We start from the raw sequence: 60,948 nt of genomic DNA, 5'->3' as shown, positions 1-60,948 counted from the left end.
TTTAGATCCCCTCCGTTCACACATTGACGAGCGGTTTACGTCGGTGAGGAAAACCAAACCAACCCCATTTTATCATGATTATTGTTGTTGTTGTTCTTTTAAAGATGGAGTCCCCCCACGCAGACCCTGGCTGTTAGCGGTTAACAGATTGATGAGGGAGCTGTTTTGGAGGAGCAGCGGCAGAAGTTGAGAAAGGGAAGAGAGGAAGGAAGAGGAGGAAGAGGAGGAAGAGGAGCAGATCTGGTTGCTGCTGGATAACGCGGCTCTTTGCGCAGCTGGCCGTGCGTAACCGTGCGACGAATTACGCGCAGGGAAGAGGCAGAATGTGGTGTCGCCGTCACCCTGACTGACTGGGGGCAGCGTCGGTTAGTCGAGGACAACCGGTGGTCGTGAAACCCCCCCGGTGTGTGCGTGTGCACGAGGGTGGCGGTGGTGGTGAAAACCGGTTTTTGATGCGCGAGAAAGTGACGTGCCGCCCCCCCACCTTCCCGCCCTTTGCCACGAGCCTCCTGTCAACTCCACGGACGAGGCAGCCAAGTATTTCATCTTCCTCCCTGTGCTTATAAACCCCCCAGTTTACCATTTTTCTATTTTATATATATATTTATATTTATAGATCCATCTCCGAGTGCCTGTCTGTTGAACACCTCACCCCCCGACTCCCCAAGTCTCGCGGGATATAAAGGAAATAAAAGGCTGAATCTAGCAGCGAAGGAGGAAACGACAAAAGAAAAGACACATAGAGACAAACAGGAGCCGCCTATATGAAGATGCTGATGTGTGACCGCGGCGTCCAGATGCTCGTGACGACGGTGGGCGCGTTCGCCGCCTTCAGCCTCATGACCATCGCCGTCGGTACCGACTACTGGCTGTACTCGCGCGGGGTCTGTCGCGTGAAGAGCAGCGGCGACAACGACACGAGCCGCAAGAACGAGGAGGTGATGACGCACTCCGGCCTGTGGCGAACCTGCTGTCTGGAAGGTACGTGATCTGTCTGACCGCCCGGCTGTCTGTCTGTCTGTCTGTCTGTCTCACACACACACACACACTCACACACACACACAGACAGATGTCTCTCTGCATCTGTCTGTGTGTGTGCGTGTTTGTGGCTGTCTGATTTTCTCTGTCTGTCTTTTTCCCAGCAGTGTCTATCCATGTGTGTGTGTGTGTGTGTGTGTGTTAGTAGTTCTCTGCCCCTGCCACACGTACAAGTACACACACACACACACACATTTGTACTTCTATCTTAGTGAGGACCTTGGCATTTTGCCTTCCCAATGGCCCCTAACCCTTAACCATCACAACTAACCGCCTGCCTGACCCTAATTCTAACACTAACCCTTAAAAGTCTTAACCATCAAACAAAATGTCCTCACTTTCCAAAAATGTCCTCACTCCATAAGTTCTATATGCTCAGAATGGTGAATATATAGTAGTATATAGTTCAAGCACACACACACAAATACACACGCAAATATGTGGAGCGCGTTCTCTCTGATACTCTGTCACCACCAGCTCTTACCCTATAAATACATAACTCTTATCCTGACCATAACCTACAAGTGATTCTAACCAAGTCTGAACCTCCAAGCAGCCACAGAAAGTGAGGACCAGCCCAAATGTCCTCACTTGTCCCACACACACATTCATACAGTGCATCTCTCTGCAGCACATCCCACATCACGCAATTTAGGGTTCTTGCCCGCGGACGCTTCGGCATGCGGAATGGGGGCTGACCTTCTCTTTAGTGGACGACCCGCTCTACCACCTGAGCCGCCCTAACCCTATAAATACCAAACCCTAATTACTTCCCCTAACCCGAACTTTCCCCAAACAGCCCAAATGTCTCAAAATGTCCCCATTCTGTAAATTCTAGACTCAAAATGGTCCTCACAAAGATATCTGTACACACACACACACTGTCTGCTTCTGTCTATCTAACACCAGAGGAGCTTTGGTGTGCCTAGTTGGGGAGCGTGCATGTGTGTGTGTGTGTGTGTTTCCCTCTGTGTGAGTGTGTGTTTGACAGCATCCCATAATCCCTGTAACTCAGTTCTTAAGAAGCTGTCCTTTTCCCTGAATTCACTCTTGCATCCCTCTCCTCTGCCACAGAATAGAATAAGATAGTTTCCTGCTCTTGTTTGGTTGTCATCACGCTGCATTTATAGCTGAAGGTACAAATAAAGCACTAACAGGCACAAACACAGACAGCTGGCGGTGTTATTAGCCAGGCAGCTGCAGTGCTAACAAGTACCTGGGTCTCGCACCGAGCATTGTCAGGAATTTGTTCTTTTTGATGCCACGTTATCGTCTCGTTGTTGGGAGCCAGAAAAAGACAAAGATTTGGGCAGTGGGGGGGGGGAGTCACCTGGGCGGTGCTGGGATCAGGTGTCGGTTTGGCAGCCGCCACAGTTGAGGGACCTGTTGATTTATGCAAACACTCCCACATCACACCCCGATTTACCTCATTACTTCTATAACAGACTGAATTTAGGAAGCTCACTGGCCATTGGGAAAATGGAGAATGTTATGTTGTGGGAACACGTGATGACTTTGTATTTCTGGAGGGAAAGTCAGCTCCACTTTCCAGAAATGCTGTTACAACCTGTGAGAACTGAAGTCAGTATTGTAGTCAGATATATTTAAGTGAGCTGATAAAAGCCAAAATAAGCTTAAATGTTACTCCAGTGGCACTTAGGGACGTTACAGCCGTTTTCAGACATGACCTGCGGGTAGAATCTGGAGAATCGGCTCCGGAGTTTACCCAGAGTTTTCCTTTCACACATGCACAACACAGTGGGAGCTTCACAGACACGTTCCCAACAGCAACAAATCCTCTGCATCATTCCGGCGAGAGGTGGAGCAGCCGGGTGCAGCAGGCAGAGACAGGAAGTGACGTTTTAACTCCGCTGCAGAGATCACGTGATCATGTTTACAGCACCCGACACCGACACCAGCTCTTATCATTACAAACACGTCGGTGTCTTCTACGTGTGTGTCACCGCTTTTTCACCTGGAGATATTTGTTAGAAGCGCCATAAACACCCCAACTCGCTTGCGGTGAATCCAGTGGGATCCCCTTCTGTGTTGTCACATCGACTTCTCCTGGATTTCTACGGATTTTATACCAGGAGGTCAGGCAGAGAAAGTTCACAGAAACTGCGGAGCCTCTGACTCGGACATTTGCGTTCACACATGCACCTCCTCCAGAGAAAATATGGGGTTATATCTGCGGAGTTCAGTGCATGTCTGGAAGCAGCTCTACATTATCTTCAGTTTTTAGCTCTACATGCCTTGACTGGAAGATCTAACATTTCCAATCCTGGAAGGGGTGCATGGTCCCCTCCCAGCAAGAGGGTTCCCGGTTCGAATCCCAGCCCTCTGTTTGTGTGTTCTCCGTGTGTTTGTGTGGGTTTTCTCCAGCTTCCTCCCACAGTCCAAAAACTCACAGATTGGGGTTAGATTAATCTGAGACTTTAAATTTACCATAGATATGAATGTGAGTGTGAATGGTTGTTTGTCTCTGTATGTCGGCCCTCTTCATGTACAGTCTATGGGTTTAGACCCCGCCTCTGGCCCAATGTCAGCTGGGATTGGCTCCAGCTCTCAGAGGACTAGTGGTACGGATGATGGACGGATGGTTGCATGAGTTTGAACATGTAGGATGAAGGGGCCAGTGACTAAATATAGATATAGACAAAATAAATCAGATGGATGATATGAAGGTGAACAGGCCGTCACTTTAATTGGATCGGAACATACAAAGCACGTCAAAGACAACAAGTGAATATATGAAGATGGAAAACACAGAGACTGGTGGGTGTGTTTCTCTTGAGCTTGTAGACGTGTGATCCTGTTTTCCTTCCACGTGGGAGCTCCGACGAGGCAGAGATGCTGCAACACAACGATAAAATGTGGCTTATTATGTCGGCAGGAGCTTGAATCACTTGTCTCCAAACCTTGAGTCAAACCCGAGGGAAACCTATAAAACTTGATAATTGGTTGTTTTCATACTGTACGTGTTGCAAATTGCTTGGTGGAGTGTTTCCCATATTAGCGGGTGCTGACACTGTGAACAACCAAATCTGTTCGCTGCAACATGTCTGCCATCTGTCTACCATCTCAGGCAAGCAAAACCTGGAAACACACAGTTGGATTAGAAAAGTGCCAAATCTGTGGTTTGAAAGGAAATGTGTGACTTTATGTTTGTGTGTGTGTGTGTGTGTGTGATTCTTAGAACAGTTTTGGTTTAACGTAGCTCAGCACAAAGACAGTCGCACCTTCTCTATTTAACACAAGAGTAGAAACGAGATCAAGAGAATCACAGGTGGTGCTCACCAAAGAAACAAGGATATATCGCCTGGGAACCATGAATCCATCCCTTACGTATGCCAGTTATCCTCTTAAGGGTCGGTGGGGGGGCTGGAGCTGGAGCCAATCCCAGCTGACATTGGGCGAAAGGTGGGGTTCACCCTGGACAGGCCATCAGCGTATCACAGGGCCGACATATGGAGACAAGCAAGAGTCAATTTACAGTCTCCAATTCACCGAACCTGAGTCTGCATGTCTCTGGACTGTGGAAGGAAGCTGGAGTACCTGGAGAAAGCCGACACAAACACAGGGAGAACAGGGAAATGCAAGATAGAAAGACCCCGGCAGAACGGGTATCCAAACTTTGGACCTTTTTGCCATGAACTTATGTCTGTACCACCAGACACTGCATTCCTAAAGCCAGCTGTAGCTCAACACACTAAAAGCACCTGAAATAATTTACTGACCCCAACAGCTGGACCCAGTGACCATGCAGCACCTGTTGCTCTGCAGAGTCTTGTAGCTCTGAACGAAACCCAGGTGTTATTTTTAGGCCTGTTCCTGGTTTGCATGTTAACAAGACAAAGGCCAAACATGCTGCTGCTGCTGCTGCTGCTGCTGCTGCTGCACACACCAAGATAAAACTGAAACCACTCCCCCCTGATTCTCTAGCTCCCTCTACGCCAGCAAACAGGCACAGTTCCAAATATGTCATATTCTTTCTTGAGGGCTGAGGGTGCACAGGGGTCAAACTTCACAGGAAGTGTAGTTTGCATGATATATCATTTACATAATTTAATTTTGGGGCAAGAAAACTTTTCAATTACCATTAAAAACGTTGCCTGAAGTTGGAGTGTGTCGTCTCTGCATGTGTGTGTGTGTTTGTGTCTGTTGCAGCCAGACACAATCATCTGATTCTGGAGGGCATAGAAGGCTATTACAGGGCCAGATGGCGCAGGTATAAGGCTGTATTGAAAACACACTCTCATTTACATACACACTGAAACACATACATGCACGCACACACCCACACAAACACACATGCACACTTGTAATTGAATGAATAAATTGATAAATTCTTGGATATTCCCGAGCCACCACATAAGAACAGCCGTGGGAGCAGTACACCCAGATAAACACAATGTCAGCACAAAGTCAGTGCATGCACACACATGGACACGCACAGTTACACACACACACAAAGGCACACATGCAACAGACACAAAAAAACATGCAGATGCACAAATCCTCCCTCATGCACACGCACACACACACACACAATAGTGCAACCAAAGGGAATACGTTACCATTTATGCCTCCTCTCATTCTGCCCATCTTATCCCCACTTCACTCGTTCCTGCGTCCCCGGTTGTCACAGTTTTATAATTCATAAATGCCTCATAAACTGACAGCAAATGGATGTTTCTGACTGGCGTACATGTGGCTTGTCCTCTGCCCGACATCAGAGAGCGAGCGGAGGGGGAGATAGAACGAGAGAGGTGGGGGTGGAGGAACATCGTGTATGCGGTGTTCTTGCAGTAAATGTATGGAGCAGTCATGCATACGTACTGCGCTGCACATATATAGCGTGCACAACGTTTTCCTGTGGCACAGTTTGCTTAAAATACGGGGAGCGAGGGAGGAAGCCTCCAGAATCATCCGGTGGAGATGATTTTTGCATCTATTTAACTTTAACTTTAGTAAAATTATACATATATGCTCTTATTTTACACGTGGTCTCAACATGGAACTGGTGGGATCTCTCCTGTTTTGTATGGCAGCTCGTATTTCAGTCAGGAAAGACGTTTCGAGAAAGAGAACAGAATGAACCTTATTGTGGACAGAGGCATAGACGTGGGCACTTGGAATCCAGCAGGAAGAAGAAGGAAGCAGTTTTAAGAACATGGTGTTTTTGAACTCTGGTGGTGATTGTGTAGGAATGGAGCACGACGTTAGCATGAAGGCTTCTGATTGGACGGTTTGAAGAGAGATGAACAGGTATCCAGAGTTGAGGAGGTTCAGATTTGGAAGCTGGATCAAAATTCAAAGAGATTCCTCGTAATTATGAATAAATAATGAACACAAGCACATTGTTATTCTAGGCAAATGTTAACCGCGGCTAAAGCCACATACCTGAAACTGCAGAGAATTAACATGAGGAAGACCAGCATGGTGTCAACAGGACGCACTCGTGTCTTATCTCTTATCGAGCAGAATTATGAATGAAAATAACCCTCAAAGCTTCAAAACTTACAGAAATTACATCTTTTTTTTTTACAATAATTCAAAGCAACTTCATACATATCATTGAAAGCGTGAGTGAAGAAATGCATCTCTCCAAAAAGACAAGACTGGAACAAAGAGACAAGATATTAATGTGCAGAAAAAGAAACGTTCTGTGCTCCCTTCAAAAACAGTCTTTGCTAAATCAAGGTAGAGGAAATTAAGTCCTGTTCATGTCTCGGAGAGCCGGTGGGATCCAAATGACATGTTAATAACATGTGTAAATAAGCTCTTTGTCAAGTGAAGGGAGCTTTAATGTATTATAGTATTCGTGCAGGACAGCGACAGTGTGTGTGTGTGTGTGTGTGTGTGTGTGTGTGTGTGTGTGTGTGTGTGTGTGCATGTGGTCAGGTTGGAATTTGTCCTGCAGTGAGTGTTTGCGTCTCCGCAGGTGTACTGGGAGGTTAAGTTCCCCCCCTGTGATAAATGGGCACGAGAAATCCAGGAAATGAGAAGAGAAGTGCGGAGGGGCCTAGAGGATGGAGGCAGAGCATGAATGAGACCAGAACGTGCATGAATGAAACAGTGGCGAGCAGGGGGTGGGTGGAAAGTGATGGATGAGTCGTGCATGTCCTCGGTTTTCAGCTGAATCTCTGGGGAGCGAGTGGCCACGGCGGGGATCTAAATGATCACCTGGTAATAGAGAGGAGAGGGTGTTAGGCACGGACGGGGACAAAGTGATCCCCAGGTGGCTGCGGGAGGAAGGAGAGAGCAAAGAAAGCAGGAGGTTGGTGGTAAGAAAAGGAAGGACGGAGTGAAAAATGAGGTCACTGCACAGGGAGATGGGTATTAATTAAAGATGTTGGGTGTTTGACCGTGTCTGGGACAGAAACAATCAGCTGACAGGGCGGCACTGAGGTAAAGGTAGAGGGGGGGAGAGAGAGAGATGAAGAAAAGAGAGATAAAAGGGGGGAGAGGATTGTAACTTAAATATTATTAGAAGTTTTGTATCTTTGTATCTTTTATAGCCTTTCATTAATTTGTTTTATTTGTAGCTATGCCATTTTTCTATGGTTGGTGTGGAAGGATTTTTGCTTTTGGTCTCAGACGGAGATCGAGGCGTGAACATCAGCGTTTGACCTCACAGACGCAGAATTAGAGCCGAGTGCAGCCAGATTCCGCAACAGTGTGTGACATCGTTCCAGAAGAGTGGATGCTGCTATGGCAACGTATTAATGTCCCATGTTTTTTGGGGGATGAGACGTTCAACTCACGGGTGTCATGTGTCCACATACTTTTGGCCGTGCAATGTAGTCGGATGCTAGAAGCAAGCGTGCATGAAAGAGAGAAGAGACAAGAGAGGATGAGGCAAAGTGAAAAGGGATGAATGGATGTTTCAGAATGAGAGGAGAGCAAAGGAGGTAGGGTAAAGGAGGCTTGATGAGGAGACTTGAAACAGGAACAGACAGATGTTTTGGGGAAAGAGAGAGAGAGAGAGAGAGAGGAGAAACATGGGTGGATTTAAGGAAGAACAGACAGAGAAAAAAGGAGAAAGAAGAGAGAGAAAGAGGACAGGTGTGCAACCAAGCAGAACCTGTCTCGTTCTCTTTCATCAGCCATCACCGTGGAAACTAGCCTCTCTCTCTCCCTCTCTTTCTCTCTCTCTCTCTCTCTCTCTTTCCCTTCGCCTGGAACGAGGTAATCAGAGAGAGCGAGCGAGGTAGCGAGTGAGCGAGCGAGAGGAAGAGGCACAGTCACCCACACTGAGCTGTCAGAGGCGCTCTGAGGAAACAAGCAGTCCAATTTGCTCTGCTTTTCAACTTCCTCCCCGTTTTCCCTCGCTCACTCCTTCCTCTTCTGTTTTCTAGTTGACAAAACCCTTTATGTCCGGAGCGCATGTGGCCGTGTGGAGACAGGCCGCTCGCATGCAGCGTTTGGACCTCACGCCATCTGATTAGCAGCTTGTCTGAGAACAAGGTCGACTGATATTGAGATGGTCCCAAAAATTACGTTTTCTTGGTTTCATATTAGCAAATGAAGAAAACCACTGGATGTGTAGTTAAACATACAAAGTCTTTGCGTTCATTTTCCACCAGCAGACAACATTTGTGTGTGTGTGTGTCTGTGTGTGTGTGTGTTTCAAGGACAAGCAGCGTCACAATCATGGGGGCATGTAGACAAACTGTTTTTTGTGTTTGTCTACTTTTTAACCTTGATTCAGGCTCTATGTTTTCTCGTTGAATATTTTTCACTGTTTTGTATTCGTACTACATCACTTGTGCTTTTACCAGCGGAACTAGACTGACACAGTTGACTTACATTTGTGATTTGGTTGAATTCAAACGAGTTGTCAGAGTTGATATGACGACGTACATGCGGATGAACAAACAAATAGACGGGGTGAAAACATAACCTCCATGACGGCGGTAATAAATGGTAAAAGGTAATATAACAGTTAATGAGGCCTATATGTTCACATTATTTTTTTTAATATTATTATTATCATTTTGTTTATTCCTCCATTAATGCTCTGAGCTCACAGCTTCGTGCTTTCTAATCGTACACGAGGGGGCGCAGCCATGTTCGTATGTGTGCATGCGTTTGAATGTAAGTGACAGGAGCAGCACACTCGGCCCAGTAGGAGAAACTAAGCCCTGTGCCACATGAGATAAAACATACAGACACACACATGCACACACTGGACTCCCATCCCCACTGGCCACGACCCATAATGCCTTTCTGCGGCTGTGGTTGCAGCTCCCCTCGGGCCACCCTGACCTTTGTTAGGCAAATGTCTCTTGATAGATGTTCCCACTGCGCGTGCTGTGTGTGTGTGTGTGTGCGCGTGTGTTCATGTGTTTTGTAGTTAATTAGACCAAAAAAAAGGAAGGTATGTCCTTAACACACATTCATACACCTACACAGGCACGTACATACACACAAATGGCCCGAAAACCAGTGATACATGACCTCAGAGGAACAAAACAACAGTGTGACACAGTCGGTCGTGATTAGAAATGCGCAGCATGTCAGTGTGTGTTCGAGTGAATGTGTAATGGAAGGAATGGGCAGTTTCTTCTAGTTCCTCACTGTGGGTGGAACAATGTATGAAAAATATTGCACATTACTTTCAGTGGATGTTCGATTCCAGACCGTTCAAGCCCACTGAACAAGAAGTCCAATTATTTTCTGGTCAGATGAGATCATATCGAGACTGTGAGGATTTATCTCTAACTGAGGGAAGAGTGACTATGTTTACATGGACACCAGGAGTCCGACTGTTGACCTTATTAGGAAGAACACATTATTTTAATCACTAGCAATATTCATTAATCCATAAAAACACTATATGTGAGCTCTCTTGCTGTAAAACCACGTTTTATTCCTGCAGTTACAGTTTAAAACCATCCACAGCTTCCATTAAGTATTTACAGATTTATATTCACACAGTTATATTTTACATGTTAACAGGTTTGATTATTTACTCCAGCATCTTTACAACAGTTCAAGTGATTAACTGAATCTGCCTCACTCACCTGTACCTGAGTCCAAGCCCTTCCAGCCTCTGATTGGTCAGTTCAGACACATGTGACGTGTGCTGACATTGTAAAGAGGAAGTAGGTTGTGAAGGTGCTGAAGGTGGAAAACAGTGAAGAGCGGCTGCTTGTTGTCACTTAATTAATATATAGCCATATCATAGCTGTTGTCTTTTTCATGCGTGTGTGTGTTTGTGTGTGTGTGTGTGTTTGTTAAGCTAATCTTTATTGAAGTGTGTCATCACCAGAGACACTCAGTGTGTGTTATTAGTGTGTCTGTGTGTTCTTGTGTGTGTCCACTTTACGCTGTGTTTATTCGGCCGTGATTTAGGCCACCGAGAGTGAAATAAAAGCAGCCGTATATCTCTCTGTTCCTATTCTCCGTGTCATTGTGTGAGGCCGTTTCTTGCTCCATAAATCAGAACGGTTCAATACAAATCCGTCCGTTTAAAAGGCAGGAGCTATAATGAATTCCCTGGCTGACAAACACGAGGCAGAGCTCTGACTGATGATGCTTTACACCTTGATGTGTCTGGCAGGGGCAGCTAAGGTCTCAGTTACCTTCTGTGACTCCGCACTGCTTCTATCATCCAATTACACAAGGCCACATGATCAGATAAAGCAAAGCAGCGTTCTGCCCTTTTCTCATTGTCAACAACTCCCAGAAAGAGACTGAGACCAACAACAACTTGACCTCAATGAAAAGTTGTGTCAGTGTAGATAAAGTCGACTTTTCTGATCACTCGTTCTGGCAAGAATTACACACTTATACACAACTAATGTGTTTAAGTCCTCATCTGAAAATATCATCTTCATCGGGCATATTTAGGGAACCAATATCTCTGAGTGTGTGAAATTTGGGGCAGCCTGATTGCACTTAAGGGAACTATTGGGCCTAGTTGATTTAGGCCCTTAAATGGGGCTTATTGTCAATAACCAAATACAGAATAACACCAGGCGTGTTATTGAATTTGCCTTTAATCTGTGATACTATCAGTGTTATTTAAGGCTTTCAATTGACGCAACCAATCAGAAAGTATTAACATTAAACAGAACCAGAGAATTTCAGCCTTTTGTAATTGGAAAAAGACAAAGTTTATGTATATAGTCATATTTATATTTAATTTGCCTGTGGATGTGGATTTTCAGCCGTAAACAGTTGTGCAAAGATTATCTCTGCGCTGTACTTTTGTGTATTTGTCGAATTACAGCTTTGTCCTTGAGACTTTAATTAACACAAAACTTTTTACCCAATTTTTACAGAATATAACTTTGTTAAATTCCAGATATCAAAGACTGTACTTTTCAGTGTCAAAGTTACGACCACAACTGCAACGAGCTGCATGAGTCGACGTGCGAGCGATTTCACTGAATGTGGCTCCTGGAAAGAACTTGTTCATATGCAAATAAGCAATTAGGTTGAGTCGTTCATTTGTTCATCAGCAGCCTCGATCCTCCCGTTTCTCTCCAATTCCCCCCGCGCCATTTTACCACCGCACCTCTTTCAACCAGCACTTCCTCTTTCTCCATCCGCCTTCATCTTCCTTTCACCCCCCACACCCTCCTCTCTCTCATATCCCCTGTGGTGTTGACCATGTGCGAATGGGTCTGAATGATGGGTGGGAATGAAGCTACACGCAGCGCACACACACTTACACACACATACAGTATGGTCGTGTGTGTTTGAGGAGAATGAGTCACTCTGCCTGACACACGCTCGTAGGAGACTGCATCCTAGTCAATACTACACACACACACACACACACACACACACACACACACACACATAAACACACACACACACACACACACACACACACCTCCACCTCTACTGACACACATATATAAACAATATAGATAAAGGTGGCTGAAGGCTTTTACTAACATCCATGATTGATCGTGTTCATGTATCAATTTAATGAGCTTGATTCGCGTGTGTGTTAGTGTACACTTGATGTCGCATTTTAGAAGCTGTGTGTGTTTTTGTATTCAAAGTTGTGTGTGTGTGTGTGTGTGTGTGTGTGTGTGTGTGTGTGTGTGTGTGTGTGTGTGTGTGTGTGTGTGTGTGCTGGGTGTGATAAGGCTTTTCATTAGTGTTTCCCACACAAAGCCTGAAGGCTACAGCCCTGCATCATCTGTCATCTGTCTATCTCTCCCTCTATCTTTATCTCTCTTTCTCTCAGTCTCTCTATCCCTCTATCTCTATCCATCTCTATCCCCCTATCTCTATCTCTCTCTATCTCTCTATCTTTATCCATCTATCTATCTATCTATCTATCTATCTATCTATCTCTCTCTCTCTGTGTATCTACCCCCCTCTCTATCTCTCTCTCTCTAGTTTTATATCTGCTTTCGATGTAATTTCATGTCTGTGTACAGGATGTAAATGTCCTTAAATCAAACACACAATTCATCTGATTAGTCGTTTAATTAAAAACACATCTGACTCATTATTTCAATTGAAGACAGTAGTGGTGACTGTAGTCGTTCCTCTTACCTGATACAGCCAGTGGCTGCTGATTTCATGTCGAGACAATGTTCACAATTTCAATTTAATCTATTTATTAATTGCTCCTTTTGATTCACCGACAATGAGAAAACAACACCTTCAAGAAAATGAGCTCAAGAAAGAAATGTGCAGACATCTGACCTGCAGCTGGACTGTTAGAGGATAAAATACTGAAAACCAGGATGATGGATTGAACGAGTTAATGCAGATCGATGTTGACTTCCACTGAGGATTTGTCTGTGTGGTTAATAATATTCCAAATTGTAATGACTGCTGTAAATCCATTGTTTTTAATTAGCAGAAATAGAATTTCACTCACTCAGATTTTCCTCTTGTGTGACATTAAAGATCTGAACTGAACGGATTTGTGTTTCTCCGCTGCAGGAACATTCAGAGGAGTGTGTAAGAAGATTGATCACTTCCCAGAAGATGCTGACTATGAAGCAGATGCTGCTGAATACCTCCTCCGTAAGTCTGATATGAACACACACACACACACACACACACACACACACACACAATGCATTGACACACGTGTAGATATCCATTGTGTACGTGGACTATTGGTGGTTTGAGTCATGTACACACAGCAGAGTAAATCATTGCAGACGAGATAAAATGCAGAGTGAATAGATGGATGTCAGAGACCCTGTGTGTATTGTTCAGCTTTCACCTGCAGAAACAAGCAAGACGGATGGACAGAGGGTGAAATGGGGAGAACAGGAGATATAAACAGATGCTGGAGTTTTATCTACAAATACATAAGAAGAACAAGAAAAAAAAGACATTGCCTTGATAAGAAAATGACAAAGAATAAAAGAGGAAGCGCCTTGTTATTTCAAGATACATCAAAAGAGTAATAGGACAGAAGTAAAAAATGATGCGGCCACAAAGACGGAGCGAGCGGAGGAGGCTCTTTCGGTTTCTCCTCCCTCGGTAAACATGGAGAAAAGATGGACAGAATGAGAAAACGGCAACAAGAAAGAAAGAGAAAACAGATTTAGCCTGTGCCTATTTCTCATTGCTCCACTGAACACAGAACAACATCCCCAGAGGCGGCCAATTAGATCGCAGGCCTCAGAGCCGGCCAGCCAATGGGGAGCGGGAACCTAGTGACCGGCATTTCATACAGCCCAGGGGTGTGGGCCACTGGGGTGGGGTCTGTACACTCAACCGCACAACGCCATTGGTCACAGCAGCTGTCAGTCACACAGGATACGTTAGAGAATGTAATAAGACAAAGGCTTAAAGAAATTACATTTACAATTAGTGACTCGTTAAATACTGGAAAACGCTGATATATCTGCAAGTTCTAAAAATGTATAAACATATGCAAATAGAAAGAAACGCACATCTCTGTTCTGCATGACAAGCTGTTTGCAAATATCCGTCAATATGCTGTCACATCGTGCACACACATGGGGTCCTGGCAAAGATCTCACTCCAACTGCAGCCTCGCTTTCATACTTCGTATTTTGCCTTGCATATGTGTCAGTGCGACTCTCCATCTGTCTTGGTTTTTGTCCATCTTCTTGCTCTACATCCATCTCTCCTCCCCTCATCCACTCATCCTCTCTCTCTCTCTCTCTCTCTCTCTCTCTCTCTCTCAAGTCCTCTGAATGCTTTAACATGTTCTGGATTCAGACTCAGTGAAGCATGTGGCAGCACGCTGGCTCGTGTGTTTGTGCATGTCTCAAGTGTGCATGTGTGCGTGTGTGTGTACAGTAAGTGACACATTTTTCATTGTTTCTGCAGCACAGTGGATTTAAAATGGAACATTTACTTTGACAATAAAGTAGAGACTTTCATCTTCAAGAGAGTTTAAGAAAAATGGGGATTGTAGGAATTGTGGTCCTTTTATACATAATCTCTCAACCACATTTACATTGTGACCCTGAATAGTCTGTGAACAAACATGGACGACACGTCTCCACTTCCTCCCACTATCAGGAAATGAAACCAAATTATCCTAGACACAAACGCTGCCATTTTGCAAACTGTGATGTAGCGATCGGGGGAAGGAGCCACTGTACCGAGGTCCCGCTGATACGTGCCCTCGACCAATCGAGTCTCAGCTGTGGATCATGATGTTTCATCCCTTTCATTAGATTACAAATTAAAACCAAACATACTGGACAATTTATGATGATAATTACCTAAAATAACAAAAATCCTATTAGAGGTGCACTTTTTAGTTTGGTCCATGTCCCGTCCACTAACATGGAGGGGAGCAAGGTTTATGACTTATACTGCAGCCAGCCACCAGGTGGCGATCAAGACGCTTTGGGGAGCAGTCATGTTTATATACAGTCGATGGCTGCCACAAAACAAACCAGCAGATTTACCATAAAGCTGGAATTGAGTTAATTTAGAAAAGCAGCATCAACGATTTAGAGATTTTATTTTTTACTAAAATTATAATATAGCAAGGCTTTAATGATGCTATTCATCACAGGCAGCACCTTAATTGTAGATAAAAGATTGGTACATGGCAGCAAGTAGATCTTTAATTCATTTTAGGGTCATTTAATAAAGATATTATTGCAAAACGTGGTGTAAAAATAAATTAATACAAATAAGGAGCGCATGCAAAACTGAGAGATAATTGTTTCTTTCCTGTGATTCTCTGTTTAGATTCTAAGTTCTCATCTTCCACCTTGAAATCACTAGGGTGCTTTCTTTTTCTCACACACTTCTGGAGACTACATTCATACACACAATAACAACAGACGTATACTTTGATATATATGTGCTTGTTGCATCAAACCCTCCACACTGGATTCTCACAATGTCATAAAGTTCCCTCTTCTATTCTGCAGCTCCAACACGAATCATCAGTTTCTTTCTGTGGAGTCTGAACTGCACCATGTTTTAATGTTGTGGTTTGGTTTGTGTGTGTGTGTGTGTGCAGGTGCTGTGCGTGCCTCCAGTATCTTCCCCATCATGAGTGTGGGTCTGCTGTTCCTGGGGGGGCTCTGTGTGGCCGCCAGTGAGTTTTACCGGAGCCGACACAACGTCATCCTCAGTGCAGGAATCTTCTTCGTCTCCGCAGGTTAGTGTCTCCACACGCACGTGTGTGTGTTTGTGTGAATGTGTGTCTCTGTACTTGTTGTATAGCTGGGAAGTGCAGTTGATCATCAGTGCACCATTATATTAACAAGAAGTAGGTCCAAGCACAAAGGCATGTTTCTTTACTAAAGCCTTTTTAAAACCATAAACACTGAAACCACACATTTTATTTTGTAAACTTTTGCCAGATATATTTACGCTGATATCCCCACAACAAAAAGGGCTGATAATTATACTGTAATAGTTATAAAAACAAATATTTCTCTTAATAACGTAAATTAAAGAGCAAAAGTCACTAACATACAAAAGGCGAAATCAAGGACATCCTTCGTTTTTCTGGGAGAGGAAAACAAACACACAGAAGGAGAGAGATAAGGAGGAGGCTGGGACTCCTGGAGGATCCATAACATCTGGAATGAGGCACCAACAGTCGAGAGAGGGAGAGAGGGAGAGAGGGAGAGAGGGAGAGAGGGAGAGAGGGAGAGAGGGAGAGAGAGAGAGAGGTCCCGGGACAGACGATGGCCCTGAAGACAACGTGAGAGAGAGAGAGCGAGACAGATACACACAACCTGGACGCTCAGAAAGGAATAAACACAGAGTTAGATGCAGAAAGTTTACAGGGACTCTACTCTATGACCATGACAGAACCTAGAGCCAGCATTAAGATACAGGGATGGTCACGGTATCCGAGACAACGACGAGGGGGCTTCGTTGTGTGTCTCTGAGAGTGTGTGTCTCTGTGAGTGTGTGTACCTGTGAGACCGTGCAGCCACTTGAAGCAGAGGACATGCAACACTCAAATATTTGTAGAAGGAGCCCGTCAGGCATCTAAAACACACAGAGCGTTGAAACTGTGCACTGCAGCTGATTAATCAATCCCCAAGAATACCACGATGCCGCTGTGATGCACTGTGACGTGTGAGAGAGCAAACACACACATAACACCTAGTCGCACACATAATCCGTCACATGGATGCTGACACTTACAGTCTGTCGTAAACACACACACACACACACACACACTTATGCTCTAGCCCCTGACACACAAAAGGCTATAATTGCTGTTCAGTGGGATGTGTAGGGTCCCATTAGGATTTGTCGTAAATTTATGAAGCCAAATTGGTAATTATTTACCACAATAGTGTGGGGCTGATTCTGGTTAATTACAGCTGGCTAATTGTCCCCATTCTGTGCGTTCCACCACACTGCATGAACACTGTACTGTGGACTAATGATATGGAATAAGAGAGCCCAGCTGTGTGCAATGACTCTCTGCAGTGTTTCCATCGAGCTGCACTCCCCCCCTCTCTCTCTCTCTCTCCGATGCCACGCTCTCTTTACTTTTCTTTTTTCTATTTGTCCGTCTCTCCATCACTTCTCTTCTCGAAACCTGTTCTCTCCGTTTCACTCTTTACTGCGTCGTCCTTTGTATCGTCTAACCTGTGATGGACGACGGCATCGGTCACACGTTCCACCTCCCTGGTCATGACTTAAGTGTTAATTAGCAAATGTAACAGGGGCCATAATATGATGGTGAACATGATGAACATTTTACCAGTAGCGTGCTGGTAAAAGCTCCAGCTTGATGGGTGGATTTAATTGTGAAGCACTTTCTCAACAAAGTGCTTCACAAAAGAATAAAAAACAATAAAACAATTTAATAAGAAAGAGGGATATGGACATTTGATCTTTCTTTTCGTCTCTTTCAGGCCTCAGTAACATCATTGGAATTATAGTCTACATCTCCGCCAACTCGGGCGACCCGGGTCAGAGCGACAGCAAGAAGTCCTACTCCTACGGCTGGTCTTTCTACTTTGGCGCCCTCTCCTTCATCATGGCAGAAATGGTGGGCGTGCTGGCCGTGCACATGTTCATCGAGAAGCACCGCAAGCAACGAGCCAAGTCCCGCACCGAGCTCATCAAGAAGTCCGCCTTCAGCCGCATCCCCTCCTACCGCTACCGCTTCCGGCGCCGCTCCAGCGTGCGTTCGTCCGAGGCCCCCAGCCGCGACGCCTCACCCCTGGGGAAAGGTGGCTACACGGGGCCCGCCGCCTCCGAGATGCCCATGTACACGCTGAACCCGCGCGAGCCGGGCAACACCGGCACCAAACCGGGCGGCGGCATGGGCGGGCTGCTCAACTCGGAGAGGGAGTTCCTCCAGAGCAGCACGCTCACTAAAGACTACAACAAGGACCCCAACCGCAGGACCACGCCCGTCTGAGAGGTGCTGGCTGCAGATATCACCCAATCAGAGTATCAAAGTGGAGGATGAGGAGAAATACACGGGGGGCGCGAGCAAAAGCAGGGGCCACGCAGGGTTTACGGGGTGGGAAGGGGGTTTGATAAACTTCGACTGTGAACTGTGAACTTTTAGCCTTTGAACTGTGAATCCTGAGCCCTGTGAGAGATTCAGTGTGTGTAGCAGGGGGAGTTTCGAAAAGGAGAAGTTGTTCCCAGCTCCACTTTACCACATATCACTGTAGTTGTACCTGTGACTCCTTACACGTGAAGGCACATTCAATTTATGCTCATGACCTTTTGTGTTCATAAATTGGCTTTTAAAGGGGGAAACAGGATTGAACTCGACAAAAAAACGTTTTTTGAAAGCATATCGTAAGTGGTTTACAGTCCCGGGGCAACTTCTCCTACAAATGAGAATAATGTGAAGTAAAGGAGAAGAGGGAGGAGGTGAGAGACCCTGTGTGATCTTTGACCCTCTGACCTCTGACCTCCGGACCCTTTGGATAGCAGCAGAGCCGGATCAGTGCAGGGAACAGGCCTTAAGGCACTGAGCTGTCTCTCTCATTAAGATGCTATTTAAAAAGTGAGGACGTTAACACCTCAGGAAAGGGGATTTGGTTCATTTTCAGTTCAGCCGGATTCGAAACATAAAAGTGAAGATGCAGTTTGTCCATTTTACGGCAGCACATTTGTGGCACTAGTTATTATTTCTACTCATATTGTATATATACTCCTTTCATATTGATTTTTATTTAATCATGGAGACGCTCACTTCGAAAAAACGGAACTGAAACTGAATTAAGCTCCTTCCTGGTAACATTTGCCCCCATCGCTCTGATCCCAGGTCAGTAGTTAAACCTGCATACTGATTTTCTTCTTTTTGAGTACATACTGACTGCAGATTAGCCGTCACCGGGGGAAACGGTGTAACTCAACAGAATTAATGAATCTCTTTTAGATGGTAATGTTAGATCATTGGTGCTTCCTTTTACTCCTGTTTTTCGGGCACACAAGTCTTCTCTTGATTTACTTATTTATTTTTCACCTGAAGCTTAAAGAGATGATCAAATACGTGTCTGTCTGTCTGTCTGCCTTCACTTATCACCTTTCACCCCTCCACATTTTTCTGTGTAGCCCCATCAGTCACCTCACTGCCACCCTCCGCACACCTCCGCACCTCCTCTCACCCTTCTCCGTCCTCTGAGGGACACACGCCACTAGATTTAGCCCCCGTCTTCCGTCTGTGTCGCTCGTAGACTAGTTTTTCCTGAGGTTGTTGGTTCAGGGTGCTGTGGAGGGGAGACCACTGAGCTGTGAATATGCTTTAAAGGCAGAGCCAAAAAAAAATCCCCAACACATTTAACAGACAAAGAGATTTTTCTTCTTTTTTTTTTTTTTTTATTGCTTGCCCACTACCTCTTAGTGAATATCGATCAGATTCATTAAATATAAACTTGTCTTTTCTTGCTGGAAAAACAATTGTTAAAGAAATTTCAGCTGCAGAAATAAACACTGAGAAATTCTAAAAAAGTGCACATCTCTCTTCTCCGGTGGAGGATTGGTGCAAAGTGAGATTGCTTGTGGCAAAACAACATAAAGAAAGATGGAGCTGCATTACGAGGATGATGTGTAGCTCATTCATTCAGCTGTCACTCACAGCCTCTCCTCCTCTTTATCTCCCTCATACGTTCACACACACACACACACACACCTAAACATGTCTTTCACGGGTATCTTAGCGATGACATGCACAGGCTGTCATTGCTCTGTCATATTTCAAAAAAACCTACTATACCAGATTGTGGAGAGACATCAATGCATTTTCCATTTATAACATACACACATAAACATACTCCATGGATGGGATAGGAAAAAACAGACATACTACTACAGACTAAAAGCATTTCAGGATTTGATTTTCTGTTTTAAAACTAGATCAGAAACATGAGATGATTTACGGTGAGGAAGGTGTTTGTGTGCGGACTCTACTGCCCGTGTGATCACGGCCCTGCAGAGCAGAGGATGAAGCAAGGAGCTGGTTTACGATTTGGCGGCGTATGAATCCATACGCTTATCTAATGAATTCGACAGTGAGAGATAAGAGGAGAGACGAGAGGCGCACACAAACCTCCAGTTTACGCAGTGGTGTATTAAAGAACTTAAATGTGTTTGTTGGTGGAGAAATTAGGCGACTCTAAAAATACACAAATCTGAATGACCAGGTTTGTTAAATACTGAATCTGTACTGTTTTGACTGGCAACTGATCACTTAACTCGTATATGTATGATTATACTTCATACTGTATAAGTAGCTTATGTGCACAGCCACTTCCTCACTGGTAATCTACCACTACCTCTAATAGTCCAATATAACTGTTGACAAATTGTTGATACAGAAATCTCTAACCCAGCTTGTTGCAACACATAGAAAACTCCCTAAAAACCACAGGTTACTTTGCAACACTGCAACAGATAGTGTCTGGTTTCAGGTGAATTAATCACACACACACACGTGTTTTTGTGGACAAGAGAGAAGGAGCCAAAATAGCCATAAAACAAAAAGCAAGAAAACATGTTGCAGGAAGACGGCACGAATATCAAGTAAAAGCATTTTTTCTCAAACTTGTTTTCTGGGTGTAGAGGAGAAAATGCATTTTTTTTTTGTTTCCACCATTGCACTATTTTGTACAAACTAAACACGGAACAACGCCGAGCTGGTACGGCCACACAGTCGGGCTATCACCCTGATACCGAAAGATGTTTCCAACCTCAGTCACACTGTTTAATTTATGACGCTGCTGTTTTATCTCCTGTCTTTTGCGCCATAAAGGGAGCTTAAAGGGACAAACGTGCATCGAGATGGACTTGCACTCGCTGTCCTTCGCGTGTAAATATTAATTTTGCAAGCTAACTACAACATCAGCAGTTGTCATGGGCTGTGAAAGGGGGGAAAAAAAATGCTTTTCTCCGAGCAAGGGCTTTTAATTTTTAAAGGACAGGAGCACACAAGGGCTTTTTATGCTCAGCACTGCAGAGATGACGTGTTAAGGGTGTTATATCGGATCGCGGGAAGGGATGGCAAAGTACATTTGCACAGGAACAACTGTTTTTAAAACAGCTGAATAGCTAACCGGCGACGAAACATGCTTCACGCAAAAGGGGAAGTGGGGTAGATAGAAAGCGACAACTGTACTCGTCTGCTCATTAGGCCGTGTTAGCAACAGGTTGGCCTTTAGTTCTTTTGGGCTGCCTTTAGGTTACACGGGCAACTTTGTGAATAATTAGAAATGAAGACTATTGCCTTAAGCAGAGGTAGGATAACATTTTTAATATGAATTATTTGAGTTAGCTCAAGGATTAAACGTATATTAGCAACATACCGCTTACCGCACTTGATGCCAAATATTACTCAAAGTGTTTCCTGTGTATCATGGCCTCCAGGTTAGCTTATAGATCTATAGGTTTCGCTGCTCTACAGACTTTTTTGCGGGCATTGGATTTCCAGCCGCGCACTGACTCAGCAGTAGTAGTTATGTAGCTCCGCACATCAAGGTCCCCTCGGATCCTGAGGGTCTGCCGGGGGTCAAAGTTCAGAACTGCCATCCATGAGCCATGTCAGCATTGACCTTTCAAACCATGCATGCCATATCCATCCGCCTCCAGTGCTTACATTTGCTGTATCTCTAATCGAGTCTCAAATGGCACCCTAATCTCTATTCTCTGTAGGGACACTCGACTGCTACATTTAAGACGCCTTACAAGGGAGCGTGGGCCCGAGAGCCTGTGCTGTTTTTAACGATGTTTACTCCAATAGAGCACAGGGTGCTTTTTGAGACGAGACCTCTGTCTATCTCTTATTACTACCATACGTACAGCTTTGATACTCTGATATCAACAACAAATAATTGTATTATTAGTAAAAAAAAAAAAGATTATTCTATTCTAAAGGTGCCACTGTGCAGAGGATGAAAAGACTCTGTCACATATTATAGTAATTAATGTATTAAAGGGTGAGGGGTGATCGATGGGAGCAGAGTCGGGGAGCAGGGGTCATAGTCTTTGTAATATTATATTATTCTAGATTCATTTTCTACTTTGATGTGGTTTTTGAGATTGTGTTGTTCTGATCACATCTGAAGCCTCTGACAGGACGGACAGAGGAGACGGTGGAGCGCTTGGACGATCTCTCATAGACGTGAACCTCACCAACTCAATGCACACACACACACACACACACACATTCAGAGTAAGGTTGCTATACTACTGAGGACGTATTGGCCATATAAATTGAGCCATGACCTTGACTCAAGGCATTACAGGCAAAAGTGCACCTGTTTTCAGAAGTGAAGTTGGATGCACGTAGTAAATTAGATTTTTAACTTTCAACTCTGGCTCTGCAGCAACTGTGTGAGAGATTAACGACAAAATTCTTTACATGTCAGAAATTCATCCACCAGCCAGGAGCAGCTGATGGCTCTAAGCTAGATCTGTGCACGGCACGACAAGCGAAGCACGACAAAGCAAATTCAATCTGAAATAAGAGTAAAAAAACTGGCTGAAATTGTCCAACACTTTCTACAAAAAATAACACTTTACGCTTTGAGGAAGTCGTGTTTTTTGCAGAACTTGGACCAGGATGTCCTGATATGTTTTTAAATTATAGTAATGTAGCCCTAGCAGGTACATACCAACTGTGTTTCTATATATTTTATATTCATTCTTATATTTTTAGCTTTTATTGACAGGACAGTGAGCGTGAAACACGGAGAGAATGAGGGAAAACAGGCGTCAAAGGGCCGAGTTGGTACTGAACCTGAGGCAGCTGCACTTTAAGAAACCCGACGCAAAGGCCATTAAATACACATTGTGATACAACACAGTTGTTGCTTAATATAAAACCAAAAATGTACAGAATCAATTTGATGCCAAACCCGAAACAGTCCCTGAAAGAAGCCAAAAAAATATTATTTACGATGAATTTCTCCAGCAGATCATGTGGCATTTTGTTCCTCATTAGTATAGAGACACAAGAACACAACACACAGCAGCACACACTCGTGAACGGTCACAGAAACACACACTCATACAAGGCACACGCAGCTTAATGGAGAGAAGTTCGTCGAAAAGGAGAAAAAAAACACTGTGTCTTGCTTTGGAAAAATGGAAAAATCATTACGACAAAAAGACGACAAACTGTTGCTGATGTTTCGCTCCTCAAGGGAACCTCGAGCACACTGAGCCTGCTGATCCAACGCCGAGGACCAGGAGAACTGGTTGAGAAATGTGAATTTTCACGGAAGAGTTGTGAGACAAACACACGCTATAAGTACTCTACACTTTGCACTTGCTACCAACACGCAAACACACGTACACACACGACACACACAAGGTTACTGTGTGAGGAGGGCTTCTGGGTGGAGTCATGTGCCTGCATGTTTGTGTGTGTTTATATTCTCATGTGTGTGTTTGTGTGTGTGTGCATGCGTGCAGTTTTAGCCTCTCCTCACCCGTGCACCCAGTGCCTGCCTGTCCTGCCTTCAGACAGCACACAGATCAGCCATGGGGCTTCCGGTATAACCTCCTCTGCATTCCCACGACCTCTAACGGTTGCACTGGGATCAGTTTTAGAGCTAACGGCCCCGATCGTTCCTCAGCAGACGCAGCCATACAAGCTACACGGACTGTTGTGGAGTGTTGTGGTAGAGTCTCTCTATTTTGCTTTGGGACTGTTTGCCCTTTGTTTTATCCCACTGGCTGTTTTTTCCTGACCTTGTTGTCTCTGTCTGTGTTTCTAGTTTAGGATCGGCAGAGGGGGCCTCGCAGAATAGATTTTAAAAAATCTATGGCGTCCCTAATGACAGCTGATCTTGAATCAGTGCAAACCTGCTGTGGCCCAGTGTTCCTCATATCCTCAAACTTTAAAAAAAAAAGCCAAAAAAAGGGAAAATCGAGTTCTATCCGAACGCCTTGCTTTTAAAACGATGAGCTATTGGAGGATGTGTCTGGAGAAGGTTTTCACGTGGCAGCATTTCCTCGTTCAGGTGACGCGAGAGGTCGTCCCCACTACTGCCAGTTAAATGAAAACTTCTATTGTAAATGTGGGACAGAATAAAGTGAGACTCTGGGCAGGTAATAATCTTAATGAATTCAAGATGTATTCTGGCCGTGATGCCTATTAAGCCTGTTTTCCACACCTCGTTCCTCTTCCTTAACAATTTTTGTGTGATGACCTTTAGCCCTTTAGCTGGAGTGGTTTCATACCTGTCTTTAAATTTACACATATTATTTTGACAGGGAGTACGAAGTGATTAAAATCTGCTTTTTATGGTTTCGCCTCCGGCCCCCTCGTCCACACGGCGCTGTTTACATGCAGAACATTTCCGAGGCTGACACGCTCGACCGACCGAGGATGAAAGGCCCAAAATTTGCAGGATGTTTTAACCAGGTTCGCTCTGCATCAGGTGTATTGAGGCGTCCTCCTGCATAAATTACCCATGAGCAGTAGCACCAGGACACGTTGAAAGGATTTTTCCCCCTGAATAAGTGAAATCATCAGAATAATATGTTGATTCTCTCAAGAGGGGTTCACGTGTTAAAGCCTTAATTAGGCCTGTGCTGAGCCACGAGTGCACAGACTGTAGGGGCGATGCCAACATGGCCAATGAATGACTGAGTGTCAGCTGGTCAATCGTTGGATGAATTGTTTTGATATTTGTTTCAAACATTCACTGCGTCTCAATTCGTTTTCTTACACACGCGCTGTTTGCAGAGCGGCACGCTTTGACACTTCCAACGCTCAACGGCCAGAAGACGCCAAAAACATTTTCAAAATAAATCCCAAAAAACTGCTGAATGCACGACCCCCACGCCGAAACAATTGCACCTTTGCGGTAGTAGATTGTTTCATCTGGAGCGACAGTCTGATTGTTTTTTGGGGTTTGGAGGAGGTAAAAATCACAGACACGAAGCCGCTCCAGTTGATTCTAGCTCCAACCGTGAACTTTGACATCCAATCAGTTTCAATTTGGCCCAGACTGTGTTCAGACACACGTGGGTGCTTGGTATTTTGTATTTTAGCTGATGACAATCGCCGTCAAATGTTGCGTTCGTCATTTACAGTGAGTGCACAGTGACCGTGTTCGATTTGAGATGACACTACACTGTCGGAATCCACACGTTACGCCACATGTACGTATTCTAACAGAGGAATTGAGACCCAGTCATTGTTAGACATGCTGATGTTAGTAGTTAGCTCAACTTACTGTGGAGCGGCTGCAGCCTCACAGAGCCGCTAGTCGAATACATGCAACAAATTTAAGTGATAAATGACAGGAACCAGACTTTCCCCAGTTCAAATTAAACCTGAGAACTTTTAGAAATCAGATGCCAGAGCACAAACTCAGGAGAAGATACATGATCATGGATCAGTCAGTTGGATTCTTGATTCAGATTTGGATTTATTTTAGTGAAGGATCCAGAAATATTCTATTCTTGTTTGTTTTTAACATGTGTGGCAAACAGCCTCGCAAACCATGTTTCTTTTTTCAGGGCGGGTATCGTGCAGGCGTCGTAGCAGTTTGCTCTGAGGCTTTTCAGGCGGAGACGAGGAGAATAAACAGCGACCAGACGTTACTCTGTGTCCTGAAGGGTCATCGTCAGTGTTAAATTCCTGCAGTGAAAAAAGCGGAAAAAAGACAGAAGTGCAGCTAGAACCTGAAGTCGCATGAACGAACGAAATCCCCCCGAAAAATGAGAGTTTTAATTTGACACAGCACATGAAGGCGTTTCGTCAGGTGTTTGTGTTTAAAGGTTGTAGATGATGCAGCTTTTTATTCTGCTCCACACCTCTGAGCCCCCATCATGAGACACCATGAGACCCCTACAAACACGCACACACATGCATGCAGAAACATGCTGGCACTCACATTGGACTTTCTATACACAGGCACACTGACTGTGTAACACACACATACACACACACACACGCATACACAAACACACACACACACAGACACACACACACATAGCTGCCAGCCAGTTTCACTGTATACTTTATAATGTAAACCTCCAACTTGCAGCGGTCTGACACAGACACAGGCTGTGAATAAAAGCACACTTTTACTTACATGATATAAATATGATTACCTATATCTAGAGAGAAAGAATATTATATACAGTATAACTATTAGAAAATAAAGAGTCACCTTTTCAAACTGCCTGTGGTCGGTTCATTTTGTATTTGAATGTGAGTGTGTGAAGAATGTGTGATTTGCTCTAATGTCTATATCTCTGTCACACACACACACACACAGATAACAGACTTTGGTGGTCCAGCAAATTAACACTATCTTATCTTAATCAGAACAGCAACATAAACCTGGACAATACTGATGAGAAAACGTACACAAACACACGCTCCTGAACCTGCACACACACACACACACACACACACACACAAGATGTGTAACGCCTATGCTGTGTCAACCATTCGGAATTAGCCGTCCGGTAGATAACATCTCTGCTTATCTCCACGGCCACCACACAGATGTCTGAATGACGGAGAGAAAGAGGAGGCACATTTAGCGCATGTATTGCATAAGGTGCAAAAAGAGCATTTTAATTTAATTAGATAAAAAATATGAAATAGTTTTACTACTTTTCATACCTACAATTAATTGACATTGACGTTTGTTTCTGTACTCTGGGAGTAAAGGCTCACTTATCCCTCGTTTCCCAGCAAACAGGACGTAAAAACTTCTACAGTTGTATTTAACATACTGTTAATTCATAATTATTCATCATTAACATCAGTCTGACTAATTCATCCATATGAGGCCACTGAGTTCCAGACCAAATCCAGGTTGGATGATGAAATCCCTGAGGGCCGTCACACTCTCAGAGCTTCATCAACAATCAGGGAAATGGGTCATAAATTAAAAACATGTGCTTTGATATTTGAAGCATTTCTCAATTGTGTTTAAATGCACTCATTCTAGATCCTATAGGATATATTGTCAGATTATAATTAAACGGTCGGGCAGTGAGAGAGTCTGATATGAGTCATTGCTCAGATTTACCTGATGAATATTCATAACTCTGACATCACTGATGGAGCTCCATGCCGTCGTCGTCATAGAGATTAGAGTGGATGACGGGATTATGGGAGAGTCTCCGCTCCACACTGGGATTGGCTGCCACTCTGATTTTATTCCTGCGTCTAAATGTGCCATTTTGTCACTCAACCTCTCCGGCTGCTCATCTCCTCCGCTGCACACAGATATAATGACTATCGCCCATCTTTTTATTCCCTTTTTCACCCCGGCTCTTTTCCTCTTCTTCTGTTTTTTTTCTCCTCCATGATCCTCACAGCCATTTTCCCCTCTGCCACGTTTTCCTGTTTGGAGACCCCACCCTCCTGTCGAGCAGTGTGCTACTGTAGTAATTGCTTTCTTCAGCTCCATTGGCCCAATAAGAGAAAATTGTCCCTTATGCTAATAGCCCATAAAAGACGCAGAGCATTTCCCAGCAGGAATCCCACATCAGATTATTTTGTAGCAGACAGAAATGCCTCACCTCCATGGGCTCTAAAAATAAAGCAGGAAGAAGACATTTTTTTACTCCTGAATACTGATGATCATTGCACTTTGTTCATAATTTATTCAGGATTAAATTTCAACATCTTTTTAATTCTGTGCTCTGACACACTAATAAAATAAACCTGATATAATACGCTTCACAGAGTCAGTTCTTCCTGGGCTCGTTTCCGATTCTACAGGTCAATGGCTTTAAATTAAAAAACACTCCTCGCACGTCTTCAATCACATGTCTGTCCCATGTTGAGGATTCAAAGACACGGAAACACACAGAGCATCAGATCAGTGGCGGACTTCTGAGGACAAGAGACACTTGAGCTCTCTGAGAGGAGCAAAATGAGTGAAGAGCCCTCTGAACCATTGTCGATGTGTGTGTGTGTGTCCCTCGAGTGGAGTAACACTGTGGCCATCTGCAGTGTGAAAAAAAAGCCTTGGAGCTGTGAATGCTGCTCAAGCAGAGAGACAAGAGGGAGAGAGTGAAAGGTGGAGGACGGACGAGGAGAAGAGAGAGGAAAAGAAGAGGGGTTGAGGAATGAAGATTAAGGGGGATGATCAAGAGGGAGAGAGAGAGAGAGAGAGAGAGATATCAGAATAAAGAAAGAAAAGTCAAAGGTGAAGGAGAATGAGAGAAGGAGGGATGAAGAATGAAAGAGTCAGTCATCCATTGATCAATTTGGTCTGAACAGTTCTCTCAGTTTTCTTCTTCCACCCACACTGACATGAACATCACAAGCTTGTGCTGTCGAGAAGATAATGAAAACAGAGATGAGCAACCGTGGCGCTGAAACAATTACAAAATTAATCGACTGAAATCTGAATAACCAATTAATAGTTGAGAAAAAACAAATATCCACAGTTTGAATCCAAGTCGTACGTGAGGATTTGTTTCTGCCCTTGTAAAAGTCGCTAAACAAATGGTTTATAGAGTATATTCATTATATTACAGAGCCTGTATATTAATGTTAAAGGACCATTTGTTTCTGGAAAAGACAAAAGCTGAAAAATAAGGAAAGCTAGGGATAAAAAACTCATTAATTCAATCAATCTTATCCTTTGAGGTATCATGGCAGGGCCGAATCCAATCCCAGCTGACATTGGGAGAGAAGGGGGGGGGGGCCTACACCGGCTACAGGTCGACGGTCTATCGCAACTATTCACACTCACATCCGCACCAGCAATTCAGAGCCACCAATTAACCTAAGCTGCATGTCTTTGGACTGTGGGAGGAAGCTGGAGTAGCCGGAGGAAACTCATCTATGATTTCCTTTTACTGGCAGAGACGAGCTTCCACAGTCAAACACACAAACACTACAACGTCCTCCCGCTTGAACGCATCGTACGCCAGGATGGGAGAATATAATTGTTTCCCGCCAGCTCTTTGATGGATGAGTCACCAAACATGTCCTGTATCATATCACGATAAGAAGAACATCAGTTTAAAGGCAGCAGCTGTTTCCCTTTCATCCTCTCTCCCTCTCCCTCCTTCTGCATCCCTCCATCCTCCCACTGCTTTCACAATGGTGAGCTAAGCCAGGGAAGATAGGGCAAATCCCTCCTCTGAGCGGAGCAGGCAGGAGAGGAAGAAACAGAGCGAGAGGCTGATGAGGAGAGAAGAGCGAGCGGAAAACACATCCTCAAACGCTCCTCTCTCTCATCTCTCTGTTCTGTCCCTCCATTTATCTGACTCCAACCAATCAGCTTGCGTTCCTCTGTAAACCACAAGCTTCCTGTGATATCCGTGTGTGTGTGTGTGTGTGTGATGACATCATCACCACACCAACCTGTGGCGATGATGTCAGAGAAGATCTCTGCTTCCTAAGCTCCTTGCTCGCTCTCGTCTTGATTCCTCACTTTCTTGTCTCCTTCTCTACGTGATTTACATTTTTACATGGCTGTTGTTGCTGTTAGTGTAGAGACACACGGGCATTCAACTCAACATGTAAGATTATGAACAGAAATCAGCTTTTTCACTTTCTTGCTGAGAAGAATATCGATACCACCCTCACTCCTACATATGAAATAGTTCCTTAGATTTTTCCTTTGATATTTGCCATTTATTAAAATATGCTCATAAATTCCATCACAGCTGGTTAAAGGTCATTTTTGACAAGGTAATGTGGATCCTGGAAATCGAAAATGATAGTTTTCCGTTGTGAAATATGTAACTTCCATAATTTTCTTTTTCATGTCAATAATTCAAAAGCAGGCTCATTCTAAATGTCAGTGTAGTCTAGTTGCTAATATGAATAGATTATGTTTCATGTAGTTCCAAACGAAATAAACACAACTGTTAATTTACACCAGGGATCTCCAATGGCAGGTCCGAGACCCCAAGGGGGGGTCTTCAGAGGTACTGCAGGGGGTCAAAAATGATTGACTAGCCATGAATCCTTGTGCAATCATGTACAGGCATGCACTATCCTGCAGGTATCCATAAAGGTGAGCTAATGAACTATGTATTATTGTAATATATAAGATTTCATTATATTTTTATAATGCATGTAGTATCGGGGGTCCGTGCTCAGTCTTTCCATCAGCAAAGGGGCTCTTGGCCTTAAAACCGTTGAAGTGATGAAGACCCCTCGTCTTTAGGCTACAGTCCAGTCAAATATTACTGGACTGAAAATCAGTCAAGCAGAAAACTAAACTTTAGCAATGACCCCAAGTGTGTCACAATCTCTGAGACTGACTTCACCCTGCACAACAACTCACCAACACAAAATAACATCATGTGTGGTGCTTTACCACCCTCTAGTGGGTGATTTAGGCGGTGCACTAACAGACCTGAAGTCTGCATTACATTTAGCTCCTGACCAGCTGTAAATTTAATGGATTTTGTAGCTTCATGAATATTATGATTAAAAACCATGTGAATCTTCCACAGTCGATGGTCGAAAGCCGCTTAGAAGCAACTCCGGGGGGAAACAAGGAAGAACATCAACATTAATAAGTGAATATAGCACATCTCCAACAGAGCTGGTAAAGTGAAAGTGATTATTTAATGTGTAGCAGGTGTAAAATGTCGTTTTCTCAGAGCCCCCCCCCCCGTTTGTGGGACCCTGTGCACCAACAGGTGCACGGCCCTGAGCGCTGACACCACATGTTGCCTTCACGTGTCGGGCGAAACTGCGTACTTTTGACACCTTGAATTCTACTAGTTTCAGTATGATTTGTTTAAACATGTTAGTTCCCACGTTGCGTACATTAACAACCTTTATATTTTTCTTTATTCATCATTGCTTTTTTGTAACTTTTCCTTAATCACAGTTACACTAATTTGTTGGAGAGAGAAAACTGTCAATCGACAGCGAGGCTAGGCAATTTTATATATTCAGACACATTTCAGACACAGAGGTAGATTCAAGGTGCTGTACAGGGACATTAGATATAATAAATATATTATAAAATATTGTAATATTAATACTAATCTTTATTTATACAGCACTTATCAAAACATAGTTACAACGTGCTTCAAAACACAAAGACAACATTAAAAGAAATAAACTCAAAATCGAAAAGTGCAATTCAGAACATGTGTATAAGTATTTTGTATGTTAGTATGTATGTCTGTCTGTCTGTATGTGTGTATGTATGTATGTTAGTATGTATGTATGTAAGTATGTATGTATGTAAGTATGTATGTATGTATGTATGTATATTTTGTATGTATGTTTGTTTGTTTGTAAGTATTTTGTATGTAAATATGTATGTAGCCTGTGTATACTGAAATTTTAAGTTATTAGTAAGCTAGTTCAATTCTTATTTCTGTTTCTATTGGAGGACGAGCAACGTCAGTTTTTTATTGTTTTTTACTCTGCATATGACAATAAATAATCTTGAAGAGATTAAAGAAGTAAAAGAAATAAAATGGATAACATCTGTATTGACAAAAACAGCTTGAAGCAGCTTTGGAAAAAGCGATGATAATCTAATAAACAGTTTAATGTTTTTATTCACATAGGTTTTGAGTTGTTTCATTATTATTATCATCATTATTATCTTTATACGGAGTCAGTTGAAGTTGGGTGCTGCAGTGTGCGGGCGGACCTGAACGCAGCACGCGCCGGTGCGCACTGTGCTGACGAGCCGTCCCCGGTGGAAACAGCTGGTGGTTTCTGTCACTTCTCTCCGGGCTGCGAGCTGCGTTAGCCGGGGGAAAACCAAAACTCAAGTTCCGCACGGGAAACCGAAACCCGAGCGACGGACGAAAGCCTCGCCTCGAGTCCGCGCCGCCGCTCCGCCCCACACCGGCAGCTGTCATCCCGGGAACACTTGTTAATCACTAGCTTGATCGCAGCGGTGACGCCCGGACGCGGCTAACGGCGGCTAACAGCAGCTAGCTAACTTTTACCTGAACTCAAACAAGCTGTCCGCCGCGGGGCTTCCCTCGCGGCTTAATCAGGAGATAAAAGTGGTTTATTTATTTAATTTATTTCTCTCTCCGTGTCACCATGACTCATGTTCATTACAAGTTCTCCTCCAAACTCAGCTACGACACGGCGGTGTTCGACGGGCCGCACATCACGCTCCGGGACCTGAAGAAGCAGATCATGGCCCGGGAGCGGCTGAGGTCCGGGGACTGCGACCTGCAGATCACCAACGCTCAGAGCAAGGAAGGTAACACAACATCTGTGTGTGTCTGTCTGTGTGTTTGTGTGTGAGGCAGGTTGAACTTTGGAAAGACACAGAAACACGTGGTCCAGATTTGACAGCTGGCTGTGGGGGTTACTGCGTCACCTCATTCAGTTTGATGGGGGTCCACACAAGTCCAGACAAGTCAAACTAGGACAAAAGCCTCAAATGAATGGGGCCACATTCCTGCTGCGTTCACTCTTTGTTGTGTGTGTGTGTGTGTCAGGCATGTAAAGAGCCCAGGAGAGATGTAGGGAGGGAGGGGGGGGGTAAAAATAGCAAATGTAAAGTGGGAGCACAGCCATGAGCACAAGTTTAAAGTACACACACACACACAATAATCTATAGATGAAAACATCCGTCACTGTCAATGAAGGTAAAATAGAAGAGCAGAACCCAACTCTTCCTAAATTCAATCGTCATAATAATAGTTATGCATGTAGCACCTTTCAAAACACAATTCCAAAATTAATCATTTAAGGCAAACAATAGGAAACAGTTAAAAAAAATAAGCAATTTGAAGATCACGCAGCATAAGAGCACAAATAGGAATATAATAAAATGTTACAGATGAGAAAAGAGTAGAAAGAAGTTGGCGTAAAACATCATAGAAGGATTAAAATAGTCGGTGGGAATCGGAAATAGAGAGAGCACAGCTATAAAAATGTTTCTTTAAGAGAGATTCCAAAGAGGATAAAGAGTGGGTGTCCTGACGGAAAATGCCCAGTCACCCTTTGTCCTCAGCTGTGGGACTGTGGAATGGCGAGTTGGGCTGAAAGCAGAGGAACCTCAGACCGCGACCGGGCAAATAAGTCCAGAAAGGGCCATAAAAGTCAGCAATAAAATCTTTAATATAACCACACACGCAAACATAACCTGCTTGGTGGCGGTAATCGCCCAATAATGATAACTATCATCTCAGAGTGTGTGTCAATATCCTGCAGATAAGCTCTGCAACCTCATAGTTCTGAGTAATGTGCACAATAACACACCCACAGTGTGTGAACAAATACAGATGCACACACAACCCCTGGAGAATAAGGGTCTGCAGACACACACAATCTGTGTCGAAGGGCGAAACACCAACCAAGACAAGTAGGGTCATATGGCCAAAAATGTGTCTATGGATAATTATCACGATAAATCTTGATTATGAACGTTATATACGATATATTTGCACTATATTTTTCCTATATTGCTATTGATTATAATTGTATTGTGATAATTGTTGATATAGTTTTATTGCCCAGCCCTACAGCAGAGGATCACATATTGTAGGAAGGGTTAAGGAGTCAAAGCCTCCAGGTTGGTTTCATCAAGTGTGAGTCAGTGCTGCATCATGCACCACTGGAGGGTGTCGGTATGGTTGGTTCCCAGTTGCTGATTCATAGTGAATCTGCGTTGACATATTTAACCAGACTGTAAAGTATTAAGTCTTAATACTATAGATTTAAGACGGGAATCTACACGTTCAGAGATCTATTCGTGAGCAGTGAAATTAATGTGTTTGACTTGGCAGGTTTGCACGGTAGAATTTGCAGGATTATATTAGATTCTGCCAGAACTAAAACAATTATTTGATGAGTCAATAATCCCTTTTCAGCCAAACACCTGGGAGGCCTGAACATTCGCTGGTTTTCTAAGCTGCATAAAATAGTTAACAGAATCTTTTTGGGGGTTTTGTTCAGTCGAAATAAGACAACTGAAGATTATGATCAATAAGATATGAATTATGAGATCGTTATTTTTCTTTTATGTGAGCTAATCCTTAGACTTTCAACCCTCGCTCTCACAATCTCTCCCGCTCAGAGTACACCGACGATGAGGGTCTCATCCCCAAAGGCTGCTCCGTCATTGTGAGGAGGATCCCCATCATCGGAGGAAAGTCCGGCTCAAGCAACAAGACCCACCACAAGTAAGTGTTCTCTGGGGTTTGACTCGTACTGTAGCGGACTTCCTGCACTGGTATTAGTGTTGCTATCTATCTACATTATAGATACTGTAGATAGATAGCATGTGTTTAAGTTGAAGGCCTGATTCACTGATGCTGCTTTCCGTCATGTGCTAAACTCGAGACGTTATTCTGAAATCTTCCTGAGGGGCCGCGTTTGAGAACGCAAATGTCCGAGTCAGGTGCTCCAAACTTTTCTTGCCAGCCGCTTAGTAAAATGTCTGGAAAATGTCTGCGTGAGCTCATGAGAAGGAGGAAAATGTCTGCATCGAGTGAGTGGGCGGGTTGATGGCGTTTTTCGAAACACGCAAGACTGAAAAAGATTTTTAAAAAATACCTCAGTGTGAACAAGAGATGTCATGCACATCGAGGATGTTGACGAAGAGGTCAACTTGGAGAGATGATGAGAATTATGAGAGATTATGATAAGAGTGGGTGTCAATTTGCTGGCAACAAAACCATTTCCACCGTGGAAATTATACATCATGTCCTGCCACCTACTCTTCCAAGGTTCCACCACTCGAAACAGTCTCCTGCTGCGTTTTTCAAACGTGAAAGACAAATGTCTAGATCCGATTTTCTGCACACGTTCCAGAGTTCATGTCAAAGCAGTGTTGAGGTTCATGGATATAATATAGGAAGGGTCCACCTTGTTTACTGGGAGTGTTTTGAGCAGCATCGTGTATTTGCAGGTGGAGGATGTGTTTTTTTCCCCCCAGTCTTTCCACATCAGGCTGAATCCACACAGAGGCCTGTTTCAGTTAATAGACAACAGTTGATTAAACAGGGTTTTTCTGTAACATTTCCATTATGAATAAAACATGAATTATGCTCAGGGGGGGAACATTTTTACTCCACAGTGATGTACACAAGGATTAGCCAGAGTCTGGATTAGCCTGGAGAGCCAGCAGGGATGTGGGTTTTATTCATTGGAAGAAGGAAAAGACCTCGCTGAAACAGGCTGGTGGTCACGTGATTAGCCCCGTCAGCTCCATGCACACAAGAGGAATGAGGAGTGTTAACACTGCCTGAAAGATTTAATGCTGCAAACCAACTCTCCACCTGCACAGGCAGCCTGACAGTCAATGTACGTCCAAGAAACCCTTTACTATGAGCTGTTTAAAAGGCTTTTACATTCAACCTTAAATTAACTAGTTTAAAGTTTAAAGAACATGGCGGCAGTGGGTCCGTTTAAAAGTCTTTTCCAAATCACGATTCTCTATAGATGGACTTCACGTTTGTGTTTTATACTTTGTGTGTTTTTACTTTTACTTTATACCAAACTGCCGGACTGTGGTTAAAACTGATTTCTTCTTGTGTTTCAGAGACCGTTCAGTCACCCAGCTTCAACACGCCTATGAAGTCGTCAAAGCAGTACGTAACCAAACTAAATCCCACTCAACACATTCACAGCACGGCTCAGCACATATATGGTTAATACAGCAGAGTAACTGCGCTTGAATATCTGTCCAAACTGCATCTTGCTGTTGCCAAACATACAAATAAAGACCTTTTTTAAATCTCTATATTCTCGATTATAGTTTAAGTTTCTTCTGCAAAGGGGAATTTGGTGCTTCTCAGCACTTGATTTATAGTAAACTGCTGCTCTGATAAGTCACATTTAATAGGGACACTTAATGAAAAATTTAAAAGTAGTATCTGCATTTATCTGCAGTGTGGCAAAGGAACAACCTCATATATTCTCTGTAACAATGGCTCTCAGCTGTTAATTTAACAAGCTGCTGAGTCCCCAGTTAAGATCATTCCGTATCTGTGCGTGGGTGGTGGGAGCTGCTCGGGAGGGTCGAGCTTTATCGTGCAGGGCCAGCTATTCACAGCTGATAAACCCAACTGTTGTTTTACGACGGCGACGGTCTCCACTCGCTGTCATCAACCATGAGCTGCTGTGACCTGCTCACTTATCTTTTGTTAAACTACGGAGACACAATTCTAATCCCAAGATGCATTTAAGTACCAGGTATGAACAAGGCCTCTGAGCCTGTAAACAAACTCAAACACATCTCAAATCTGTTCTTTGCTGCAGTTTGAATTAGTGATATTACTGACCTGACCTTATTCTCTCTCTAGTTTCTCAGTAGGAGAAGTCTCTGCCCTTCTTCTTAGCACTTTGAGTTGGACAACTCAAACTTTTTGTGTGTGTGTGATTTTTATTTCTTTTTTCCCCACAATAAAGTCGTTTGTATGAATCTGTCTTTTGTATTGATTATGTGTTTGACTTGACTGGACAGAAATGTCGCCTGTACACATCCACAGTTTATATTTCACCTCAGATAACAAACACACTGTTGAGACATCGGCCTGTCTCATCATTTCATATTTTCTCATCAATGGTTAAAATCTTGGGTCCACATTTATCCTTTGCAGGGGATACAATCCAAACAGAGATATAATAATGAATACAAAATTCAATATATAGACAAAACAGGCACACGTGTCCTGATCTGCCCTAATTCCTTCTGACTGAACTTTCATATCCTCGTACAAGAAGTTTGTGAAGATCAGCAAACGACCTGAATAAGTCTTTTACAATGTGATTGGGGATTAACCATTGATTTGATGGGCATAGTTAAGAATGTATTTACTGAATGAATGTGCTGATCCACAATATAGCACAATCCTATGCCACCACTGGCTGATGTTAAATATCTTATAGCTGATACATTGGCAGGACTTAATCAGAAAGTTACTTTTTAAAAAAAAATTAGATATGATTTTTATATTTAATGACATATTGTCCTTATGTACTTTGAATATATGTAAACTAGGATAACTCATGAGAGTAGCGCAGCCTTCGTATGCACTGAAACAAGACCAGAGCTTTGAGCAAAATGTCGGCTATGCAAACATGCTCCCAGTGACGCTGCAATGTCCAGTAGGATGTTTTATATTTAGCTGCTATAAGCTTTGTATTTGTGTTTCTTTGTATTTACTATATTTTACACTCAGAGCCATGAAAGAAGTGAAGTGAGAGGAGGCAGTGTGTCCTAATACTTACTTATACACCTTTTAGTAGCTTTAATGTTGTGTATGACTGAGCAAAATTATGTCTCACAGATTGTTACAGCAGGAAAGCCCCAGATTAGATGTTTTATGTGAGGAGTCACCATCTGGTCTCTGGTGTTGTGATAAGGTGAAGCTTGAGGCCATCATCAGACTGAATTAGACATTACTGTAGGTGATGAGGGCAAAGGCCAAAATACACACCTGACCGGTAAAAAAAACTCCCAGGATGCGTTACCTCGTGGGCTTCGTTATTCATTTGAGAAAAGAGTTGGCTGGACATGCTGAGGCATCATGGGATAAAAACTGTGGTGACATTAATAATCACTGCTGGGTGCTCTTGAACATGTTATCTCAGAAAGGATATGAATGTGAAGATTTGAAACTGAGAACTTGCTTTCATGCAAATCACCAAAGGTTCTGGGTGAAAGTTTAACAGGACAAATGGTCTTGATGTGGAACGTTTCTTTGACAATGCACATGAACAAAGAGTTCAGCCTTTGCCCAAGTCGTGTAACCTCAAGGCTTCATTAGTGAAATTGATTTTGTTTAATTCTAACAGATGGACGCCCAGGCTTCCTCCAGTACCTTGCACTTTTTCTCCAAGGTATTCCTTTTCTCTCTCTCGTTTAATAAACATTACACCTCCTGTTTGACCTGTCGTCCTTGTGTCTGCTGCCCTCATTCATTCATTCACGTGTTTGCATGCAGATGACAAACCTGGCTGACGCCGATGTGTCAGAGGAGGATAAGATCAAAGTTTTGCAAAATCAGTCCGCCTACGATACCGTGAAGTGAGTCTCCCTGTTTTCAAATCTACTCCCTCACTCATTTCTCTCTCCTCCGTGTCTCGATCCACCTGTTTTTCTTAAATTCAATACCTCCATGTTCTGACGTGTCACTGTCTCTCATCACTTTGTTCCATCTTCATCCCACTCTCCATTCACCCCCCTGCATTTTTCTCTCTTCATCTGTCCTCTCATTCTCTCCCGTTCCCTCTCTAGCTACAGCAAGAAGTTTGGTACAGTTCTTCCTGCAAACTACACTTGTTATCGCTGTGGAAACACTGGTCACCACATCAGGAACTGTCCCACCAGCGGGGTAAGAGCAGAGCCCGCGGTATCTCCAGGTTCTTTTGCAATCTCGAAAAAAGCTTAAACGGTTTGATTAGTGTGAGCAGGGTTATATTTTTCTTATCCGAAAACTGGAGTCGTGTGTTTGTTAATATATGTTGACTGTCAGCTTCTGTATTGCCTGGCATTAAATGTAGTTGTGTGCATACTTGACAGCAAGATAAAAATTTTGAGGCCCCACTGAGAATAAAGAAGAGCTCCGGCATCCCCCGATCCTTCATGGTCGAGGTGGACGACCCCAGCGTCAAAGGAGCCATGCTGACCAACTGTGGACGTTACGCCGTTGCTGCCATAGACGCGTGAGTCTGCACAAAAGTGTGTGTGTGTGTGGGGGGGGGGGATATTTCTAGACAATCCAATGGCCTGAATGACAAAATCTTCACTGGCACAATTGTCAAGGCTGACCTTCATAGGAAATGTCACAGGTTCAATTCCAGCAGCCAGTGTTTGTGCTTATCAGAAACACAGTCTTATCCTGCTCAAGTTTGTCTGATTTTAAAGCTTCTTCTAAGCAGATAAAAAGAAAATGTGAGGTCACGGTGTGTGAACTGTCCGTCTGTCTGTCTGTCTGTAGGGAGGCGTACGCCATTGGCAAGAAGGAGAAGCCTCCATTTTTTCAAACGGACAAACCAAAGTCAGAAGTCGAGGAGGATCCGATACCTGATGAACTCCTCTGTCTGATCTGTCATGACCTGCTGAGCGACGCCGTGGTTATACCCTGCTGTGGAAACAGCTACTGTGACGACTGTGAGCAACCGCTATGCACACATACACACACACACATACACACACACATACACACACAAGAAAAACTGGTGTAGGTGTGTTACTGCATTTTAACACTCTGAATGTTTAAATATATGAATCATATCGGAGTAAATGAAAGAACATTTGTCTTATTTTTCAGCACAAAGAAAACGTTTTTGGAACAATGACTCCAAACAAACATGTCTAACAAATAGATGTTATTATATATGATTTATATTTTATGATGACCGGCTCAAGGCCATGACAATAAGACGGGCGGTGACGGAGCGGGTGTGTCACAATTCCAACCGTTTCTCTCTCTCTCAGGTATTCGCACCACGCTGCTGGATTCAGAGGAACACGTCTGCCCCACTTGTAGCCAATCAGACGTCTCCCCTGATACCCTGATCGCCAATAAATTTCTCCGACAGGTGAATTAACAGATGAATATGAAATAGGAATTGACGTTAGAGGAAAACTAATTAAATGAGCTATTTTGTTAAGAGGGATTTGTATAAATGATTAACTGTTGATATGATCATTTTGATATGAGAAAATATTGCGACAGGATTAAGTTGACTGTCTCTTTCTCCCCCAAACAGGCTGTTAACACTTTCAAGAAAGAGCGAGGCCAGAGTAAAACTCTTTCAGTAAAATGTGACACCTCCCAGTCCCAAAATCCATCCCCAACACCGAGCCCTGTCCGCACACCACCCCGTCCCCCTGTGCAGAGCCTGCCTCAGCTGCCTCAGGAGCCGACGTGCAGCCAGCAGGTAAATCTCTTAATGATGTGTTTCATCTGGGAGGCAGAGATGAAAATAGTCCTGTGTCTGCGTGACTCAGGAGCAAGAGGAGCAATTAGTGTTTTCATTGTCACATGTTTCCCAGTTCCCAGGTTTATTTAACCTGAGAGAAAATACTGTATGCATGTACTCTATGTTGTCATTTATATTGTCACATGTGGAGATTCTGTAGAATTGTTTTATTATTATGTTATACTCTCTTTGCTTTAATCTCTTGTCCTCCTCCCTCTTCAGGACTCTCCCCTGCACTGCCCAGAGGTTGAAGACACACCGCCACTTTCTGGAAATCCTCCTGCTGCAACAGGCCCCACGTCTCCTTGCAACAAGCTTAGCACTTCCCTCCAGACTGAGCAAAGCTGCTTGGAGACACCTGACAGGTATTTTGACACAGAAACACACACATGATGACAAATTACCCTCATATCCAGAGACGATTAATAATTCCTCTCAAGCAGAATTAGGTAAATAACCACATAGTCTAATAATGTCACCCTCCATCCCCAGCTAAACACTGCTCTGTGGACACAGATCAGAGCAAACCAATCATAATTTAAGTAAATATCATAAGTAAAGAACCCTGTTTGACATCACTGGAAAAAAGAAACTGAAAGCCACAGTTTGTTATCTTCTTAAAGTGAGAATGACTTCAGCAGAATGTCTGTCAGAGATAGATCCTCCTGACAAAGCACCAGCTCATTGACCACAAACAGGCAAACACCCACAGAAGTAAAACATGTGCTGCCGTCTCCCATATAGATCCAATATGGCTAATAATATATGTGCTGTTCATTCAGGGAGGCTGAAGGAGAGACACAGGATGACTCAGCTGCTGCTGCCGCCACTACCACTCCTCCTTCTGTGCTGCTGTCAGACAAAGATCCCGCTGCTGCTCCTTCACAGCTGACGCCATTGGTGAGGACAAACAAACAGTAATCAAATGTCTCCTGGTTTGATCCAGAGAGCTCGTCGATCTTGAGTCATGCATCGTAAAAAGCTCTTTGAGAAGTCGATTGATATTCGCTGTGAAGAAAAGAATCTCTGTATGAAACCTGTGGTGTTTGTGTCTGTTCAGGTTGAACACACAACTGTGGCAGAGCCGCCTCCCACGGTCACTGTGGAACTACAGCAGTCCCCCTTAGGTGAGTGACTCAAGCTGCTGAACCTTGAATCCCCCTCCTGAAACTATCTGGAGGGGCTGCATGTGTGTGTGTGTCTGGAGGTTCTCCTGACACACTCCCTCCTACACACTCTAGATACTGTCAGAGTCAGCCCATGTGAGAATACAGCAGAATGTCCATAGGATTCACTGCGAGAGAGTTGATGACGTTTCTAATATGCAACAGACAAACAAAAATAATACAAATATCTCAGGAAAAAGATGTAAACTTGGAAAGACAACGAGGTGTTAGAGCTTTTAGTGATAAGGGACAATGCCAGTGATGATTTCCAGTATATACAAGTTATGTCCGGCCTCCTGCTGCTCTACTGAGACGCCACCCGTCACCTGAACACTCCAGAGGTTTCCCTGTTGCTATGAACCAGACAATCTCCTGCTGCGTTCTTCATATGTGAAAGACTAATGTTCTGACCCGATTGTCGTCAGCATTTCTTCTTATTTTGTCTTTTCAATTCAAAATCAAAGTGTGTATGACTTATTGCAGTAATATCTCAACACAAAACCATTTTTCTCTGACTCCAAAGGTCCAGTGCCAAGACACCCACCGCCCTCATCCTGCTGGAGCGGGTTAGTAAACTGTTTGTATGTCGAGGTGTGTATGTGACTCTACTCATTGTCTCAGGGTTGATCATTTCTCCTTCTACCTTCCCCACAGAGCCTTTCCCCCGTCAGGTTGTCCCCCTGGAGGCTGGTCTGAATCCCAGCAGCTTATGCCCTCCCCCTGCTCTGCATACACAGCGCCTCCCCCACCTCTCTTTCCCTCCCCCCTTTTTCACACGTACCTCTCAGCTCACCAGTCTCACACCAGTTACCCTCCTGGGTACCCTCCACCTGCCACGCCCATCTGGACACTCCCGTGCCCCCAGGGTGCCCCGCTCCCTTCCCTCTGCTCCTCTACCTCCACCATCCCTGCCCTCGTCCCCAAGGAGTGGTACAGGCATCAGAGAGAGACGAAGGAAAGGTATACAGAACAATCAACCAACAACACACTCGTATCCACTAAAGGGTATGTGTCTAAAAGTCTGAAATCATATGACTTGTTTAATTGCCAGTTGTCTCTTTTTAAATAGTTTCAATTCCAGGTGATAAAATACATTTTAGAGTGACCAAATTTAAACATGCAGGTTGTTTTTAAGGGAATAACATTTCTAAATTTCCAAAGAAATCTGCATTAAATTAGAAACATTGGTAACTTTAAATATTATGTCCATCGAATGTATTGTATCGACTCAGTTTATACTTTGGCTGCAATTGATTAAAAAATAACAGGATCCTTTTTAATATGTTTTTTTAATATTTATAATGTTTATTTGTATCAAAAAATATAGTGTTAGTTTTAAAAAGCACAGTAGCCATAATATTATACCAATTTGGTTTTAATATTGTGGCAGATTGTTGTATTTTTTATTTAGTCAAATCATGAAACGGTGGAAAATAACTGAAACTACAAAATAAGTCACAGATATTACACTCATCAGAAGTTACCTATTTAAAATCAGTTACCAGTTTGAGTGTTATAAATATTATTCACAATGATTGTGTTTTTTTTATAATTATTTCAGTGTAGGTCTCAATAATCCAGTACTGTTCCGGATTTACTTTGAATTTAGCAGGGATGTGATAGGAAGTTTAGTAACTGATATAAAACTGATTTTAAAACTATTGGACCTCGACTCCCTTTCTTTTGTCCCTCAGGTCTCCTCACAGAGGACCTACCCACAGACACTCCTCCTCTCGCTCTCAGTCAAAGTCGTCTAAGTCCAAATCTTCTCGCTCCTACTCTTCAAGCAAGTCCAGATCCCGCTCACGATCCAGATCCCAAGGCAGATCAAGGTAATTTGTTCCCTTTAAAAGATTCAAATAGGATTTTACTTATTTGTGTTACCTTTTGGGTTTGAACACCCAAAAAGAACAGATGGGATTTCTTTTCCAGATGGGATTTTGAAATGAGATGAACAACATTAGAATATTTGAGACATATAACAGATGATTTGAATCTAATCTTGTTGTTTTTTATTTTATTTTCCAGACCTCGCTCACCTTACTCCCGTCACAGAGATCTCCAGACCCGCTCTACTCCCTCGTACAGCTACGGTTACAGACGCTCCCCTACACCGTCCTCGTCATCTTCCCCTCATGTTGGTCACCATTCCAGGTCCAAGTCACCGTCGGATCACCGGAAAAACCGCCACCACAGCCGCCACCACACCAAGAAGTCTGCTTCGAGCAGCTACGGCTCCGCTCCGCGAGGAGAACGCTCAGGGAGGGAAGATGGAGGCTTTGGGGCGAGTTTGACCAGTTCCCCCTACGCTCATCATTCAAATCAAAGGAGCGGCCTGGAGCTGGAAACAGAACGCTACCTACAGTGGAAGAAAGAGTACAAAGAGTGGTGCGAGAAATATTTCAACAGCTACGTCGGCCCCTTCCACCAGCTGCCTCTTCCCTTCATCAATCTTCCTCCTCCTCCTCAGTGGGAAGGAAGCAAATTTCCCTCACATGCCAACTTGGACTCTCGCTTCAGACACGCTGCCAGGACGCACGGCCGCTCCCCTCCATCGCAGTCATCCAGTGACAGCCGCTCTCCTCCGTCTCATTCTTCAAGTGACAGTCGCTCCACTGCATCTCAGTCATCCAGTGACAGTCGCTCCCCTCCGTCTCATACATCCAACAGCCGCTCCCCTCCCTCTCAGTCGTCCAGCGATAGTCGCTCCACGCCGTCCGAGGACGGGGCCGTGCTGAAGGCATGTCAACAGCAGAAGGTTGACCACCTGCCGATCACTTTTACAAAGGGCAGTAAGGAGGTGGAACTGCAAGAAACAAGTAAGGATGACAAGAAGGTGATCATTAGAGATGTGGAGGACCTCAGCCCCATAAAGTATAAGCAAAGGAAGACACAAAAACACGGCGAAGGAAGAGGAGAGGAGTCGTCATCCCCTGCAGCTGCAGATTCAACAGACAACAACAGAAAGGATGAGAGGGGTCACGACCCTGCTTGCAAAGATGGCACCTTGGTAAGGGATGAAGCAACCTTTCAATCCACTTTGAAACCAGATAAACCTTTGGATAAAGATTGTGTTAGAAGCAGAGAAAAAGGGGATTTAGAAGAAAAGAAAGGGCGGAGAAGAGGCAAAGATTCAGACTCAAGGCAAGATGCAGAGAGACGGCACAGAATGAAGTCCAGTAGAGGGGCAGATAGGGCGGATTCAGACAGATACAGACACACCAGAGACAGAAAAGCTCCTGACTTAAGCTCAGAGAAGAACAGAAAAAGAAAAGGAGAGACACCAGAGAAAAAAGAAACCTGCAAAGATGAATCCCCCGATCTGATTGAAAAAAAGAAGCAAAATATTGAGCAGAAAAAAGAGAGTAAGCCGTGGCCTCTTAAAGAGAAAGACATCTGGGAGGGAAGAATAACAGTGAAGCCACAGAAGAAAATAAGCATCAACATCAACTTGGATGTGAAAAAGAAAGAGGAGAAAACTGAAAACCAGGAGAGCATCATAGGAAAATCAGAGGATGAAATGGAGAAGATGGGTGATGGAGAGGAGAAGTTAAACAGAGGAGACACTGAAGTGGAAGTTAATGAAAAGAAGAAGTCAAGCAGAGAAAAGGAAGAGAAAATCAAACCAGATGACGGAGAGCCGAGGCAGTTGTCGGAGAAAGCAGCCATCAGAAATGACAAGAGAGGGATGTGGGTTACCATCGCAGCAGAGGAAGAAAATGTTGGAGAAAAGAAAGATGAGGACTTTGACTCATGGCATTGTGCCCCCAGAGGAGCCGAGGAGGAGGAGGGTAAAAATCAGATGGAGGAAGGAGATGAGAGGAGGAGCATGACTGAAAAAGACGAGAAAGAAGAGAGAGTGAGGTTTGTCCAAATCTCTCAGAAAGAGAGGACAGAGGGAGAAAGCACATGCGAGGAAATCAGAGGAAACCTGCCTGAGGCGCTGATGGAGGGAGTGAGGGTGAGGAAAGAAGAAGGAGACGAGATGAAGGTCACGCCACAGAGGAGCAGCAACGAGAGCCACCACGAAGGACCCAACTCCATCATGATGGATGACAACAGGTCAGAATGTTTCAGCTTTACTTTTAAAGCCAAATCCTGCAGCTCACTCCGATGTAGAGATAATGACTGTGTGTGTGTGTTTGTGTGTCTGTGTGTGTTTAACGCAGCAGTTGTGAGGATTCTCAGGAGAAGTGGACAGTGGTTAAAGCTCTGGAGGAAAACATCCAGGCCAGAGCTGTCGAGGATCAGCTCGTACTCGTACAGGTGCGTCCATGAACCCAGATCACGAGGTGTGCGATCAAAGTTTCTAAAGCTGTGGGAATCATATCATGAGTAATGGGAATGGAAATGTATTTTCATTTGTATCATACAAACTCACAATCGTGTGTTATTATTGTGTGACTCTAACCCTTATTACTGGTTTAGCTGCTTTAATGCTTTGTTTAAGTGTGTTGTAAATCAAAAGGATTTGAATATATTCATGCAGAACCCTCTCAGTGACATTTTACCTGTCCGTCTCAGGTCCCTCGCTCCAAATGGGAGAAGGAAGAGTCCGGGGAGGAGGTCAAAGCTCCAGACCCTCGGCCCGTGGTTCTGCCTCCACCGTTAGTGACACCAACCGACAGGGAGACAGAGGGACAGGAGAGGCAGAGGTCAGTGGACACAAAGAAAGACAGGGACAGACAGAAAGGAAAGGACGAGGAGCCAGAGAGAAGTTTGGATAGGAGTCTGGCTCCCTCTAGTGGTAAAGACACGAGTGACGGCACCTGGTGTGCAGACAGAGAGAGGGAGAGAGGGATGGAGATGGAGCAGTGGAGGGAGAGAGAGAGGGGGAGGGATAGACAGAAAGAGACCAAAAGATCAAAAGAGAGGACAAGGGAGGAAGAAAGAGGGAGAGACAGAGGGAGAGAGAGAGGGCACAGCAGCTCTGCCTCAGTCCAAAAGAAGAACCTCCCTTCCTCCAGTCATTTCTCCCAGCATTCAATGTCACAGGACACAGAGAGGAGGGGGCGTCAGCAAGGAGGCGGCCACGACCACAAGAGGAGCTCCACCTCCTCACATCCCGGCGGGAAACACTCCGGCAGTGGAAGCAGGGATAGGAGAGCTGTGGAAATGCCTGATAAACACACACACAAAACTCAAAGAGACACTTCACTGGACCCAAAACGTAAAGACAAAAACTACCATGGTCACCGAGAATCATCAGGGAGCAGACACCAGGACAGAGCCGCAGGGACCCAGCTTTCCTCAGAGTTTCCCTCCCTGCCATTCCCCTCAGAGTCCTCCAGCCCAAAGCCCAGAATGAGCAGCCCTGGTCTGAAGCTGAAGCAGGACAGAAGTAGAAATGAGAGCAAGGAAGCGAAGGAATGGACGGGAAACAAAGTGGAGAGAGTGGCTGAGGCAGAAGGAGGGAGTCTGTGGCGAGACGTGGACCAACAATTGTCCCAGGAGATCAAGTGGGAAGAGCTGGAGGAGGGAGAGCGGCCCAGCAGCAGCTCATCAGCGAGCCAGGACGGCAGCAAGGATGACAGGAGGAAGAGGAAGAAGAAACGGAAGGAGCAGACAGGGGAGACGAGCCAAGCTGGCCCGGAGCCGCTGGAGGACTGCGAGATGAAGAAGCACAAGAAGAAGTCGAGGAGGAGCATGGATGGGAGGGAGGAGGAGGAGGAGGGTGGAGGAGAGGGGGAGGACGACCACGCCAAACGCTGCTCAGCTCTGTCGTCTTGATCATCACGGAGGATAATGACATTTACTTGAATTATGTTTTTCCTTTTCTCTGTCCAAAAAGTGCCTGGGTTGTTTTTCGTTTGACTTGTTTTCTTTTTGCCGGGATACTTTTTGTATCATCTTCAGATATTATGTTAGAAATGCACCAGCTAAAATGAAAGTAAACAATTCGTAAAGGAAAAGCACTTTATAACAATTATTTAAAAAAACTGAATGTGAATGGAAGCAAAAGTCGAACCGTTGACCGCTTGAGTTATTTTTAGTTGAAGGAGTTTTCACAGCTTTGCTCAGGTCTGCCCGCACCTACGATTCATATCCACCGAACCTGCAACGTTACAGGAAAATCTTACTTTTACTTGAAAAAGGGTCAATCAGTCGTTTGATTTGCCTCAAACAGGAGCACAGACGTGCACCGGGGAGGATTATTGAAAGAGTTTGTGTTTAATTTAAAGGAGAGGCTGAATATTTATGATTTGAACCTCTGTGTTGTATTTTTGTTTTTTTCTTTTTAATTTTGTAAATGTTTAAGAAAAAGTAACTGCTGGATCAATTAATAATTTACCAGAGGAGCGTTTAGTTTTTCCTGTTTTGAAGGAAATAAAAAAAGAAATCATCCATAAAATGTTGTGTCCTGTTTCTTTTATTATATTCCTTATAAATGGATTAATATGTTATAAAAACTGGCAGATTTAAAGTATGACCAGTACAGAGACTCTGAAATCACATCTGTATTTGTCTGACAGATGAAGCCATCAGTACTTTTCACCTTATCTTATCTACCATGATACTTTTATTTTGAAATGTTTTTTATTCATCAACTATTTCTAAAATCTCCGGCCGATTGATTGGGTTCAATGTCCAGTCGACCTGACCCTGGTGTGTGGGAGGAAACCCACACAGTCTCGTGGGTGTTTCAAGGGACCTTCAGTGCCCTGGAAAAAAAGGGAGCTACTATGTAAGCACAGGATTTCTACAGCTTTAAATGTAGAACAAAACAGAGTCAAGAGCTAAATGTTGGGGAGACTTTTCACGATTTTGATTTATAAATAATAGTTTTAATGCCACAGAGCACATAACCACCAAGACCCAACAGTTTCCTAATGAAACCACATTTAAATTCACAAAATCCTGCACACACTCCTAGATATCAGTCCCCTAAACATGTCTGATTATTATCATGAATTACTCTATGAGAAATCAACGAATATATAACAGCTTATCCTGCAATGTTAAGGAAAGTGAAAAATCTGAATCTGCCACAATGAATGTTTGAGGTTTTTTCTCAGGTCGTGCTCCACCTCTCCACAAACTTTCATGGAACTCAGTTGTGTAGTTTTTGTGTGATCCTGCTAACGAAGCATCCCAGACGAAAACACAGCCTCCCTGGTGGAGGTGGATATGTAACAGGTATTTGGCGTTTCTTCCTCTGAATAATCAGTTCATATTGTGCCATCAAATTAAAACACAAATGCTTTGAACGCCACTCTAAAGACGACCACAACTTCTCTTTCAGCAGAAGTACTGACAGTGAAACAACATGCATGTCATCTCTATTATTTTGTTTTGTATTATCACAGATGAAGAACAATCCCAACAGGATCCTCTGCTCTTTCCCACCGTCTGCTCTTCTGTGTCTCTGTTCCTCCTCACTCTGATCCCATCTCCATTTTTCTCTCCGTCCAGCCTGGTTTTCAGACTCCATGTTTGCTTTCCCAGCCAACCAGCCCCGAAATCTCACACAGTCCTGCCAGACACTGAAACATCTCCCCTCCACTCATCACCTGTCTGCCAGGTAAGGATGTCCACGCTTAATAAATATATGTTTGTTGTTTCTGTATCTCTTTACCTCCCAAAAGCCGTAAAACATCAAAAAACCACCAAACAAAGATGTTTTCACACAGTCTCTTCTCAGGCAGGTTGGTTGCTGTTCAACTTTTTGGGGCTTTACGTTTGTGTGGGTGTTGCGAACATGTTAGAATAAATATGAAAGACGTGTTCAATATGTCTGATGTCTGTGTCGTGTGTGTGTGTCTAAGTTGGTGCTTGAAGTGCACCCAAGCTTTTCTAGCTTCATTAACTCGCTACAAGGACGACATGGCAGAGATCCAGCCTCTCTGTCTCTCGGTCTGTCTCTCTGTCTGTCTCTCCTCTGTGTTTTGTCGACGTGACTGCAATCGCCCGGCACCGTGCCAAAGCATGCTGGGATTGAACAGAGGAAATCTGGCAGGGTTTGCCCGACTTCTGCTTGGGTCCAGACCTTGGATGGAGGGGTGCGTGGGCAGTGGAGCGCTTGGACAGTCGGACGTTTCTGCTGTTTAAAGCAGAGGAGGTACCACCTCCTGTTGGTTTGTTGTGCACTCCTGCATGTCCTCCAAAATGGCCGATTAACTTCACGGGCTCCCCAGCATCCTGCCGCGCCCCTGCTTCCTACGTCTGTGTCTCCTCTGCACTTTCTGTTTGCTCTGAAGTGTCTGACTGCTTTTGCACTGTTGTATCTAGAATTGTTGTTTCGCCATAAGCTTCAGTGTGTGTGTGTGTGTGTGTCTGTAAATGGAGAAGGCTGCAACAGACAGACAGACAGACTATATCTGTATATGGTAGAAAACAAACAGAGAGACAGACACAGACCAATGCAGACTGACAGGTAAATAGTCATATAAATTACAAGGAAGTAAAGTGCAGAAAAACACAAAGAAGAAAGGCACAGTGTAAAATATGAGACAGGCAGGCAGACAGACACACAGACCAAGATCCAGGCAGGCAGCAGGACAGACAGACAAGTGGACCCTGTAGCAATCAGGAGCAACATCCCTCCTGCTCTCCCTGTGCGGTGCGGATCAGAAACGAGGTACGCTTTTGTCAGATTTATCTTTCTGCCTTCTTTATTTCTCCGTCTTCCTGCAATCCACCGCACTTTGTGTCGTCCCGCGTGCTCATTTTAGCCCCTTTCTTTTAATTTTCTATTTTGTTTTGTCTTTCTTTTCGTCCGGGTTTCCTTCCCTCCTTTGTGCCCGCGATGTGTGCCGACGTCTCAGGGCACCGTGCCAGTGCTGCCTGATGGAGACCGAGCTGTGTGTGCTCTCCCTCTCTCCGTTTGTGTGTTTGTGTTGGTGTATGCAGATTTGGCTTGTTTGGTGCCGGTGGCAGCTGCAAACACTTGCTTGTGGGCATTGCATCCATGTGGTAATTAAGAAAAGGAGCCTCTGTCAATTGAGATAATTAAGACTTCATCTATAATTCAATGGCGAGGGAATACGTATTTCAATACATTCAAAATGTTGTAAGAGAATTAAAGAGAAAAAGGGGTAAACGTGCAATGTCCCATTAGCCACAGAGAAAGCAAGGTATACATGATATACACAGAATTTACTCCATCACATTGCATTCAAGCACAGGCTGTTTTGAAATCTCACGATGTTGCCGATGTCAAGGTCACTACAACCAGATCCACATTGTGATGTTCACAGTTTGCTCCTTTTGTGTTGGTGACATCATAACCGCTGCACTGTTCTTTAGAGGAACCGGTGAGATGGGTTCTGAAAACAGACAAAAGCTCTCCGACGCATTATTGTGCAACGTTCTGCGTATTTAGTCGTGATGTGGTAATTAGATAAAGTCAGTATTAAAACATATTGGTAGTAATGATTTTCTTTTGAGAGCCATTAGTGGAGGAAGCATCCTTTAAGTAAAGTGTATTTAATATTGCACCTTTCACAGAGCAGGTACTTACTCTTAAGTCTCGGCTAAAAACATACTTTTTTCAGAATTTACTTGGAGTCCCAGGCTATTATTGTTCCTTTATCTATATTATTATTATCATCACCATTATTACTAATGTGCCTCCTGTATTTTAAACGATATGAATAACGGTTACAATACAGTTACTTTAACTGTTTTCTTGTTGTGCAGCTCTATGTACTTTGTGTTGAAAAGTGCTCTACAAATAAAGTTATTATTATTAAGTCACAAAGTGCTTCACAAACGTATAGTTGTTCAAATTAAACTAATCAAATAAAATAATCAGACAAGGAATTTGCACACATTAATAAAAACAAACAAAAAGGTCCCGATAGGCAAAAGGAAGCTTGAATACATCACAGCTTCTTTTTGAAGGCGTCCACAGAGGTCGCACATTTTGTCAATGGGATTCCATCGTGTCTTTCTCTGGACTGAGGCTCAAGGTTGAGCTTCTCTGGGTTTAAACTCCTCATATTATGTAGTTAATTGTTAGCTGGGCTGTTTCTGGTTAAGGCAGGAAACCGGTGAACATATGACCAATGTCAGAGGTCAGCTCCAGCAAAAATACTCCTGAGCCGCCAGAGAGTTCCCGATAGATTATGAGCCTCGCTGACCTCCAGGAGACTGCGGCTTCAATTCTGCTGTTCAGTGGATTTCCTGTCGGTCACAGTGGAGAAAAGTAAATGCTTTCTTTCTGCCAGTCTTGGGTTTAACAGCCTCTAGTGGAACGTTGCGGTAGAACCAGTTTAATTAACTGGTTCAGTTAATTAAATGATATTAATAAAAATGAAATCGAGTCACAGTTAAATCTCTTTTTTTGTCCCTGAAGTGGATTTTTATTGTGCAGAAAAGAGACACGGGTACTTATTCTGTAACACCCCAAAAATATTCCCAAAGTAATTTGTGATTGAATATGCAGATTTTTTTTGTTTTTCAAAATGTGTGTTTTCACTGGTCAGTCAGTCTCTTCCCTCTCTCTCTGTTTCATAGACTTCCAGGAGGAAAGCTTGCTCTGAAAGAAAGGGTCTGTTGGTGGCAGATGTTTCTCTGGCCGTGATGGAATGTGTGTGTGTGTGTGTGTGTGTGTGTGTGTGTGTGTGCGTGTGTGTGTGTTTTGCAATTGTGTCCATGCAAATCAGTGCCTTTGTATTTCTTAATCTTGAATGGTATTTAGCATTTGTAATGCGTCATGACAGCATGTGTCTCAGTGTGTAGTGTGTCTGTGTGTCTGTCTGTCTGTGTGTCTGTCTGTCTGTCTGTCTGTGTGTGTGTGTGTGTGTGTGTCTGCACTCCTGCCTGGCCCTGTCTGTGACCACGGCTGTGTGCAGAATGACAATGAGCATCTCAGGATACTCAGACTGTGTGTGTGGGTGTGATTGTGTGTGGGTGTAGTCTGCTGGCCTGCCAAGGGCTAGTGTTGCCGTATTGAGTTTAAGAACAGATTTAAATCTCTCCTCTGGAATGCAAAGGTCTACTGTGTCACTTCCGAGGCCATTTTTAATAAACACAGCTGATGGTGCAGTCTCAAGGTGCAGGTGGTTTTTTGCACCATAAAACCAACTTGAAGACACTTGCTCAAGAAACAGTATTTAACGAATTCATTAGCTTAAGATACTTCCTGCCTGCAGATGCTTGTGTGTGTCTGTGTGCATGGGACATTGCATTCAGATGAGTCAGTCTTTCCTCAAGGAGAACACAAGTCATGAATATGTATTAACATCCTCTCTGTGTCATCCATTTCACTGTGTGTGTGTGTGTACCTTTGTGTACTGGGACCTGGAACAGATTGACCATTAGAATAAGATCTCCCCAGGAAGTGTGTGTGTGTGTGTGTGTGTGTGTGTGTGTGTGTGTGTGTGTGTGTGTGTGTGTGTGTGTGTGTGTGTGTGTGTGTGTGTGTGTGTGTGTGTGTGTGTGTGTGTGTGTGTGTGTGTGTGTGTGTGTGAGAGAGAGAGAGAGAGTTGTCTACATGCCACTGTACTCCTGATGGGATGAGTGTGCAGCATTCTGTTTAATTAGCGTGTCTACACTGATGGTTCATTAACACGCAGAGGGGATGGAGATGGGGGGGCAGTTATAGGAAATATTCAATATTCAAACTTTTGCAACCAATCAGATTACAGACATGAGTTTATTTAGATGAACCAATCATTTGTCATCATACGGTTTGAGCGTCGTCATGATGAAATGTCATGAGTTTTAAAAAGTCTGCATTCCCTGATTGGCGAATTAACAAGTGTGTGTGTGCAGGGTTCATCGGGTATGTTCGAGAGAGAGTGAGACCCGTAAATCAAATGAAATACCAGTGTGTGTGTGTGTGTGTGTGTGTGTGTGTGTGTGTGTGTGTGTGTGTGTGTGTGTGTGTGTGTGTGTGTGTGTGTGTGTGTGTGCGTGTGTGTCTGGCTGCTGGTGTGAACGAGCTAGTTGATTGTCCTGCTGCCATTGATATGGAGATGTAGAGGAAAAAAGGAAGTGTCTGTGTCTGAATAGCTGCTGTACAATTGCAGCATTTGTTTAAGAAAAACTGGATCTGGAGGTAAATTAAACAATTTCAGGGGAAGTACATTTGGGATGCATTACAAAACACAGTAAAAGCTGAATACATGAATAAAAATGCAGAAATCAAACCCTGGAATATCATCACACATCCTTTTGTGATGTTCCTGATTCATGCTCCTTTTAGATTTAAGTGAAAAAGCCTCATGATGTTGGAACCAACAGGGACGAAAGTATGAAGGAAGAAAACTACATGTCTTGGAAGTGGAGCAGCCCTCCTGTCTCTCTGATGTAAACAAAAATGGACGTCTCTCATTTAGTAGCTTTGTTGTAAACTTAACAAATGTGAACATAAATTCACCTTCATCTCGCCCTCCATCCTCCATCTCTTTCTTTCTCTCTCTCTCTTTCTTTCTCTATCCATTTCTAATCTAAACTCATTTATCACAATGTCCCCTGTGCTCACTGAGATGTGAAAGTTGCAGAGCCCCGTCCTCATGTCATTCTCTCTCTCTCTCCCTCTCTCTCTCTCTCTCTCCCTCTCTCTCTCTCTCTCTCTCCCTCCCTCTCTCTCCCTCTCTCCCACTCTCCCTTTCTTTCTCTGCTCGCATGCTCACACAGTCTCTCGCTCTTACTTTCATTACTGCTCTTTTGTTCCTGCTTGAATGAGAACCAGTTGCCATTTGGCCAGAATCCAGCAGAGATGGGGAGGGGGAGCACACACACTCTCTCTCGCTCTCTGTTTCACACACACACACACACACACACACACACACACACACACACACCACACACACAGACAGGTGAAGGGACTAGCATTGATTATCTCATTACTGTGGCTCGTATCAAGGGGGTAAGATACTTTGGGCCGGTGAACAGTCAGTTCTCAAACGATTGGACCCCATGAGACGGAGGGACAGAGGGACAGAGGTGTTAACGTCCGGTGGAAGTTGAGTCACTGTTTGTTTGTTTTTTTGTCCTGATCTCACTAATCCACCGGGGTGAGAACATTTCTGTAGATGACAATTCAAATTTTTCATTTCCAGTAAATAAATCCATCATTATAGATCATTCAGGATGGATTGATGGACAAAAATAGCTATTTTATCCATTTTAAATTAATTTGTGCAACACAAAAAGTGACACCTTTGTATGTGAAATGACTGTTATAATTTTATACAAACATTAATCCACATTGCAGCTTATTAATGATACATTTCAGGCGCTGGTATCTTTTGTTGATTTAAGTTCTAAGACTATATTTTAGCTCTGGTCCACTCAGATTGAAAGAAGTGTTTACTGTCACAGTATGAAGGGAAGTATATCAGCATTATAAATAAACACTGATGTCAGATAGACCTGCAGCCTCTGTGTCACAACACCTCCCACACATCTTCTCTCTCTGACCAATCAAACAGATCCTGCTCCTCCTCCTTCAGTCTGACTGTGACACTTTCCTGTCGTCAGCCCAGGAGCTCCCAAGGTCTAATGAGACCGTCTGAGGAGGTTCTCCTTCTTCTGCATGAGAAAATATCTTTAAAACATAAATCATATTCCTGTGAGGGATGTGGAGAAACTGATCGAAAACCAGACACCCACACAACCTCTTTATTCTTTTACAGATAAAAGATGATGCACATTGAAACTGAAATCCCTGATTGTGGCTTCGTCCGTTTCCAAGTAACTTCTGAGAAAATGTGCGACAGCATGACCACATTAATACTAAGAACTGATTATGGATATACTGAGAAGATTAAGGGGATTTATTACTCTTAATCCAACTCATATTGATAGTTTTACTTCAAAGGAGCTGGGAGCATTTTGTCGAGCTTCCTTATCAGGCTTTTCGCTCTGTGACACTGTGCTCAGTTGGAAATTTGAGTTCGTGGGTAATGTTGCTGATCATGATTTTAATTTTTCCAATTTGTAGTTTTCAAACCCAAGACTCCACAAAAGGCGTACGTTTGCATTAGTTCCCACAAAAAGACGACGTTTAAAATTGGCACACATCCCCTCAGTCATTCATTGAGGTGTGTGTGTGTGTGTGTGTGTGTGTGTGTGTGTGTGTGTGTGTGTGTGTGTGTGTGTGTGTGTGTGTGTGTGTGTGTGTGTGTGTGTGTGTGTGTGTGTGTGTGTGTGTGTGTACTGTAACTCTATGCTGTTATGAATAAGTAATGCAGACAGAAACTCTACACACATCCACACTAGTATAAACACAGAAGGATCCTATGGATACAACCAGTGGCCCCTTTAACAAAGGCTGTTCACTGAGGTAATGTTGCACCTTTACGTCACGTCTCAGTTCTGTGTAATAGGTTGTTGTGTCTTTATGTCGGCAGCAGAGTTACTCACACTGACGGATCGACGTTTGTGCAAAAGGGAGAGTCGACAGACATCACACCTCTGATTCTGTAACATTAACAATATCCCAACTTGTGTGGTTCGTTGTAAACCAGTGAAGGTGGCACAGCAAGGGTGGAATCATTCAGGTTCACATACAAGCAGAAATTAAAACACATTTTAAATTCTGACGTAGAAATAGAACTCTGTGTGTGTGTCTGTGTGTGTGTAGGATGATTGATAGATCAATGCAACCAATCATCCATCTTCGAATGGAGGAGAATAAAAGGAAGAATGAATGTTTAAATGAGAGTTGATCCATCATGATAAAACTAATCTGCATGGCTAACCAGAGGTCTGCTGCCAATTCTGTGTGTGTGTGTGTCTGTGTGTGTCTGTGTGTACGCTCATGCACCGTCCTGTAGAAATATGATGCACTGCATCTGGAACCTGCTCTGGTGTTGCCATGGTAACGCCCGTCACGCTGGTGGGCCCCCACTGCGCACTTGAACACACACACGCACATCGGCACACACTCTGATACACACACTGGTAATGAGAGACCGAGAGACTGGCAGCATGCCAGGACAATTGACACACACACACACACACACACACACACACACACACACACACACACACACACACACAAACACACACACTGCCCCAACCCCCATGCCAGCCTGAGCGCGTGTCTGAATGTGTGTGTGCTCAGAATGTTCTAGTGCATGGGGGAAGGTGTGTGTGTGTGTGTGTGTCTGTGTATGTGTGTGTTAGAAAAGGATAGAGAGAAGAACTAGAGGGAATAAGTTCAATTCCCTTGAATTAAAAAGAAGAATATAAAAAGAGAACGATAATTCCATCCTCTAAACCAGATTGAATTGATTTGTATTTCTCTGCAACAGAAACAGTGCAGCTGAGATATGACGCAGGATTCTCAGAGTTTGATTAGACTTCCTCTAGTAGCTAAATGTTAGATGTAATTTTAGATGCATCATTCAATGTGATGAAATCCTTCTCTGTCCTGATATGAGCTCTCGGAGGTTTCCGTCAGTTTCTCTCTGTCTCCGTTTCCCCCTCTCATCTCCTGTGTCTGTCACTTTTTCTCCTCCCATCACATCATTCTCCTCTTTGTCATTCACACTTTGAACTGCAGTTACACACACGCCCTCTCTCTGCAAGGGGTCTGCCGGCCCAGCATCAACAAAGGGCCTTGCCGGGGCTCTGTCCATGACAATGGACACATTGCATCAAGGCCCAGGAGAGAAACGAAACTTTGTACCATTTTCAAAATCCCTGACAGGTCAGGAGGTTCAATGGCATTTGGCTTGATGACTTTTACCCTTTGTTAAATGATGAGCATACAGCAACTTAAACTTCACAAAGTCAATCAATGGACACAGCAATGCAATGCAAACATTAAGATTATATTAGCAGCTGAAAACCTTAATTCATTGGTTACAATATGAATAACAAAGTAGCTCAATCTAAATGAACATTCCTGTCGCTGCTGGAGTTCCACTGTCGCCGTCCTGCACCAATGACGTCATCTGGAGCCAGAGTCTGTGCCGTCGTGTTCACGGTGTTGAGTTGTGATTTCACGGCCCTGCCGATACACACATCAAGAGCCAGTCTCAGCTGTCAATCATGACATTTCACCTCATATTTTATGGCCTTAATTAAATAAATCAGTTTTTCTCAAAGATGGTGTCTGTCATTTTAGCTAAAGATTGGATTTAATTAATTATTTGATGCCATAAAATGAGGTGAAATGTTACGATTGACTCCTGAGACTGACTTCCCCTGGTCGCTACTGAGCAGACGCTGACTCCGAATGCGTAAGATGACGGTGTTATGTTTTCTGTATAGTCAGATAAAGAGGAATCACATCGTCCATCAGTCTGTGTGATTTATATTGAGGCTTTGCTTCATTCAGAGTGAAATCTGACTTTTCCTCACTAGTCCCTCTGTACATATTTACTTTACAAGGCCATGTTTCTGTCTCTCTCCATCTCTCTGAGTGACTCTGCCTGCAATCTCCCTGCTCTAAAAATCTTCCTCATTCCCTGGATAAACTTGGCAGACTGTTGGCACACTGACCAACATAGGCAGCACTGATTTGTATTCACTGATAGTAAAAAAAAAAGACACACTGTATATTCAGCAAGTTGCAGATGAAGTAACAACCGAGCAGAAAAGCCTTGGCTCTAAAACATTTTGTGTTGGCGTGACTGGCCTTCGAATGTCGACAAGCAGGCCAAAAGGACATTCATCTTTTACTTCATCTTCCCTCCCCCCTACATCCACCCCCACAGACACATGCACTCCACTGAATGAACAATCCCAGGGTGCCAGGGCTGTCTTTACCACTTCCATGGCCTGATGTTAGCACGTGGTGCGGTGCAGACTTTTAGCATGTGACTGCATGTGTGTGATCTAAAGTGTCTGTGGGATTCTTTCTGGCACAGTGTGCCTCAGTGTTTGCTCGTCAGCCCGGCGTCACCTCTCTCTGCACAGTAATACACGAACACCACGGATGAACGGCAAGAAGGTCAGCCAATCACTGCACCCGGTGCCCACCGATCTGCACGAGTTCCTGCAGTAATAGAGGAGCGCGGCCGGCACTGGATCAGTGATATGAATATAAATGAGAGGGAATTTAAATAAAGGGGTATGTTTGAATATATATACGTTGCTGTCGTCCAGGAAATGCATAAAAACCATCTGCATATTCAAGGCGTGGTGATGGATTATGGGGGGCAGAGACGGAATGCACCCGCTGATTTACTTGCACGTGCATGTGTTGTGCATGTGCAAAACAAAGTCTGCAAGGGTGAATGGAAGTCATCTGTGTAAGGAAATCACAAGCAACACAGCTGATGGATTAAGTTATTACTCAGCTTGTTGTTCATGTCTGTGTGTGAATGCCTCGAGAGGTGAAGAGGGGGTGGGGGGGTGTGTGTGTGTGAATGTTAAAGATCACGTGTGGGTTTCAACCACAATGAATCCATTCTACTGCTGGTAGAGTGAGGGGAGACAAGGCAGGTAGAAGACAGAGATGAAGAAATATAAAGGAAAATATTACATTCTGGTATGAAATGGGAAAAGGATTCTGTTATTTTACCCTGGTGCATCATGTTCCACCAAACAAACTAAAAACTATAATGCGGGTTAGTTCATAAATACGATAAAATGAAACTTCTGTCGACTATGCTTGTACAAAGATTGTAGCTACTGTCGTGCTTGAGTCTAAACACTGTCTGCAGTTATAGTTGGAGAGTTTGCTGAGTTATTAAACGTATATTAAAGTGATTTTACACAGTGTGAAATACACCAAACATCATCTATTAAAGCCAAGAACTTGCAGGATTTCCGAGTAGGACATAATGTTTGCTTACATTCATGTAGAAAAGGTAGGTTGTTGTTTTTTTTTTAATAAAGAAGACTATACATCCTGGGTTTCCCCTATAATAATAAAAGCCACTGGGTCAATGAGAAATCCCCACAGGCCCAAAATAACGAAACATAACACCAACAAATACAAACGGGGCAAAGTCTCCATATCATGATGCTGTGTTGAAATATTTCTCCAAGGCAAGGAAGATAAAGTGCAGCAGAGAATCACTGTGTTCATGATGTGCCTTTGTTGCAAAGGTCTTAGGTTACACAGCTTGTTTTACGCAATAAAAGATTTCTATAATTATTTTTAATGAGGGAGAAGATTCTTTTTTGCTGCTTTTGGGTTTTTGAGCGTCTCGTGTTTTTCTGCTCTCTGCGCATCGTGATTTATTTTTTATTTTTTGGGGATGTACCACCAGGCCAATTCATAAATTTGTGCAAATGCACTTCAAGCAAAAAGTATAAATGACTAAAACAATCTTTTAATGACACAAATTGCTGCAGATTCGTTTTTTTCTTTCAGCTAAGTAGCTCATTAACTAATCGTTGCAGCTCTGCAGAGAAGCGGAAAGAATCACATGCAGGGAAGGATGCAAAGGAGGACAGCACATGAGTCAGTGTGTGTGTGTGTGTGTGTGTGCGCTGATGGAAAGTGAGGGAGGAGGGTGGAGGCAGGGACAAGATGATGAGGTTAGAGAGGGACAATGTGAAAATGAAGGGGTTGTGATGGTAAGTGTGGACTGGATGGGGGAGGCAGTCTGAACGAGTGCTGAATGATTTGGATCGGACTCAAAGAAAGAGAGAAGAAGGAGGCTGAGCGGCATCAAAGTCCCAGACACGCTCAAACACATATTTGTTGTTTCACAGGCTTTAGAACTCAGTAGTGAGGCAGGAGACACAAGCAGGGATGTGCCTGTGAGGCAACTAGTTAAGGCTGGCAGACACAGGAGGAACAACACACTGCACATGCACATGCACACACACACACACACACACTGCAGCACCATGCACACTGCAGCTTAGTTGTGTGCGTGTCTGTACTCAGGACAAGCCTATTACTACTTGACATGCAAATCTCTTTTCTGACCTTCTTCTGTCTGTCAGTCTGTCTCCCACACTCCCCCCCCCCCTCCACATAATCTCTCCTCACTAACTTTCTGTTCCCTGCTCACTCTCCCTTTTCCTCCTGTACATTCACATTTCAGCCCAATTTTCTATGCCCCATTTTCTCCCCAGCACAATAGTCTTCACGTTTTTTAACACGCTTCCAAACTTCTGCAGCTGCAACTGATCGGTGTGTGTGTGCGTGTGTACCCGCCCTTGCATGCATGCACGTGTGTATGAAATGCATACACAATACAACATACATACACAATACATATATAAATACATAAACTGATGAAACTACCTAAATTAAGGACATACCAAACATAACTTCCCCTTCAAAATAAAACAAGAAATTTAACAAAAAATGTAAATGTGTGCACCTGCATTAATGTACATAATGTTTTGAGGAGGTTGTAGGGGCGTGCTCACGTGTGTGTGTGTGTGTATTGGGTGGCTGTGTATGAGGGGGTAGCACGGTCCTACTCTAACCAGAAGGTGGGCGGATTGAAGGGCAAGATACTGAACACTAAAGTGTTGCCCATAGATACACTGTATGAATGTGTGTGTGAATGGGTGAATGGCAATAAAAACTGTACTGCAAAGTGCTTTGAGTGGTCATCAGGACTATAAAAGCGCTATATAACTACAGACCATTTACCATTTACCATTTACAACGGCATCACTGTGTGTGTAAGATTAAACCTTGGCCTGGTCTGAATACACTAAGCTCTTGTGGCTTCTACAGGAGCAAATAACATTGATTCAGAATCTCTAGCTTGTGGTAGTTTCACCTTGGATGGTTACAATATTATGGCTGATCATCAAAGTCTCTATTCAGAAAATTAATGGGATTTTGTACTTCTGGAACCACGGTGTTGAGCTCTATTTGTTTGTAATGACTGGAGCTCTGGGGTTTGTTTGCATGCATGTGTCAAAGTGCCCTAAACCAGCTGCCATCGTGTCACTGCATCATGTCAATGGTTTCTTCCCACAGCGCATACGGTCGATCTGCAGCTTCGGCAGATGAAACACAGAACATGTATGCAGTAAATCTATAGAGAACATAATAAATAATGCAAAAATATACTTGATTGTACTTGATCAAATTCACTGAACTCTGGACGTCATGGACAGTATAGTTCATGCATTTCTCATCAGGTCTCTTTCACGTCTGCTTGATTTTTGTTGCGG

At 43.8% G+C, this 60,948-nt stretch overlaps 2 protein-coding genes across 4 annotated transcripts; both read left to right on the top strand.

The window, feature by feature from the left end:
- The first annotated feature begins 573 nt into the window (after positions 1-573).
- cacng3b (calcium channel, voltage-dependent, gamma subunit 3b) lies at positions 574-26,102 on the top strand. The gene is made up of 4 exons (XM_035180570.2): positions 574-981; positions 12,964-13,047; positions 15,491-15,631; positions 17,358-26,102. The coding sequence occupies exons 1-4, from the start codon at positions 765-767 to the stop codon at positions 17,867-17,869; spliced, it is 954 nt and encodes a 317-aa protein (XP_035036461.1). The 5' UTR covers positions 574-764; the 3' UTR covers positions 17,870-26,102.
- A 5,440-nt stretch (positions 26,103-31,542) lies between these two features.
- On the top strand, positions 31,543-47,299 carry LOC118123991 (E3 ubiquitin-protein ligase RBBP6). 3 transcript variants are annotated; one of them, XM_035181744.2, is made up of 19 exons: positions 31,543-32,099; positions 33,924-34,029; positions 35,391-35,439; positions 37,649-37,693; positions 37,798-37,880; positions 38,091-38,187; positions 38,376-38,518; positions 38,794-38,966; positions 39,294-39,397; positions 39,569-39,739; positions 40,004-40,146; positions 40,564-40,681; positions 40,842-40,908; positions 41,471-41,513; positions 41,602-41,907; positions 42,642-42,779; positions 42,976-45,009; positions 45,117-45,213; positions 45,472-47,299. In XM_035181744.2, exons 1-19 carry the CDS (start codon positions 31,934-31,936, stop codon positions 46,675-46,677), a joined length of 5,289 nt encoding a protein of 1,762 aa, XP_035037635.2. In that variant the 5' UTR covers positions 31,543-31,933; the 3' UTR covers positions 46,678-47,299. The 3 variants fall into 3 exon arrangements, with proteins under 3 accessions (XP_035037635.2, XP_035037634.2, XP_035037633.2); XM_035181743.2 differs by having other exon boundaries at positions 41,602-41,952; positions 45,120-45,213; XM_035181742.2 differs by having other exon boundaries at positions 41,602-41,952.
- Positions 47,300-60,948: the final 13,649 nt, after the last annotated feature.

This window comes from Hippoglossus stenolepis, chromosome 16 (assembly GCF_022539355.2).
Source record: "Hippoglossus stenolepis isolate QCI-W04-F060 chromosome 16, HSTE1.2, whole genome shotgun sequence".
NCBI classification, from domain to species: Eukaryota; Metazoa; Chordata; class Actinopteri; order Pleuronectiformes; family Pleuronectidae; genus Hippoglossus; species Hippoglossus stenolepis.
The sequence above is the reverse complement of the archived record's forward strand: the minus strand, read 5'-3'. Positions and strand labels throughout refer to the sequence as shown.

What these genes read in the sequence shown, in the direction of transcription:
- LOC118123991 (XM_035181742.2), top strand. Translation starts at nt 31,934, where the DNA reads ATGACTCATGTTCATTACAAGTTCTCCTCCAAACTCAGCTACGACACG. An exon ending in TCCGCCTACGATACCGTGAA is followed by an intron (nt 37,881 to 38,090) that starts GTGAGTCTCCCT and finishes TTCCCTCTCTAG; the next exon opens with CTACAGCAAGAAGTTTGGTA. An exon ending in AGATCCCAAGGCAGATCAAG is followed by an intron (nt 42,780 to 42,975) that starts GTAATTTGTTCC and finishes TTTATTTTCCAG; the next exon opens with ACCTCGCTCACCTTACTCCC.
- cacng3b (XM_035180570.2), top strand. Translation starts at nt 765, where the DNA reads ATGAAGATGCTGATGTGTGACCGCGGCGTCCAGATGCTCGTGACGACG. An exon ending in GCGAACCTGCTGTCTGGAAG is followed by an intron (nt 982 to 12,963) that starts GTACGTGATCTG and finishes TCTCCGCTGCAG; the next exon opens with GAACATTCAGAGGAGTGTGT. An exon ending in TGCTGCTGAATACCTCCTCC is followed by an intron (nt 13,048 to 15,490) that starts GTAAGTCTGATA and finishes GTGTGTGTGCAG; the next exon opens with GTGCTGTGCGTGCCTCCAGT.